The sequence below is a fragment of the Lepus europaeus genome, chromosome X (genome assembly GCF_033115175.1).
Source record: "Lepus europaeus isolate LE1 chromosome X, mLepTim1.pri, whole genome shotgun sequence".
In the NCBI taxonomy this organism is placed as follows: domain Eukaryota; kingdom Metazoa; phylum Chordata; class Mammalia; order Lagomorpha; family Leporidae; genus Lepus; species Lepus europaeus.
Genome location: NC_084850.1, coordinates 1168989 through 1237778, shown reverse-complemented (window position 1 = coordinate 1237778; position 68790 = coordinate 1168989). Strand labels below are relative to the sequence as shown.

Here is a 68790-nt window from a genome sequence, read left to right as displayed (position 1 = left end):
AGCTGGGCTCGCCCAGCTCCCGCACTCCGTAACCCCCCACCCAACCACCCGCCGCGATCCGTCTGCCACGCCCAGCCCACCCCCCACCGCGACACCTGCAGCCTGGCGTCCTCCGCGTACCGCGGCCTGTGGGGCACCTGGCCCAGTCTGACTGTGCCCACCCACAAGCACTCGCGTTTGCGCCTATGGCGGCCATGGCGTCCTCTCCTCAAAAGCGGACCGCCTCGGGGAGCCCTTCCTTTCGGGACTCCCCACGCGTCAGCCATATCCCTCCGTTTATCAACGGGCGCCCCAAAACTGGTGCCCTCCCCCGCCCCCAGTTCCCGGCCCGTATGTTCAGCCGCTAAGCGTGTTTTCCCGCCACAATCCAGCCCCCCAGGAGGCCGGTGGCCCGCACACTGTCCCGGACCCTCCACACTTGGCCAGGAGCCTCACTCTCCCACCCCTTCACAAAGCGCCCCCTTCCCCTAAGCCGATGGCCAGTAGCCAGAGCTCCCGTCTAGCGGCACCACGCTTCTGCGAGCTGTCCTCTTAGTCTTCCCTCCTCCTCCGGGCCCAAGTCCTGTCACCCAGGCCCCAGGGCTGGGAGCTCTCCGGTCTGTCCACCCCCACAGCCCCGCTACCAAAACCAAGCACGAAACACCCTGCACCTCCTCCCCCAACCCCCACTCGTGCCCTACCCATGTAGCCAAGATGCTCCACTGGAGTCCCAGAGCAACCCTGAGCTCTAGTGGAGTCGCTGGCTGTCCACTTACCTTCTAAACTCCGCACACAGCCCCGCAATCCACTTAGAAGGGCCTGAAGAACTCCTCTCAGTCACACAGGCCAGGAACGGTACCAGTCGCCCAAGACCTCTGCGCTAACAGTCGCCTGGGCTCCCAGAAACCCCTGGGTCTCCCAACAACCTCAGGCAAATCGCAGAGAAAGTTCTCGATGCCTCTCCACAAGCAAATGATTGGATCAGCAGAACACGTGATGAGCCGCCCGCAGCACTCAAGTATAAACGGCAAAGACTCAATGTAACAAGCCTGGGAGCTTCCAAAAAACACCAAGCACACGATTGGTCTTCCACCAGCGAAATGGCCTACCAACAGTCTCGTGGGGTTGGGGGCCTAAATTTGCAGAAGGAGGGGCGGGTGTTGTGCTTTAGCGGGTTAAGTCGCTGCCTGCCACGCCGGCATCGCGTATGAGTGATTCATGTTCCAGCCACAATATGTCCAATCCACCTCCCTATTACTACGCCTGCAAAGCAGTAGTGCGACCATTTGGGAACTGAACCAGTAGGTGCAAGATTTCTCTCTCTCTCTCTCTCTCTCTCTCTCTCTCTCTCTCTCTCTCTGCCTCCCTCTCTCCTTCTCTCTCTATAACTCTGCCTTTCAAATAATCATTTTTTTTGACAGGCAGAGTGCACAGTGAGAGAGAGACAGAGAGAAAGGTCTTCCTTTCCCGTTAGTTCACCCCTCAATGGCCATTGCCGCCGGCGTGTTGCAGCCGCGCACCGCGCTGATCCAAAGCCAGGAGCCAGGTGCTTCTCCTGGTCTCCCACGCGAGTCCAGGGCCCAAGGACTTGGGCCATCCTCCACTGCCTTCCCGGGCCATAGCAGAGAGCTGGCCTGGAAGAGGAGCAACCGGAGCAACCAGGACAGAACCGGCACCCTGACTGGGACTAGAACCCGGTGTGCTGGCGCCGCAGGTAGAGGATTAGCCTAGTGAGCCACGGCGCCGGCCTCAAATAATCTTTTGCAAATAAAATGTTTGCTCTCCATTATCATTGATAATCTCGCAAACATATTCTACATTTTTACTGGTTTTTAATTGTATCAATTGCTGAGGCATAAATATTAAAACTTCCAACTATAATTGTAGAAATACTTATTTCTCCCTTTATTCTGGTAACTTTTGTTTCATGTATTTGGAAGCTCTGTTATTGAATGGAAAACCAATATTTTCATGTGTTCCTGATTAATTGACCCTTATTTTATTTCTACATTTTAAGTCTTTATATTTAAATTCAATCTCTTGTAGATAGCAAAAGTCTTGCTTTTTTTTTTTCATCCATTCTGACAATCTCTGCTTCTCAATTGGAATGTTTAGCTATTTACATTGAATGTAATTTTTACATGATTAGATTTCAGTCTATTATTTTACTGACAGTCATATCCATTTTTATTCCTATGTTCATCCTTTCCTCCCTAGGTTAATCAAATTTTATTTATTGCCTTTTTACCAATGCCACTTTGAATTGTTTTTCAGTGGGTACTCTAGGTGTTACAATATATATTGCATATATTTTCACTGTTTTCCTATGATTTGTATTGCACTATTTCACATAAATATAAAAACCAGTCCATTGTACACGTTCATTCCCCCTGCACCCCATCCTCTATGCTGTAGTTGTTATATATTGTATATGTACGTATGTTGTAAACCCTAAAATACACTATTAAATTTTTACTTTAATTGTTATCATGTATTATGAAGAAATTAACATGAATATTATTTAATATTAATATGGTATTCTTCATTTCTACCCAAAAATCAATATTTCCCTTTTTCTTAGACTGAAATATTACCTTTATTATTTCTTTTAGTGAAGACCTCTTAAAAATTCTTTTAGCTACATCTGTCTCAAAATGTTCTTATTTTAGTTTCGTTCCTGAAAAATTTTCCCTGGATGCAGATATAGACTTCTGGGTAGAAAACGTTTTCTTTCAGCACTTTAATAAAGTTCCGCTGTCCCCTGTCTTTCATTGTTTCTGCTGAGAACTCAATGGATCATCTTATTAGTGTCCTGGTCTCTGTAGTGTTTGATTTTACTCTGATTTTAACAGCTCCTCTTTGTCCTCTGCTCTCAGAACTCTGCCCGCAGCGTCTGCCTGTCGCTTCTCCTTGCACTTGGCCTTCTCACGGGTTCACAGAGCTTCTTGAGTCTGTGAATCCCATCGACCTCCACACCCTGGACGATTCAGTCACTCTTTCTCCAATAGACTTTCTTCTTCCCCACTCTTCTCCACGCACGTGGTATTGCATATGCACGTTTGTGAAACCTTTTTATGTTGTTCCACAGAATACTGTGGTTCTGTTGCTTTCATGTTTTTAAAAAAATCGGTTATACTCTCAATTTTTCACAATAGATCATTTCTACTTATTTATATTCAGGTTTATGACTTTCACCTCTTTTGTCTACAAACTGTTATTAAGACCATACCATGAAATTTTCGCTTCATACACTATATTTTTCAGTTCTAGAATTTATAATTTATAATTGGATATTTTCTATAGTTTTCTCTTCTTACATCTCCTATTTGTAAAAATTCATTATGAGACAGGACAGGTAAAGCTGCTGTGTACGATGCTGGCATTGTATATGGGCAGCTGCGTTCATGTCCCAGCTGCTCCACTTTGATCCAGCCCCCTGCTAATGTACCTGGGAAAGCAACAGAGGATGGTTGAGGTGCTTCTGCCCGTACACCCATGTGGGAGACCCAGAGGAAGTTCCTGGCTTCTGGCTTCAGTTTGGCCCAGCCCTGGCAGTTGTAGCCATTTGGGTAGTGAACCAGTGGATGAAAGATATCTCCCACCTCTCTCTCTCTCTCTCTCCCTCTCTCTCTTCCTCTCACTCTCCTGTGACTCTGCCTTTCAAATAGAATAATTCTTTTTTTAAAAAATTCATTATTAAACTGATAAGAACAGATACTACACTTGATCTTAGCCAAAAGGGGCCATGAAAGAAGGAGCTACCTTTCTCTGAAGGGAAGAGAGAACTTTCACTTTCACTATGACCTTGTCTAAATAAGATTGAAGTTGGCGAACTCAAAAGGCTTCCAAAGCCTTGGCAACTCATGACAAGAGCCTAGGGAGATTACTGACACCATAAACAAGAGTGTCAAATTGTTAAGTCAACAACAGGAGTCACTGTGCACTTACTCCTCATGTAGGATCTCTGTCCTTAATGTGTTGTTCAATGTGAATTAATGCTATAACTATAACCAGTACTCAAACAGTATTTTACACTTTATGTTCTGTGTGGGCACAGACTGTTGAAATCTTTACTTAATATATACTAAATTGATCTTCTGTATATAAAGATAATTGAAAATGAATCTTGATGTGAATGGAATGGGAGAGGGAGTTGGGAGGGTTGTGGGTGGGAGGGAAGTTATGGAGGGGAAAAGCCATTGTAATCCATAAGCTGTACTTTGGAAATTTATATTTGCTAAATAAAAGTTTTAAAAATTCATTATTAGCATAATTTATGTCCATAACATATTTTATTTTTAATTATGTATTGACTTATTTATTTTTATTTGAAAATCAGGGAGATATAGACAAAGACAGAGAGCCCTTATATCTGTTGGTTGGCTTCCAAATACCTACAACAGTGAGGGCTGGGTCAGGCCAAAGCCAGGAGCCAGGAAATCAATCCAGGTCTCCTATGGGGGTTGCAGGGAACAACCACTTGGACTACCACTTGCTACCTACTAGAAGCAGGCACTCTGATATGGAATGTGGACATTCTCAGAAGTTTCCTTTTTTTAAAGACTTGTGTATTTGCTTGAAAGGCAGAGTTACAGAGAGAGAGCTCTTCCATCCACTGGTTCACTCCTCAAATGACCACAACAGCCAGAGCTAGGCCAATCTGAAGCCAGGAGCCAGGAGCCAGGAGCCTCCTCTGGGTCTCCCATATGGGTGCAGGGGCCCAAATACCTAGGCCACTTCCACTGCTTTCCCAGGTGCATTAGCAGAGGACTGGATCAGAAGTGGAGCTGCCAGGATTCAAACCAGAGCCCATATAGAATGCTGGTACTACAAGTGGCAGCTTTACCTGCTACACCACAGCACTGGCCCTTCAAGTGTCTTAATCACTGCACCAAGCTCCTGCCTCATTAAACATATTTTAAAACAGTGCAAAATACAATATCAGGATCATGCAAGGATTGACATCCATTCAACGCTTTTTTTCCCCTGGTGGTGGTTGGGGTGGGAGGGGAACACGACATTTTCTTATTTCTCCTAATAAGTTAGTACTATATTATCTCAGACATCATCAATAATTAGTTCTAGGCAGGCGCTGTGGCACACTTGGCTAATTCTCTGCCTGCGGCACCGGCACACTGGGTTCTAGTCCCAGTCGGGGTGCCAGATTCTGTCCCAGTTGCTCCTGTTCCAGTCCAACTCTTTGCTGTGGCCCGGGAAGGCAGTGGAGGATGGCCCAAGTGCTTGGGCCCTGCACCTGCATGGGAAACCAGGAGAAGCACCTGGCTCCTGGCTTTGGATAGGCGCAGCGCGCCGGCTGTAGTGGCCATTTGGGGGGTGAACTAACGGAAAAGGAAGACCTTTCTCTCTGTCTCTCTCTCTCACTGTCTAACTCTGCCTGTCAAATAAATAATAATAATTAGTTCTAGTGGCTCTGGCTAGTTTTGGGAGTTCTCACAGTACTCTAGGCCCAAGGGATATAGCCACCAACCATAGGTTAGCACCCTGAGTGTCTCTCTCTTCCTTTAGTCTCTCTGCCTCTCTCCCTCTCTCTTCTCCCCTTCCCCATTCTCTTTCTCACTCTCCCATGGGCAGTGTCCCTGTGGGGATCTTTGCTGTGGGCAGCTCTGTAGAGAGGCCCATGTGGGGGAGGAACTGAGTCCCTTAAAAGCCAACAACATCTGGGGCTGGCGCTGTGGAGTAGCGCATAGAGCGGCGCCTGCAGTGCTGGCACCCCATAAGGGCACCAGTTCGAGACCCAGCTGCTCCACTTCCAATCCAGCTCTCTGCTATGGCCTGGGAAAGCAGTAGAAGATGGCCCAAGTTCTTGGGCCCCTGCACCTGTGTGGGAGACCCAGAAGAAGTTCCTGGCTCCTGGCTCTGGATTGGCACAGCTCCAGCCATTGTGGCCAACTGGGGAGTGAGCCAGCAGATGGAAGACCTCTCCTCTCTCTCTCTCTCTCTCCCTCTCTCTCTCTCTCTCTCTGCCTCTCTGTAAATCTGTCTTTCAAATAAATAAATAAATCTTAAAAACAAAAAAACTGAGCCAGCATCCAGGTCAGTGAGCTTGGAGTGGATCCCTGAGCCCCAGCCATGTCTTCAGAGCCTGGAGCCCTGGGTGACAATTTGGCAGTCACCTTATGAACCACCCTAAGCCAGAACTTTCCAGCCAAACTACAGTGGGTAGTTGGTTAGACAGCAATAGACAACTCACACTGTAATAGTCCCTTCGGGCATACAAGCTTCCAGCAGCCCCAAGAATTTCCCTGCAAGGCCACTCTTCGGAGAAGCACCGTTTCAGTAAATGGTACCAGAGACCATCGGGTGGCACTTGAGGTTGTGTCATCCATCCGACAGGCAACAGGGAGCCTCCGAGCATTCCTAACCAATAACGAAGCAGCAACCTAAAGGCAGGCTGGGGTAAGAGGAGCCCATGGACCACTGCCAGGGTGTGTTGGGGGGGATGCTGACTGCGCACTAAGAAGCGAGCCAACAGTAAGTGGTGTCGCTGAGCTGGGCCACGGAGGGGCACTTCAGGCACCAGCAGCTCAGATGGCATCTGCAGAGACTGGCCCCTCCCAGCTCTTAGTGGCACCCAGCAAAAACACACTGGTTGATGGAGGCGCAAGGGGAACAGCCACGGGGCACCCCGCCCGCATCTCGGGAGGGTGGGGGAAGCTAGCTTGGGCGCTTTGGCAGAGAGGAGCAAGGGTCCTGTCCCCCGCGGCTCCCACCCACGACGAGGCACAGACCCTGCAGGACTCAACACGCTGCCTCCAGTGCCCCAGCTGCCACAGCTCCTCGGGAAACAGGTGGCACTGCCCCTGCCGCTGCCAGCCTACCCAGCTGGGGTCCGTGGGGCCCGTGCTTCTCCCATCGCAGGCCTCAGAGTAACTCAGCGGTGGGTGCAGCTGTCTGGCCATGTGCCTGTGGCCTGGCTGCAAGGGAAGCCAGGAGAGTGCAAACCTGACATTCTTCACTCCTCTCTTGGAAGGTGGGCTACACAGCAGGTGAGCGACCTGCATGAGCAAAGGTCCTGGGGCTGAAAGGGACTTAGTGAGAGCTGGACTAAAAGATGGCTGATGTGGCTCAAAGAGAGATGGAGAGGGAGAAGGAGAGGGAGAGGGAGAGGGAGAGGGAGAGGGAGAGGGAGAGGGAGAGAGAGAGATTATGAATCGTGTACTGAAGCTGGAGAGACCAGACGGTGTAATGACTGACAAGATAGCCCATTTTAACAAATGAATGTTGTACTTACTGTCATATATACGAATGCTTGTGCTTTCTTTCCTTGGCCTTTTCAGGGAGAAGTTGTGTGAGGGTCTGGGTGGATCCAGCGAAGACTGGCGAGGGGCAGTTAAGGGGCCGCCCCGTGAGCACAGCCCCCTCACTATGATGGCAGCATCACGGAGCAGATGGGGCAGACGGGCACCACGTGGGGACTGGGCAGGACCCCCACACACACACATGACGGAAAGTGCAGCGTGAGCAAGGGGGCTTCCTTTCACTGAAGAGGGGCCTCGGGCAGAGCGCTGCTCCGGGGCGCAGTCCTGAGTTCACCTGTGCCTGTGGCTCTGGAAGCAACTAGCGGAGATGGCAATAAGGCAGCCGAGCACAAGGGCCCGGAACTTGGAGGAGAGGTCTGCCCTCCGTGTGGTATCGGCGCACCATGCAAAGTTTCAGGGGAGCCAAGAACAACTCCATTCACAGACATGCCTCACTGGACCAGGGCACAGGCAAGCAGCAGCCTGGCTCCAAGTCGGCCCGAGGCTGGGCGCCTCAGGACAGCTTGGCAGTGCTGGATAGCTCTCCGGGTCCTCACCATTGATGCTCCTCCCAGCTGTGTCCCTGCAGGGGGACTGGACCTTGCTGACTGCCCTCCCAACAGCAATTCTCCCCTCCTTCCTTGTCAAGGGGACCTTCTTTTTGTCCAAGTGTCTATCCCTCCCCCAAGCGCCTCAGGCTTTCATAGCCTCCTCGCCCCTCCCTGAATCCCTGAGCAGTGCAAGCAACACTGCACGTAGCGTTCCTGGGGCCACTGTCAGTGGGTGGGTCTGAGCCACGGACTCCAACTCTGCCACACAGAAATTCTCTTTCCCCGGGCAGGAGCAGGGAGCACACGGTCGGCCTGACACCAATAGCCCCTCACCCACCTCCAGGGGGCAGCCGGAATCCAGTGGCCGGCCTGGCCCGTGGGAAGACATTGTCTCCTACAGCAGTGAGGCAGCTGGGGAGAGGGGCGCGGCAGGGACGGCTGGGGTCACGGGGGAAGGAGGGCTTGGGGAAGGCAGTTTCTGGACATCCTGGGAAGGACGGTGAAGGGTAACGATAGCCACACCAATGACGCACAGCAGAGGGAAAGGGACAGCTTCCCTCTGGAAACTGCAGGAAGCAGAGACCCCGCAGTGTGCACAAGAGGTACACAGCCACCTCCTGGTGCCGCTGCCTGCTGGCCTGCAGCTCCGAGGAGTGAGGATGGCTCCTTCCTGCCACCCAGGCAGGACGCTACCAACCCCCACTGGCCCCCCCAGGCCTCAGAGGGCTCGGGGTGGAGGTGGGGGGAAGCACCAGCAATGGGCCACTCACTTCTCAGAGCCAAGTGCCAGGTCAAGGAGCAGCCCATGTGACCTGGGGCAATGCCAAGTGCGCTCCCCCACAGCCACTGTCTCCAGGGACTGCGGCTTGGACAGTGCCTTCCTCCGCCTGATCCAGAAACTGCTCACCCCATCCAGCTGCACGGCCTGTCCCCACACGAGCACCCAGTGCGTGCCGATGCCCTCAGTCAGTGCTGGCGGCTGTCCATGGTCCCGCACCAGCTCTCGGGGGCTCCCTCACTTCCCTCAGTGGGCTGGGCCTCACCCTGGCTCCTCCTCCAGCTGCTCCCTGCTAAGGCCCCTGGCCGGGTGGCTTCAATGGGTGCCTTGCTGCCCACTGGCCCCGGAAGGCCCTGCCTGTGGCACATAGGGCAGCACCTGGCCCGGAAAGCGCCTGTTCCCCTGGACCCCAGCAACCCATCCGCAGCCAACCTCAGACAAGGGGGGAACAGACATGGAGGGCAGCCCTCACGAGCAGAGCAAGACAGGGCGGTCCCCTCACCCCTGTCCCTACTCTTCCTCCCCACTTTCTACTTGTGGGTTTGCCATTCAAGAGACTCCTCCCCAGGGGGGATTGGCAGGGGCTGGGTAGCTGGGGGCATCCCTGTGGGTCCTCAGGCTCCGCACGCCACTGCCCTGCCCTAACTGGTGCAGGCAAGGGGCCCAGCCTGGGCTTGCTGCCTGCGAGGATCTGTCCCCAACTCTCAGAGAAGGTTCCAGGGCCCAGCAGGCAGGTGGTGGAGAAAGGTGGCCAGAGATGGCCACGCCTGATGGCTGTGGTGCCCACGGTGGCTCGTGGACCCCCACTCTCTCAGGCCTGGCGTGTGTCTGAAATGCTTCCTAATAGAGTGGAGAATTCTGGAAGGGGGGTTTCTGCATCCTAGAGCCAGTGGTTTGGCCCCGTCTCCCGGGCCCCGAGCTAGGTTGGCCAGGGATCTTCAGAGCTCCACAGAGAAGCCCCCACGGGCAAGAGGCTGGGCCCTGGCAGCCAGAGACGGTGGGTGCGGGAAGCACTCCCGGCCCGGCCTGAGGCCCCTCCCCCAGCTCCCACGGAGGGTGGCTGCTCTGCTCTCGGGGTGCTGCCGTGCCAGGGCTGCCCCCGCCACCAGCCCACAAGAGCAAGGTGCAGGTGCAGCGTCCCAGCCCCCTCCCCTGAGGGTGCAGGTCCTGGGGCAGCCCCTGCAGATGAGCACAAACCCAGTGGCTCTCAACAACAGGAGTGCGGGTGTCCAGATCCCAAAGTCGGGGTGCCAGCTCCTCCTGGTAGCTCTGGGTGTCCCCGTGCCTGCGTCACCCCTGCCTCTGGCTCCATCTGCCCGGGGCCCTGTCTCCTGCCTGTCTCCTGGGAGGGCACCTGCCATGGATGCCCACCCGGGTAATATAGTATGGTCTGCTCACCACGTCCTTCATTGAAGAGCCCTTTCGCCTACAAAGCGCAGACCCAAATCAGCGCCCAGGTTTAGTGTATACCTTGGTGGGGGCACCGTCCACCCCACCACACCTCACTCAGCCCAGGCCTATCCAGCCCGCACTCCAAGGAGGGAACAAACGTGGACCTCGGGAGGGCCACTGCTGTGGCGTAGCGGGCAAAGCCACTGCCTGCCATGCCTGCATCCCACATGGGTGCCAGTTCGAGTCCCGGCTACTCCACTGCCAATCCAGCTCTCTGCTATGGCCTGGGAAAGCAGTGAAAGATGGTCCAAGTGGTTGGGGCCCTGCACCCACGTGGGAGACCAGGAGGAGCTCTGGTTTCCTGAGGCAGGGACAGCCCCGAGGCCAGGCCAGGAGGTGCCCAGCGGGCGCCCTATTCCTAACGGCCTGGCTGCGGCGGAGGGCTGGGTCGGGGGTTTGCTGCTTTCGCTTTGCTGCTTGTCTTTCACAGGTTTCCGATGCTCCTACGTTTTCCCCAAGGGCCTCACAAGTGTCCGTCAGCCCTGGTTCAACCCCAGTTTTACCCAAGGACCATGACCTGTGGCAAAACGGGACACTGATGTCCACCCTGCAGGGGGAGTGTCTGCCTCCCATCTCCATGCATGGGTCTCCCCAAGTTCCCCACCCCCATTTTCTGGGTGGCCATAACCTGGCCACTTTCTGGTAGCTTCCCCGCAGAGGCTCATGGGCCCCAGAGAAACGGACAGATGAAGGTGCGGGCTCAGCTCCCGGGACTCTGGCCCCTCCCCTGCCTCCTCCGAACCTCAAGGCGCTGATCCCTGAGACCCCGACGCCTCCCAGCAGCCCACATGGGAAGCGAAAGTGCCCTACGGTAAGCGAGGAGTCTGGCCAGGCGCCCCTTTGGGGCAGGCGCGAGCCAGCCGCCCTCCCACCGCGCCGCGCATGCTCCGTGCCCCCCCCCCCCCCCGCCCGCTCCAACGCCGCGCTCCCCGGGTCCCGTTTCCACTCCTCCGCCGCCTGGGCCCCGCCCGCTCCCAGTCCAGCTTGTCTCGGGACAAACAGACAGCGGGGCAACACGGGCCTCCTAAGCGCCAGGGTGGAGACCTGGCCAGAAGCCCCACCCCACCCCACCCCGCCTCCTGCGGACGTCGTTCCGGAGGGCTTCTTGGAGGCGGCGGCCTTGACTTCGGGCCTGCCAGGGGGCGGGAGGGGAGACCTACAGCCCCGGCCATCGGTGAAGTCCAGGTACGCCCCCACGAAGTAGGGTTGCCAGGGGAACGGATTGGGACCATCTCGGCGGGGGTTGTGGAAGGTGGGGACAGGTGACAAGGAGGGCAAGGGAGCAGCAACGGCAGGGGACAGTGGAGGTGGCCCCCGGAGGCGGCAGAGCACTGACAGAGTGCCAGGGCTGCGGGGTCAGCCTGGGTGGGGTGGGCGCCTGGGTTTTTCCCGTTTCTCTCTGGTTGATTTTCAGCGGCTGGGCTAGGGCTGGCAGAAGAGCATCCGGCCACTCCTCAGCCTGATAAGTTTGGATTTTATGCATCCGGGTGTGAAAACACCAGCCACACCTACACCGTGAGGTCGTGGCACTGTTATCCAAGAACACCAGGCCAGCTGATCACAGCCACCGTCCCAGGGGAGCCCCAGATTGTGCTCCTGCAGTGATGGTGGGGAGAGTGTTGACAGGTGACAGCACCAGGGAAGGTGGGCGAGGGGGAGAGAGGGAATGGAAGTTGGGCGGCAAGTTTGAGTAGTGTGAGCAGACTGTCTCGTTTGAAAAAGAGGGCGAGCTCAGAGAAAGCTATGTGGGTGGCAGAGGACCTGCCCCGCCAGCCCAGCCCGGAGGATCACTTTGAATGTCCAGGTCAGCCCTGCCTCCACAGGGGGTGACACCTGGAAAGCCATTGGCAGGGGAGCTGCTCTGTGAGCTCCGCTGGGCCAGGCTCCAGGGAGGCACAGGGTAGAGTGACAGCGCACCCAGGCCTGACTTCAGCTCTGGCTCCCTCAGATCTCCCTCTCTGGCTGCGCCACCAGATGGGTAGCAGGTGACAAGGACCTCAGGCCTGGGAAAGCTGATGGGACAGAGAGGGGGCAGTCAGGGTCTTGAGCTGCTGGACCCCAGAGAATTTCCAGCAGGCAGGAAGACACCTCACCAAAGTGGCCCCGCCAGGCTCTCCTCGTGGATGCAAAAGCCCAAATTCCTGATGCAACATCAGTGACGTTACTGGATGCTTTTTCTGCATGTTTATTTGCCTGGCTTTTTGCTTTTTCTGGGGAAGCCGTGCCATCTAGTGGACACCTGCTGCAATGGCACAGAAGGCTGCTGGCGGCCTCTCCCTTTCTGTTGGTGCAGTTTCGCCACAGTTCACCATCTGTCTCTCTCGGTCCTGTCTTATCTTTCCCTCCTCAGTGTGGCCGCCTGGCTCAGTCTCCCTGCGCGCGGCGGTGGAGGAGTCACTCACGCTGTGCCACGATGCCTCCTGTGGAGACCTCCAAAGTGGATATTGAGCCTGTGGTTGTGGTGGCTAAATAAATAAATAAATAAATAGGCTTATGCTGTTTTCCAAAATGATCATTTTATTCTAGACTGAAAACACGTAGAATTCCCTAGAACCTTTGCATCACCCCACCGTGAAGCCAATACCCATCAGCAGTCTCTCCCCAGTCTCCTGTGCCCTAGCCCCTGGCAAGCACCAATCTGCTTCCAGACACTGTGGACCAGCCTGTTCTGGACACGTCCTCTGTTTGATACAGTGTACCGACTTTTTTGGCTGGCACACCACGCACCTGCCAATGGAGCACCCTTACCACTGGACAAGATGAAAGGTGGAATTCTTTGCTGCCTGCGGCCCTGCAAGAGAGGAGGCTATGAGGCGGGGCACAAGGGGGCCACACCCAGGGGTGGGGCGGGGCCTGATGAGGGGCCTGTGGCTGAGGTGGCCGGAGTTCTCAGGTGGTTGCAGGTGGGCTCCAGAGTATAGCGACTGTGCCCAAGGGTCTGGCTCCTGGCCCCAGAGTGTGGAGGGCTAAGGAGAAGGGCAGTCTTGGGAAGGGATTCGGCAGACTGGCCAGCACAGCTTCAAATCTGGGTCGAGACGGCTGTTGTGAAATAGCGTGTCACCTCACAGCTGTGTGGTCATGCGCCATGTGGCCTTCAGCGTGTGTCTGCCTTTCTTCACTTCCCACAGTGTCCTTGGGGTCGCGTACGCTGTGGCACGTGTGCTGGACAAACAGTACTGCGTACAGGGCCCATATTTGCTTTCTCTTGTCATCCATCGGTTGATGGCCACTCGGGTTGCTTCCACGTGTGGTTCATCCTTTCTTTCTTCTGCTTCTGCTGTTTTTATGTGTGTGCTGAAATGTCTGCAAGTACGTTGCCGGCTGTCTCCTCCACAAATGCTTCCGTATGCTTGTCTAAAAGGCCATTTTCTTCCAGCATCTGCCTAAGTCCCCGAGCACGTGCGATCCCCTGCAGCCCTCAGGGCTGGGGGACATGTGACCCGCCAGCCGTGGAAGACCCACAAAACCATTTGGTCTGGCCCTGCCAAGGCAAGTACAGGCGGGACTTGCGATTCAGTAAACCGACGGCCGGCTAATATTGAAGTTGCTCATTTTGTATGGCCCGTGTATGAAGTGCTAGATAGCCAAATGGCCTCCGGCGGGAAACAGGTCCACAGCCTTCATCTGCCATGGCTTAAATATGGTTGCCGGGTGAGCCCCAGCAGTCCATGCGTGTTGCAGGCCTGCTTCTCAGTGCGGTGCTCTTGGGGGAGGTCCTTAAGGAACCCTGAGTGAGTTCTCTAAGGAGTGAGAGTTACCGATCTCTGGTTTCCTGTCCGGCTTCCGCAATGCACCCAAGCCTTCCCTGGGCTGCTTCCTGGTGGCGTCAAACTGGTGCCTCTGTCCCGACAACCCTTGGGGAATGTCACTTGGCAAGAGTGCTTCTCACCACTCCCACTGCCAACAGCAAACACTCAGAGGAGATGTCGCAGTTGCCCTCAGGCTGTCACCTAAAGCTCCCAGTAGTGTTGTTCCACCTTGAAAGGAGCCTTTTGTTCCTCACTACTGGAAACTTTGTCATCAGAAGCAGCATATGACGTCGCAGGTACTAAGGCGTTGCGGCAGCTGTTGAGACACCGCCTGGTAGGTCCCCAGGCCTCATCACGGTGCCTAGGTCTCCCCGCCTAGCAAATAAAATAAAGAACGTAAGCCCCAGGCGAATACTGTAGCTGTGCCTATGCTCTGAAACTCCCAGCCCCTCACTCGCTCTCTGTCCTCCCTCCCTCCTCTTTCCCACTGTCTTTCCCCTCACTCTCTGTTCCCACTTTTCTCTCTGCCGCACCCTACCCTCTGTGCCCCCTCTTCCACTCTGCCCCACCCCCTGGCTCTCTGTCACCCGTTCTCTCTCTGTCCCCATCTTTCTGTTCCTACTGGCTCTCTGCCCCCCATCTGTTCCCCCTTTCTCTGTCACCCCTCCTCTGTTTTTCTCCCTCCCTCTGTCTTCTCCATCTCTGTCCCAGCCCCTCTATCCTCCATCACCCCTTCTCCCGCTCCCCCTCTCTCTGTCTCTCTCTCCTCACCCCATTGCCTCTCTCTCTGTTCCCCTCCCTACCTCTCTGTAACCTGCTGTCTCTGCCCCCCCTCCCTGTCTCCCACTCTCTGTCTCTGTCCCTTTCTCTTTCTTCCCCCCTCTCTCCCCAACTCTCTCTGTCCCTCCTCTCTATGACCCCCCTTTCTCTTTGTTCCCCCTTCTCTCTCTCTGCACCACTTTCTCCGTTTGCCCCATCCCTTGTTTCTCTCTGTCCCCCCCTCTCTCTCTCGGTCCCCACCCTGTCTCTGTGCCCCCCCCATCGTGTCCCTCTTTCTGTCCCATCATTCTCTGTCACCCTTCTCACTGCGTCTCCCTCTCTGTACCCTCAGCAACATGGGCAGTACCCTTCTCTCTGTCCCCTCTTCATGTCCCCTCTCCTGCCTCCCTCTCTCTGTCCCTCCTCTCTCTTTCCTCTGTTTGTTCTCCCCCTCTGCTCCCCATTTCTACAATCTCTCTGTTCCCTTGTTCTCTCTCTGTTGCCCTTTCTCTCCCTCACTCTGCGTCCACCTCTCTCTCTCTCTCTCTCTCTCTCTCTGGCCTCCCCCTCTCTTTCTTCCCCCCTCTGTCTTTCCTCGCTCTGTACCCTCATCTCTCTTCTCCCCTCTCTGTCCCCACCCTCTCTCTCTTCAGCCCCTTTTCTCCCTGTCCCAACCGTCTCCCTCCCTGTAGCCCCCTCTTTATATCTGTCCCCATTCTGTCTAGGTCACCTTCTCTCTCTCCATATCCCCTCTCCCTGTCCTATCTTTCTGTCCCCCTCCCTGTTTGTCACCCTCCCCCTCTCTATCCCCAGTCTCCCCCCTTCCTCTGTGATTCCTTCGCTCTCTGCCCTTGCCCTCTCTCTCCGAACCCCCTTTCGCTCCCTGTCTCACCTTCTATCCCTCTGTGCTTCACTCTCCTCACTCTCACAACCCTTCTGTCTCTAATCTCTCCCTGTACACTCTCTGTCTCTCTCTCTCTCTCTCTCTCTCTCTCACACACACACACACACACCCTCTGTCTCCATGCCCCTCGTTTTTCCCTGTCCCCTTTTTCTCTTTCCCTCCTCTCTGTCCCTTTCTTTCCTTGCTCTTCTTGTCACCCCCATCTCTCTGTCTCCCTACCTTACTACCCTGCTTTCTTTCTGCCCACCCTCTCTCTGTCTTCATTCTCCCTCTCTGTCTTTCCCCCACCATCTCTGTCTCACAGCTCTCTGTCCCCATTTTTTTTAAAGACTTATTTATTTATTTAAAAGAGTTACACAGAGAGAGGCCTTCCATCCGCTGGTTCACTCCCCAGTTGGCTGTAATGGCAGGAGCTGAGCTGACTGAAGCCAGGAGCCAAGAGCTTTTTCCAGGTCTCCCATGCGGTGCAGGAAACCAAGGACTTGGGCCATCTTCTACTGCTTTCCCAGGCCATAGCAGAGAGCTGGATCGGAAGTGGAGCAGCCAGGACTCAGATGGGCTCTCATATGGGATGCCGACACTGCAGGTGGCGGCTTTACCCACTACACCACAGCGGCAGCCCCTGTCTCCACTTTTGTCTCTCTATGCCCCCTCTGTCAGTCCCCCTGCCTGTCCCCTATCTCTGTCCCGCCATTTTTCTTTGTCCTTCCACCTTCTATGTTCCCGTATCTCTCTCTTTCCTCTTCTCTGTCCTCCACTCTGCTTCCTTCTGTGTGTCCCCATGTCTGTGTGCCCCCTCCGCCTGTCCCCCTCTTTCTGTCTCCTCTTCTCTCCATCCACCCTCTGTCCCCAAGTCCCCTCTGTGTCCACTTTCCATCCCCCCCTCCTGTTCACACCCTCTCTCTCTGCGCTCCACCGCACAGCCCTCCTTCTCTCGCTTTCCCTTCTTTCTCCCTGCAGAAAACAGTTTGTCAAAGTGCCCTCCAGCTGCTGCCTGGCACACCTGCTCCTCTGCCCGGGACTTCCACGTTGCACTCTCCAGCCAGATAGGAATAACATCTGCCTGCCCAGCTGGCTCCTGGCCATGAGAACCGACATGGAGAAGCACGCAGCCCTGTGACTACTGGCCCCTGTGCCCATTGTGTGCTGTCTGTGCTCGTGCTGTGAGAGCGACTCTCCCTGTGCCCACGAGGCCCTGCCAGCGCCTACTTTCCCTGTGCCCACGAGGCCCTGCCAGCGCCTACATCTTTGATTTGTGGCCTCCAGACCTGGGAGAGAATCCATGGGCGCTGCTTTAAGGACCCCAGGGGACATTTCCAGAAAGGAAGCAGCAGGTGGCGCCTGTGCTCCATGGGGTGTCTGGGGTCCTGAGTCCATGGGCCTCCCCCGGAAAGGCCCCTCACTTTCTCCCTGCTCAGTGTCCCCTTGCAGGCGACAGGTGGACAGGAAAGACTAACCAAGCTTGTGCGACATGTCACCAGTGGCTCCCGAGCAGCCAGGAGCTGCCCCCGGCTGGACTCGTCTCACCTGGGGCTCTGTACACTTTCCCTAGCGTCTTGGTGGCTCCCTGGCGATGGCGGCCATCCTGCTGCCCACGAGGCCCAAGGTGAGTGGGTGGCCCTGGCGCGGCCTGCCCCCTGAGCTAACTCCTCCTGCAGCCCACCCACTGCCGTGCACCCTGCCCCGCCAGGTTTTCTTGCCGTCGCTTCCTCCTGGGACCTGGGGGGCAGAATCCTCCTGCCATCACTGGATGACTGGATGTGGCTTCTCTTAGGTACCGGTATCTTTTGAGGACGTGTCTGTGTACTTCACAAAGACAGAATGGAAGCTTCTAGACCTCAGCCAGAGGCTGCTGTACAAGCGGGTGATGCTGGAGAACTACAGTCATCTGGTGTCACTGGGTGCGTGTCCCCAACCTCCCACCTTTATGACCCTGTGACCAGAGGCGACCCTGCCAATTCAAAGGCAAAGCCAGGATTCGCCGGCTTGGGAGCCAGCCCACGCCAAGGTCTTTCCAAGCGTTTCCCTTGCTACTGCCCCAGGTTTGACACTGAACCTGGCTCCCTTTCCTCTCCTAGAGCCTCCACTGGAATCTCACCCCATGGGAGACCAGCTGCTTCTGCTGGCTTCTTCCTGACCCTCACTGGGTAGCTGTGGGGCTCCAAACACAGTTCTGGAATCGTGAGCTTTGAGAGCTCCTGACTATTGGCATGTCGGCAGGCATCCCCTGGGCCACGCCCTCCCCCACCCGCCCTTCTTCTGTGACCTCCCTGCAGGCCAAGCAGCAGCATGGTTTTCCTTGGCCTTCCTCTGGGACCCTTGCCAGTGGCACTTTGTGGCGGATTCTTTGTTATCCAGATTGAACAGTGACTCCCTGCCCTTAGCCACAATGCTCCTGACTCCCTGCTTCATTTCTCACGAACAGGATTTGCCTTCTGCAAGCCTCACGTAGTGTCCCAGCTGGAGCGAGGAAAGGGGCCCTGGGTGGCAGACTTCCCCCGGCTGGGGGACCCCGCAGGACTGCGTGCAGGTGAGTGAGGGGTGCTCGGCGGTTTCTGTTGGTGGAGCAGAAAGTGGAGGAGGGTGGGAAATTCTCTCCACTGGCCGATGTCGCGCCCTGGGAGCCCCCAGCCTAACACCATCCCCTGTGCTCGCTGTGCACCTGCTCTGTGGGCATCTAGGGGCATCTGGCTCTCTCCCCCAGGGTCCTGCGCTGCTGCTTCTAGCTCCCCGGGCTTGGCCTGAGGGTGAAGAAGCATAGCGCCCTCAGTAGAGACCCAGGGAGGGGTGGCATTGTCCTTACAGGCGACAGGGGAACCAACAAGATGCCGAAGGCAGGACAGGAACATTCTGGAAGAGAACTCCGCATAACAGACCTTCCGGCTGGCGAGGAGAGTGACGCCTTGGGGACAGCAGCCCAAAGAGGCCCTCAGGGCTTAGGGCAGAACCTGGCCCCGAGGCCACAGCTGCCCAAGGGCATCGAGAAGCGCTACCCGTGCCAGCAGTGCGGAAAGTCTTTCAGCCGCAGCTCCAACCTCATCAAGCACCGGGTCATCCACAGCGGCGAGAAGCCCTACGCGTGCCCGGACTGCGGCAGGCTGTTCCGGCGCAGCTTCGCGCTGCTGGAGCATGCGCGCATCCACAGCGGCGAGAAGCCGTTCGCGTGCCCGGACTGCGGCAAGACGTTCACGCGCAGCTCCAACCTCATCAAGCACCAGGTGATCCACAGCGGCGAGAAGCCGTTCGCCTGCAGCGAGTGCGGCAAGCTGTTCCGGCGCAGCTTCGCGCTGCTGGAGCACGCGCGGGTGCACAGCGGCGAGCGGCCCTACGCGTGCCCCGAGTGCGGCAAGGCCTTCAGCCGCAGCTCCAACCTCATCGAGCACCAGCGCACGCACAGCGGCCGCAAGCCCTACGCCTGCCGCCAGTGCGACAAGGCTTTCAAGGGCGTGTCGCAGCTCATCCACCACCAACGCAGCCACAGCGGCGACAGGCCCTTCGCGTGCGTCCAGTGTGGCAAGGCCTTCCGCGGCCGCTCGGGCCTCAGCCAGCACCGGCGGATGCACAGCGGCGAGAAGCCCTACGAGTGCAGCGAGTGCGGCAAGGCGTTTGGCCGCCGGGCCAACCTCTTCAAGCACCAGGTAGTGCACAGCGGCCCCGCTCGTGGCCAGGCCTCGGCGGCCGCCGGCACTGCAAACAGTCACGCGCGCGTGAGCCCCGCGGCGCGGCCTCCGCGGCCTCGGCGCAGCTGACCCACGGCGGCGCACCCCTGGAGGCGGCCGCAAGCCTGCGCGGGTGGCCCCCGGCACCCTGCTGCCGCGAGGGCAAGTCGCTGCTCAGCCGCCACCACCAAAGCTCAGGGTCCCGCCTTGAGGCCCAGAAACTGGGCAACGACCCAAAACGCGAGGAAGACCCCGTGAGCCCAGGGCAGGCACCGCTGTGCGGCACAGGTGAGCACGCAGTAGGGGCCACGCCAGCAGAGCTGGGTCCGGTCGCTGCCCAGTGCTCAGGGCCCTCTGGCCCGGGGCGGGGAGCTGCAGGAGCTCAGGCCGACCGGGTTCCTTGGAGTTGAGAAATGGCCTCACCCTACAAAGCGTTGGGGGTTCCCAGGATTTGCCACTAAAAGCACTTTAATCCTTTCAGAGCTTATAAATGCAGAGGGCTGGGAACTTTAGCTGCTGCAGAACTTCTATGTGACGGGGTCCTCCCGACCCCAGGCAGGCTCGGTACAGGGTTGTGCTCTGACTGGCGGTAGTTCTGGGCAACAGCTGGCTCAGGAGACTGGCTCCTGGGCTCTGGAAGCTTCTCTTGAGGAGAGGAGCCCTTTGCCAGCGGTCCCTCACGGTGCTGGTTTTGCTGTCCCCCCTGCTCGCCCACTGCAACCTTCCGAACCCCAGACCCCACCAGCAAAGGCCAACCTGGCCCTCCCCAACGCCCCCCTCCGACCCCACCAGTGCCTTCCTTGTGGCTGGTGACAGGAGGAGAGCAAGACAGGTTAGGAATTTGCACTAAGCGGGCCCCGAAAGCAAATCGTGCATGGGCATTTTTGGCATGTCGGAAGGGTTGGCCTACTTTGAGTGTTTTTGGATTCAGGGTTGCTAATGTATGTTGGAAGCAGATTTTTGCATATGAGACTGTCAGGGAATCACTCCTTAAATGAAAAGCTGACCCCAACCCTCTGAGAAGACCTCAGGCGGGAGGGAGGGAGCAGCCCCAGGGCGGGCCCTTCAAATGGCACTTTACTGAAAGCTGTGGGAAGGTTGCGACAGCCAAGCCCTCGGCTAGCCCGAGGCAACCTGCTGGCAGGTCCTGTCCTGTCCCCGAGCCCCATGCTCTCCCCAGAGTTCTGACCCTGAGCGTTGGGTGAGCTGCCTGGTTCCTTTCAGCCCTCTGCACTCCCAGGGGAAGGGTCTCTGTCATACAGAGGGCCCCAAAGGCAGGCGGGGCGAGGGGTGGCAGGGGCCACCCATGAGATCTCCCAAGAGGAGCTTACACCTCTGTCTCAGGACACTGCTCAGAGCTCCGATCACTAAGACAACTCCAGAAATTTTACACACACACACACACACACACACACTTTGTACCTAAAATTATCTTATGGAAAGTTCTAGAGCTTTTGTCTCTTTCAGTGCACCCCTGTCCCCTTGTTCTAGGATTGCCTTCTTGTCTGTTGTGTTCGGCCTTGCATCCTGAACCCTGGCTGCAGACCGTGGTCTCCAAGGCCTTACCATGAGACAATGCAGAGTATCTGCAACTTTGGATTTTCCGTGGGAAAAATCTTTGAAGTCCCGGGTGAGGTGACTGGGCAATTGGGGTTTGTCTGAGACACAAACCGTCAGGGCCAGGGCTAGGAGGGATGCAGGAAGTACTCTGGTAGGTGACGGCCTGGGTTCCTCCAAATCGGAAAGTCACCAAATCTTACTAGGCCGTGGCTCGCGGCAGTTGGTTGTCCTGTATAAGCTAGCTTTGTTTCCAGGAAGTGCCTTTTTTCACCTCAGAAAGCACCCCGCCCCCAGCGCTTCCCGAGGTGAATGACATTGGAAACACCAGTGCATCTTTTTGTCTGCCAGTTCTGGCTTGGTCTAATTTAGCTGCTCTTAATGAGGCTCGTGCCGCAGGGTAGCTACAGGTGGTATTTTGTTGGTCCTTTGAAACTCTGCACACTTCTCAAGAGCTGGAGCAGTCTCTCCGTGCAACTGGTAAACCGGCCTGCCGAAGTCATTATTTAAACTGAGCAGATAGGCAGCTGGGACCAGGAAGGGAGGCTAGGCTGCTCCTACATGTTCCTGAACCAAGTGCACATCAGTCTCCTGAGAAACACAGGCTAACTTCCAGTTGTTTCTTGAGAGACTGATTTCAGGCAAGACGGCAGTGTCCACACTGGCCACCACGGGTACAGGGTGGAAGGCAGCATTCTAGACTGGAAGTGGAGGTCGAGGGACTTCTTGCAGTGAGGGGGCCACGGACAAGTTTGAGTTGGGACAGGCTGGGGAAGAAGGGAGGGCGTGGCGTGTTCGTTTCAGGTCAAGAGGTCAATAAAACTGCATTGTGGAGAGCCTGGGGTGTAACATGCCAAAGATCTGGAACCCAACAACTCTGAAACATGAAAGATCCCAACAGTGAGGATGGAAAGTTAATGTGAATGATAATTGCTGTAGCATTTGAGTGTGCACATTCGGGTCCACCAGTTTTGTGCACTGTAAACATCTAGATGGTTCTGATGCCCCTGAGGTGGCGATGTGTGTGCCCACAGTACACAATGACACAGTGTGAGAGGGGATGGCTTTGACGCCAGGGGCCCCAACATTTCTCAGGAGTACCCTTGCCATGCTTTTGGTACCTGCCCTAATGTGTGTCTCTGACCTCACCAAACGGGCCCTCCAGGATTCCTGGACAGCTTCTGTGAAGGTTCAAGGCCTTGGTCCCTCAAGGGGGTACAGTGTCTCATTTTGTACTCAAGAAGCCCCACAGTTAGACCTTCTCCAGCACCTGGGAACATTCAGGTAGAAAACTAAGGCTGTCTGAAGATTTGAGGTGACTAATTTTTTTTTTATCTTCCCTTAACAGCTTTATGCAGGTACAAAAGGTACATGATAAATTCCACATCTTTCATGTGTACAATTGCATGAGCTTTGCCATGTGTGTATACCCGTGAAACCACCCACCCAATCAAGATAGAAAATATAGCCATTGCCCCTAAAAGTGGCCTCCACTCCCAGGAAGCCCTCCTTCCTGCCCCCTCCCTCCCCTAGCCCCACAATCACTGCCCCCAGTTGCTTTCCCTGTAGTTTAATTTGTGTCAGTAGACTCAGCCAGTGTGTGTGGCCTCTCACTCAGCATAGCTGTCTGGAGGTTCATCCTGGTGCCGGTGGGATGTCAGTACTGTATGCCTGTTGCTCAGTAGCATCCCATCAGATGCGTGAACCACAATGCCTGCTGGATGCTGTTGCTACACATTGAGGTTTCTAGCCATGACAAATAAAGCTGCTGTGAACATCGGTAGACAAGTTTCTATGTTCTCATTTCTTGGGGATTTATAGCTGACAGTGCACTTGCTGGGTCATGTTTAACTGCCCAACTGTTGTCTAAAGGCGTTGCGTCACTTTGTGGTCCCAGTTTCTCTCAGTCTGCTTATTGTCTATCTTTCTGGTTCTCACTATTCCAGGAGGTGTGAGGTGATCTCTCACTGTGGTTTTGCTTGGCAGTTCCCTGATGAAGTGTCTGTTCAAACTCCTTGCTCATTTTTAATTATGTTGTTTGTCTTATTACTAAATTTGAAGAGTTATAGACACAGCCACTTTGTATTTTGCAGATATCTTCTTCCAAATATCTCCTTGCCTTTCCATTTTCCTACCAGTGTCTTGTGAAGAGCAGAACTTGTAATATCTTGATGAAGTCCAAATGATGGATTTTAAAAGTTTATATTTTATGCAAACACATCACTAAGAGCTTACCCTGTGTTTTCTTAAGGAAGTTTTATACATTCCACTCTTAAATGTAAATTTATGATCTATTTTGTGTGTGGTGTGGGGCAAATTCACAATTTCTTTCTTTGTACATAGATACCCAGTTTTCCCAGCACTCTGTTGAAAAGATGATCTTTCCCCCCACTTGAATTGACTTGGCATCCACGTGGAAAATCAGTCAGCCGTCTGTGTGTGAATCTTCTGGAGTCTTCATGGCTTTCCATCAGTCATATATGGGAGCTCTGGCCCACAAGACGAATTTCTTTTTTTTTGGGGGGGGGGGGGTTGGAGGGGACTTTGGGAATTCAATCAGTTTACATGAGCTCATGAGAGAGAAGCTCTTGGCTAGGATTAGTGCCCAAGCTAGGATTAGTGCCCAAGCTCCACCATGTGAGGCCACAGCAAGCGTGTGGCCATGCACAAGAAGAGTCCAAGAATCAAACGTGCCAGCCCCTTGATCTGGGACTTCTCACCCTGCAAAACTGTGAGAAGCACATATGTGTTGTTTATGCAGCCCAGTCTGTGGGATTTTCTTACAGCAGCCCACACGGGCCAAAGCAGATAGTCTGTCTTGATGCCAGTGACACACTCTCTTGATTACTGCAGTCTTACAGAAAGTCTTGAGATCAGGTCCTGAGTGTGAGTTCTCCATTATTCTTCTTGTTCGATTTTTTTTTTTTTTGGTCTAGTCTAAGTCTCTTGCATTTGCACAGAGTTTTGGAATACCTTGCCAATTTCTATGAAGGAAAAAAACCTGCTGGAATTGGGATTGGGATTGCATTGAATCTATAAATCATTTTTTTACATATTTTAAAGATTTATTTGTTTATTTGAAAGGCAGAGTTACAGAGAGGCAGGGGCAGAGAGAGAGAGAGAGAGAGAGATCTTCCATCCTCTGGTTCACTCCCCAAATGACTGCAATGGCCAGAGCTGCGCCAATCCAAAGTCAAGAGCCAGGAGCTTCTTCTGGGTCTGCCACGTGGGTGCAGGGGTTCAAGGGCTTGGGCCATCTTCCACTACTTTCCCAGGCCTCAGCAGAGAGCTGGATTGGACATGGAGCAGCTGAGACTCGAACTGGTGTCCATATGGGATGCCAGCATTGCAGGTGGAAATTTAACCCACTATGCCACAGCGCCGGCCCCCATTACTGACATCTTAACAGTACTGAGCCTGTCAGTCCGTGTACATGATAAAATTCTTCATGCTGGCGGTCCTTCTGGAATTCCTCTGGGCAATGGTTTGTAGTTCCAGTGCCAAGATCTTCTTCATGCAGAACTGCTTAAATGGGTTGCTGATTTTGAGGTTATGATCTTATCCATCCTTAGGCGTATTCATTTGTTTCTTTGATACTTTCCATTAGCATGGACCCTATATGACAATAGACAATAGGCTTGACTATAAGAAAACTGTGTGTCCCTCAATGATGGTTCTGAGAACTTATAATTATTCACAGATTTAAAAAAAACACCTTTTCTGTGAAAATATTCCTCGATATATTACATCCTTCCCTTCCATATTCTTTTTTTTTTTCCTTCTTAAAGATTTATTTATTTATTTAAAAGTCAGAGTTACACACAGAGAGAGGAGGGGAAGTAGAGAGAGAGAGAGAGAGGTCTTCCACCCGCTGGTTCACTCCCAATTGGCCACAATGGCTGGAGCTCTGCTGATCCCAAGCCAGGAGCCAGGAGCTTCTTCCAGGTCTCTCATGTTGGTGCAGGGGTCCAAGGGCTTGGGCCGACTTCTACTGCTTTCCCAGGCCACAGCAGAGAGCTGCATCAGAAGAGGAGCAGCCAAGTCTCGAATCAGCGCCCATATGAGATGCTGGCCCTGCAGGCAGTGGCTTTACTACACCACAGTGCCAGCCCCTTTCCCTTCCATATTCTTGCCGGTTAAGTGGGAACAAAATGAGAGGACGCAAGCAGCTAAGGGGCAGGGAGAGCAGGACAAAGGAGGAAGCGAAGGAGAGCAGCTCTGGGGGGCTGAACACCTGGCGCTAAGGTGTTCTGGAGGGCTGGCGTCCTGGTACAGAGGGTTAAGCTGCTGCCTATGGCGTCAGCATCCCTTATGGGAACACTGGTTCAAGTCCCAGCTGCTCTGCTTCTGATCCAGCTCCCACGAATGGGCCCAGGGAAAGCAGCAAAAAATGCCCCCAAATGCTTGGGTCCCTGCACCCACATAGAAGACCCGGATGAAGCGCCCGACTCCTGACTTCAGCCTGGCCCAGCTCTGTTGGCATTTGAGGAGTGAATCACAGGGTAGAAGACTCTTTCTCTTTCTCACTCTGTCATTCAAAATAAATCTGTTTTTTTGTTTGTTTTGGTTTTGGTGTTTATGTCTCAGGGAAGAAGCGTTCAATTTTCTCACATAAGGATTCTGAGGGTGGTTTTCTGGCCCTGATTCAGGAGCCAGCATCTCTCCGATTAGCTCACGTTTGTCTCATGAAGACACTGATGTCCAGCCATCACGAAGGCTTTCCATTCTGGAAGGAGGACCAGGCGGGGACAGCCTCATCTGTCCCCTTTGATCGAGAAAGCAGCAATTTCCCCAGGAACTTGCCTCCAAGGTCCCCAGCGGGGGCCTCTGCAGCCAGAGCTGGTTCACATGACCGCCCTTATCTACAACAGAGGCTGGGAAAGCGGGGGATGGGCCGGTTCATCGGGACAGGTCACCTGAGGCTGAGCGCACTGATGCTCTGAGCTATGTTGGGTGGGAGCCGTGCAGCCACAAGCCCAGGAATGCCTGAGGCTACCTATGAGAGGTTGGAGAGGCAGGAAGGAGCCTCCCATAGAACCTTTGGAAGTGAGAGTATGAGGCAAGCCCTGCTCCACGCAAGAGCTGGGCTGAAAACCGAGATACGGGCAAAGGAATTGCTTCAAAGAGATCAGACCCTCATTACAATGCATCCCCGTGGTAAACATCGCTGCCCTTCCCCTCTCGCACCAACCCTCACATTCACTTCTGTGTCTTGTAACTGTTTCTATCTCTTGCCAGTGCCATGAACTCAGCCATGGCCCACACGGGGTCCCTGGCTGTCATTATGTGCAGGGGCATGGACCCTTGCTCTCTCTTTATACCAGTCCTGGAGCTGCTGACTGAACTCTGCTCCAATTTCGCAACTTTGTCCATTTGGGAGTGACTGCATGAGTTTAGCCAAATGCAAAGATAAAATCACCTCAAAGTAGATTCAACTGTTTTTAAAGATTTATTTCATTTATTTGAAAGGCTGAGTTACAGAGAGAGAGGGGGAGACACAGAGAAATCTGTCTACTGGTTCACTCCCCAAATGGCCACAACAGCCAGCACTGGATAGTTCTGAACCCAGGAGCCAGGAGCTTTTTCTGAGTCTCTCACATAGGTACAGGGGCCCAAGGACTTGGGCCATCTTCTGCTGCTTTCCCAGGCCATAGCAGAGAGCTGGATCAGAAGAGGAGCAGCTGGGACTTGAACTGGCACCCATATGGGATGCCGGCACTGCAGGCAGCAGCTTAACGGGTTACACCACAATGCCAGCCCCATAATTCGATTTTCTGAAAAGGATTGTGCAAAAGAAAAAGGCAACCTTAGTTAAGCCCTGCTTTGGGCCTAGGTTCTCAGCAGCTTCCACGCTGTGGGCTGGGGGAGGAAGGCTGGAGGATTCAGCACAAGGGCTCAAAACAGGGCTGGAGCTGTCGCAGCGTCCACTGCGTGACCCCTCCTCCCAACACCCTAGGACTCAGATGGTCTCCATTTGGCAGGGGAGCAAACTGAGGCCAGCTGGTGGAGTAACTTCTGGTTACAGAGCTGGGAGCCCTGCCCCTGCCCGCCCAACTTCCCATGCATCTCCTCTACCCGCTCCCCGTGTACCTGTCCTGCCGGCCCTCCCTTGCCTGCCACTCCGTCTGTCTGTGAGGCTGGACTCTTCCTCATCTCTTTCTGTGGCCTCCTCCTGTGGCTGGATTTGAGGATGGGTGCAGCAGAACAGCCACTGTGCCCACCAAGGACACTCTGGCTGTGCCCCTGCGGCCCCCAGCACAGCTGCAAGCTCCCCACACCCAGAGAAAGCTCTATCTGCTTCCGACAAGGGCCCTTCAGCAGCCCGAGGGCCACACTGAGCTCTAGGCTCGCTCGTGGAAAGATAGTGTGCCTTGCAGTGACATTGAGGTAGCATCTGTCTGGCTAGCTGAAAGCCTAGGGCAGGGACCAGCACCCCAGCTAGCTGGAGAGAGCTGGATCCGGGCTGGGGGCCACTGACAGAGACTCAGTGACCCCTCCTGTCCTCCCCAACCCTTGAGCAGGCAAACCCAGAAGGCTGGGATGTTTCTCTTCTCTCTCTCTCTCTCACACACACACAAATAAATTTGTAACAATTTAAAATCCATGTATATGAGGAGCCTCCAAAGAGTTCATGGAAAATATATATTATGGAAATAATGCATGGGTTTCGGTTTATTTATTTGTTTGAAAGAGAGAGGGACAGGGAGAGGGAGAGAGAGAGATCTTCTTTTTTTTTTTTCTTTTTTTTTTTCTTTTTGACAGGCAGAGTGGACAGTGAGAGAGAGAGAGACAGAGAGAAAGGTCTTCCTTTTGCCGTTGGTTCACTCTCCAATGGCCGCCGCGGTAGCGCGCTGCGGCCGGCGCACCGCGCTGTTCCGATGGCAGGAGCCAGGTGCTTCTCCTGGTCTCCCATGGGGTGCAGAGCCCAAACACTTGGGCCATCCTCCACTGCACTCCCTGGCCACAGCAGAGAGCTGGCCTGGAAGAGGGGCAACCGGGACAGAATCCGGTGCCCCGACCGGGACTAGAACCCTGTGTGCCGGCGCCGCAAGGCGGAGGATTAGCCTGTTGAGCCACGGCGCCGGCCGAGAGAGAGATCTTCTATCTGCTGATTCTCTCCCCAGTTGCCTGCTATAGCTGAGACTGGGCCAGGCCAAAGCTGGGAGCTCAGAACTGAACCCAGGTCTCCCATGTGGGTTGTAGGTACACAAGTACTTGAGCCATCACCTGCTGCCTCCCAGGGTGTGCATTAGCAGGAAGCTGAATGGGAATCAGACTGGGACTTGAACCCAGGCACTGTGATATTGGATGGAGGCATCCCAAGAAGTGCCTTAACTGCTATAGGATTTTAAGTTTTTGAAGCAAAATAAATTTATCACTTAATTTCATTTTTCCACAAACTTTTTGAACCCATGTAGTACCCAGTTTTTGGCCAAACACCAGTGTAGATGTGGCTGTGAAGGTAATTTTAGGTGAGATTAACTTTCTTTTTTTAAAGATTTATTTTATTTACTTGAAAGAGTTACACAGAGAGAGGAGAGAGAGAGAGAGAAAGGTCTTCCATCCACTGGTTCACTCCCCAAATGGCAGCAACGGCCAGAGCTGCGCTGATCCAAAGCCAGGAGCCAGGAGCTTCTTCTGGGTCTCCTATGCGGGTGCAGGGGCCCAAGGACTTGGGCCATCCTCTACTGCTTTCCCAGGCCATAGCAGAGAGCTGGGTCGGAAGAGGAGCAGCCGGGACTAGAACCGGCACCCATATGGGATAAATGAATTGTACATAAATGAATTGAACAGCACAAATATCAAACTAGATCTCAGAGGCCACCTCTCCTAAGGAGATGCAGTTTTCTGAGTGCGTGGAGCATTTTTAGAAATGATTCATGCATTTGAGCTCGGTTATGCTTTGAATTGTGTCCCACTTCCCCTTCAAAAACCATGTGGGAGTGCAACCCCCAGAACCGCATAATCTGACCTTGATCTTGGCCTTCTGGCAGCCCCACACATAGTGTTCACTGAAAAAGCTGGTATTTTAGGCAACACATCATCCAATGCAACCAAAACACAGACTACAAGGAGAAGCAAAATGACAAGCTTTCTCTAAAGCAAAGCCAAGAAAAATGATTAATAGCAAACACAGTCAAATCTGCACTCAGAGACTGCAGACTTTGAATGCCTTGGCTATTCAAAAAAAAAAAAATGATGGCAAAGGACATTAGTCTTCATCTTCAGAAATTAGAAAAAAATAGAACAAAAACAAAACCAAATAGTTGAGGCGGAATTACACAATATGAAAAATGGATTTAATGAAGCAGAAAATTTTGAAAGGATAAAGGAAAGGCAAAATTCTGTGCTGTTCTTTGAAAATGCCAATAAGGTATATAAATCTCTCACAATCCTTGTTAAGGACCAAAAACTGTATGCAGCTACAAAGGAGAAAGGAGAAAACACTACAGATACTAAAGAAATGAAAAGAATTATGCCAATATGCTTGAAAGCCTAGAAGATGTTAACTGTAAAACAACTCTTAAACAACAAAGGTGGTGCTGCGGGCTCAGCCACTGCTTGCAACACCGGTATCCCATAGTAGAGTGCCAGCTCAAGTCCTGGATACTCTGCTTCCAATCCAGCTCCCTGCTAATTCACCTGGGAAAGCAGCAGATGATGGTCCAAGTGCTTGCTCCTGGCTTCTGCCTGGTCCAGCCCTGTCTGTTTCAGCCCTTTGGAAAGTGAAGCAGTGGATAGACGATCTCTATCTCCCCTTCTCTTTCTGTCACTATGCTAGTAAGATCCCATTAAGTCAATGCGTGGGAGTGGGATGTGTGCATGTATGTGTGTGTCGTATAGGGGTTATGTGTGTAGTATACATATGTCAGGGTGTGTCTAAGTGTGTGTGAGCATGAATGTGTGGTGGGGAAGTGGGGACTTGCATGTGTGCCTGTGTGAGTGTTGGTGGCATGCTGTGGTCTGAATGTTTGTGTCCTCCGAATTCCTATATTGAAACCTAATCACCGAATGGGAAGTGATAGGGTTATGAGGGCAGGGCCCCATGAATAGGATCAGTGTCTTTTAAGACACCCCAGGAAGCTAACTGGTCCCTTCCACTCTGTGAAGACACCACACGAAAGCACCATCTACAAAGAACAGGCTGTCACCAGACACTGAATGACTAGAGCCTTGATCTTGCACTTGCAGTCTCTAGCACTGGGAGAAATAGATGTGTGCTGCTTGAAGGCCACCCAGGAATGGATGTTTAGCCTAGCAGTTAAAAGGTCACTTGAAACAACGTTGTCTCACAATGGGTACCTGAGTTCAATGGCCAGCTCTGGCTCCTGACTGCAGCTTCCTGTTAAAACAGACCCTGGGTGGCAGCTGGTGATGGCTCAAGGACTTGGGTCCCTGACAGCTATTGCAAGCATTTAGGAAATGAATTAGCAAATGAAGGCGCGCTCTCTCTCTGGCTCTTGCTCTTGCTCTTGCTCTCTCTCTCGCTCTCTCTCTCACTCACTCTCTCCATCTTGAAAACCCACACAGGCAATGGATGACCTTTTGTTGTGGCGGTCTGCACAGACTAAGATAATATGCAAATAACACTCCCCAGGTCTTCATGGCAAGTGATTCCCTTAGGAGAGGTTGATGTTCCAAAGACTTTGAAAGGCAAAAAAACAGGTGTGTGTGTGTGTGTTTTGTGTGTAAGGATGCACGTGTGTGTGTATTTGTGGGTAGGGATGCATGTGTGAGTGTGGGGATTCCTCTGTGTGTGAGTGTGGGAGCATAGAGATGCTTCTCTGTGTATGTGTATGTGTGAGTGCAGGGATGTGTATATGTGTATGTGCAAGCACATGGGTATGTGTGTGTGTGTTGAAATACCTGTGTGTGTGTCTATAGGGATGCTTGTGTGTGTGTAGGGATGCCTGTGTGTGTGTAGGGATGCCTGTGTGTGTAGGGATGCTTCTGTGTGTATGTGTATGTGTATGTGTGAGTGCAGGGATGTGTATGTGCAAGCACATGTGTATGTGTCTATGTGTCTGTTTGTCAAAATAACTGTGTGTGTGTCTATAGGGATGCCTGTGTGTGTGTAGGGATGCTTCTGTGTGTATGTGTGAATGCAGGGATGTGTATGTGCAAGCACGTGTGTATGTGTGTGTGTCAAAATACCTGTGTGTGTGTCTATAGGGATGTTTGTGTGTGTGTAGGGATGCCTGTGTGTGTGTGTAGGGATGCCTGTGTGTGTGTAGGGATGCTTCTGTGTGTATGTGTGTATGTGAGTGCAGGGATGTGTATGTGCAAGCAAGTGTGTATGTGTGTGTGTTGAAATACCTGTGTGTGTGTTTATAGGGATGCTTGTGTGTGTGTAGGAATGCCTGTGTGTGTGTAGGGATGCCTGTGTGTGTAGGGATGCTTCTGTGTGTATGTGTATGTGTGAATGCAGGGATGTGTATGTGCAAGCACGTGTGTATGTGTCTGCCAAAATACCTGTGTGTGTGTGTCTATAGGGATGCCTGTGTGTGTGTAGGGATGCTTCTGTGTGTATGTGTGAATGCAGGGATGTGTATGTTCAAGCACGTGTGTATGTGTGTGTGTGTCAAAATACCTGTGTGTGTCTATAGGGATGCTTGTTTGTGTGTAGGGATGCCTGTGTGTGTGTGTAGGGATGCCTGTCTGTGTGTAGGGATGCTTCTGTGTGTATGTGTATGTGTGAGTGCAGGGATGTGTATGTGCAAGCACATGGGTATGTGTGTGTGTGTATGAGAATACCTGTGTGTGTGTCTATAGGGATGCTTGTGTGTGTGTAGGAATGCCTGTGTGTGTGTAGGGATGCCTGTGTGTGTGTAGGGATGCCTGTGTGTATGTGTATGTGTGAGTGCAGGGATGTGTATGTGCAAGCACGTGTGTATGTGTCTGCCAAAATACCTGTGTGTGTGTCTATAGGGATGCCTGTGTGTGTGTAGGGATGCTTCTGTGTGTATGTGTGAATGCAGGGATGTGTATGTGCAAGCACGTGTGTATGTGTGTGTGTGTCAAAATACCTGTGTGTGTGTCTATAGGGATGCCTTGTGTGGGTGTAGGGATTCCTGTGTGTGTGTAGGGATTCCTGTGTGTGTGTAGGGATGCCTGTGTGTGTAGGGATGCTTCTGTGTGTATGTGTATGTGTATGTGTGAGTGCAGGGATGTGTATGTGCAAGCACGTGTGTATGTGTCTGCCAAAATACCTGTGTGTATGTCTATAGGGATGCCTGTGTGTGTGTAGGGATGCCTGTGTGTGGGTGTAGGGATGCTTGTTTGTGTGTAGGGATGCTTGTGTGTGTGTAGGGATGCTTCTGTGTGTATGTGTGAGTGAAGGGCTGTGTATGTGCAAGCACGTGTGTATGTGTGTGTGTCAAAATACCTGTGTGTGTGTCTATAGGGATGCCTTGTGTGGGTGTAGGGATGCCTGTGTGTGTAGGGATTCCTGTGTGTGTGTAGGGATGCCTGTGTGTGTGTAGGGATGCCTGTGTGTGTAGGGATGCTTCTGTGTGTATGTGTATGTGTGAGTGCAGGGATGTGTATGTGCAAGCACGTGTGTATGTGTCTGCCAAAATACCTGTGTGTGTGTGTCTATAGAGATGCCTGTGTGTGTGTAGGGATGCTTCTGTGTGTATGTGTGAATGCAGGGATGTGTATGTGCAAGCACATGTGTATGTGTGTGTGTGTCAAAATACCTGTGTGTGTGTCTATAGGGATGCCTTGTGTGGGTGTAGGGATGCCTGTGTGTGTAGGGATTCCTGTGTGTGTGTAGGGATGCCTGTGTGTGTAGGGATGCTTCTGTGTGTATGTGTGAGTGAAGGGATGTGTATGTGCAAGCACGTGTGTATGTGTGTGTGTGTCGAAATACCTGTGTGTGTGTCTATAGGGATGCTTGTGTGTGTAGGAATGCCCGTGTGTGCGTGTGTGTAGGGATGCCTGTGTGTGTGTGTAGGGATGCTTCTGTGTGTATGTGTATGTGTGAGTGCAGGGATGTGTATGTGCAAGCACGTGTGTATGTGTCTGCCAAAATACCTGTGTGTGTGTCTATAGGGATGCCTGTGTGTGTCTGTAGGGATGCTTGTGTGTGTGTAGGGATGCCTGTGTGTATGTGTATGTGTGAGTGCAGGGATGTGTATGTGCAAGCACGTGTGTATGTGTGTGTGTGTCGAAATACCTGTGTGTGTGTCTATAGGGATGCTTGTGTGTGTGTAGGAATGCCTGTGTGTGTGTGTAGGGATGTCTGTGTGTGTGTAGGGATGCTTCTGTGTGTATGTGTATGTGTGAGTGCAGGGATGTGTATGTACAAGCACGTGTGTATGTGTGTGTGTGTCAAAATACCTGTGTGTGTATAGGGATGCCTGTGTGTGTGTATGGATGCCTGTGTGTGTGTGTAGGGATGCGTGTGTGTGTATGTGTATGTCTGAGTGCAGGGATGTGTATGTGCAAGCACGTGTGTATGTGTCTATCAAAATACCTGTGTGTTTTTCTTTAGGGATGCCTGTGTGTGGGTGTAGGGATGCCTGTGTGTGGGTGTAGGGATGCCTGTGTGTGTGTAAGGATGCTTCTGTGTGTATGTGTATGAGTGAGTGCCGGGATGTGTATATGTGTATGTGCAAGCAAGTGTGTATGTGTGTGTGTTGAAATACCTGTGTGTGTCTATAGGGATGCCTGTGTGTGTAGGGATGCCTGTGTGTGTAGGGATGCTTCAGTGTTTATGTGTATGTGTGAGTGCAGGGATGTGTATGTACAAGCACGTGTGTATGTGTGTGTGTGTGTCAAAATACCTGTGTGTGTATAGGGATGCCTGTGTGTGTGTAGGGATGCCTGTGTGTGTGTGTAGGGATGCGTGTGTGTGTATGTGTATGTCTGAGTGCAGGGATGTGTATGTGCAAGCACGTGTGTATGTGTCTATCAAAATACCTGTGTGTTTTTCTTTAGGGATGCCTGTGTGTGGGTGTAGGGATGCCTGTGTGTGGGTGTAGGGATGCCTGTGTGTGTGTAAGGATGCTTCTGTGTGTATGTGTATGAGTGAGTGCCGGGATGTGTGTATGTGTATGTGCAAGCAAGTGTGTATGTGTGTGTGTTGAAATACCTGTGTGTGTCTATAGGGATGCCTGTGTGTGTAGGGATGCCTGTGTGTGTAGGGATGCTTCAGTGTGTATGTGTATGTGTGACTGCAGGGATGTGTACGTGCAAGCACGTGTGTATGTGTGTGTGTGTCAAAATACCTGTGTGTTGTAGGGATGCCTGTGTGTGTGTAGGGATGCTTGTTGGGGGGGGATTCCTGTGTGCTTAGGGATGCTTGTGGAGGGGATACCTGTGTGTGTAGGGATGCCTGTGTTTGGGTGTAGGGATGCCTGTGTGTGTGTAGGGATGCTTGTGTGTGTGTAGGGATGCTTTGTGTGTGGGGGGGGATTCCTGTGTGTTTAGGGATGCTTGTGGGGGGGATACCTGTGTGTGTAGGGATGCCTGTGTGGGTGAAGGGATGCCTGTGTGGGTGTAGGGATGCCTCTGTGTGTGTAGTGATGCCTGTGTGTGGGTGTAGGGATGCCTTGTGTGTGTATGGATGCCTGTGTGTGTGTGTAGGAATGCCTGTGTTGTGTAGGAATGCTATGTCTGTGTCTATAGGGATGCCTCTGTGTGTGTAGGGATGCCTGTGTGTGGGTGTAGGTATGTCTGTGTGTGTAGGGATTCCTGTGTGTCTATAGGGATGCCTGTGTGTGTAGGGATGCTTCTGTGTGTATGTGTATGTGTGAGTGCAGGGATGTGTATGTGCAAGCACGTATGTATGTGTGTGTGTGTCAAAATACCTGTGTGTGTGTATTGGGATGCCTGTGTGTGTGTAGAGATGCCTGTGTGTGTAGGGATGCTTCTGTATGTATGTGTATGTGTGAGTGCAGGGATGTGTATGTGCAAGCACATGTGTATGTGTCTATGTGTCTGTTTGTCAAAATAACTGTGTGTGTGTCTAATGGGATGCCTGTGTGTGTAGGGATGCCTGTGTGTGTGTAGGGATGCCTGTGTATGTGTAGGGATGCCTCTGTGTGTGTAGGGATGCCTGTGTGTGGGTGTAGGGATGCCTGTGTGTGGGTGTCTATAGGGATGCCTGTGTGTGTAGGGATGCCTGTGTGAGTGTAGGGATGCCTGTGTGTGTCGGGATTCCTGTGTGTGTGTGTAGGGATGCTTCTGTGTATGTGTATGTGTGACTGCAAGGATGTGTATGTGCAAGCACGTGTGAATGTGTGTGTGTGTCAAAATACCTGTGTGTGTGTCTAATGGGATGCCTGTGTGTGTGTGTAGGGATGCCTGTGTGTGTAGGGATGCTTCTTGTGTATGTGTATGTGTGAGTGCAGGGATGTGTATGTGCAAGCACGTGTGTATGTGTGTGTGTCTCAGAATACCTGTGTGTGTGTCTATAGGGATGCCTGTGTATGTGTAGGGATGCCTCTGTGTGTGTAGGGATGCCTGTGTATATGTAGGGATGCCTGTGTATGTGTAGGGATGCCTGTGTATGTGTAGGGATGCCTGTGTGTGTGCAGGGATGCCTCTGTGTGTGTAGGGATGCCTGTGTGTCTAATGGGATGCCTGTGTATGTGTAGGGATGCCTGTGTGTGTGCAGGGATGCCTCTGTGTCTATAGGGATGCCTGTGTATGTGTAGGGATGCCTCTGTGTGTGTAGGGATGCCTGTGTGTCTAATGGGATGCCTGTGTATGTGTAGGGATGCCTGTGTGTGTGTAGGGATACCTGTGTGTGTGTAGGGATGCCTGTGTGTATGTAGGGATGCCTGTGTGTGTGTAGGGATGCCTGTGTGTGTGCAGGGATGCCTCTGTGTGTGTAGGGATGCCTGTGTATGTGTAGAGATGCCTGTGTGTGTGTAGGGATACCTGTGTGTGTGTAGGGATGCCTGTGTGTGTGTAGGGATACCTGTGTGTGTGTAGGGATGCCTGTGTGTGTGTAGGGATGCCTGTGTGTGTAGGGATGCTTCTTGTGTATGTGTATGTGTGAGTGCAGGGATGTGTATGTGCAAGCACGTGTGTATGTGTGTGTGTCTCAGATTACCTGTGTGTGTCTATAGGGATGCCTGTGTGTGTGTAGGGATGCCTGTGTGTGTAGGGATGCTTCTTGTGTATGTGTATGTGTGAGTGCAGGGATGTGTATGTGCAAGCACGTGTGTATGTGTGTGTGTCTCAGAATACCTGTGTTTGTGTCTATAGGGATGCCTGTGTGTGTGCAGGGATGCCTCTGTGTCTATAGGGATGCCTGTGTATGTGTAGGGATGCCTCTGTGTGTGTAGGGATGCCTGTGTGTCTAATGGGATGCCTGTGTATGTGTAGGGATGCCTGTGTGTGTGTAGGGATACCTCTGTGTGTGTAGGGATGCCTGTGTATGTGTAGGGATGCCTGTGTGTTTGTAGGGATACCTGTCTGTGTGTAGGGATGCCTGTGTGTGTGCAGGGATGCCTGTGTATGTGTAGGGATGCCTGTGTTTCTAATGGGATGCCTGTGTATGTGTAGGGATGCCTGTGTGTGTGCAGGGATGCCTCTGTGTGTGTACGAATGCCTGCATTGTGTAGGGATGCTGTGTGTGTGTCTATAGGGATACCTCTGTGTGTGTAGGGATGCCTGTGTATGTGTAGGTATGTCTGTGTGTGTAGGGATGTCTGTGTGTGGGTGTAGGGATTCTTTTGTGTGTAGGGATGCCTGTGTGTGGGTAGGAATGCCTGTGTTGTGTAGGGATGCTGTGTGTGTGTCTATAGGGATGCCCGTGTGTGTGTAGGGATGCTTCTGTGTGTATGTGTATGTGTGAGTGCAGGGATGCCTGTGTATGTGTAGGGATGCCTCTGTGTGTGTAGGGATGTCTGTGTGTGTGTGTGTGTGGGCATGCCTGTGTGTGTGTAGGGATGCCTGTGTGTGTGTGTAGGGATGCCTCTGTGTGTGTGGGTGTGTGGTGGACACTGTGGTGATTTCCAGGTTGGGGTTGCTATAAACAAAGCTGCCATGAACACTCTGGTACCAGGCTTTGGATGGGCTCACAAATCCCCTCTGCCAGCTAGAAACCTAGCAGCGGAAGTGTTGGGTGGCACCTTGCGAACAACTTGGTATGCTTAGCCTTTTTGCTTTTAGTCATTCTAAAAGATGTTACATGTTTACGAATTTGGAGAGCTGATTTTTAAACATGACCATCACTAGAAATTAGAGCATGGGCAGGAATTCAATCCAGCACTGAAAACACCGGTTCAGACCCCACCATCCTGTTCTGAAGGACCTGAGTTCCTGGCTCTGGGCTCTGACTCCAGAGTGCTGCCACCCGTGTGGGAGACCCGGATTGAGTTCCAGGCTCCTGGCTTCAGCCTGGCACAGCTGCAACTGTTGTGAGCATTTGGGGAGTGAATCAGTGGATAGGAGTGGACGCTCTCTCCCTGTCTGTCTCAAATAAAGCAACTTCTAAAATTGCATTATAGGTGCCAGTGCTGTGCCACAGTGGGTAAAGCCACCACCTTCAGTGCCAGCATCCCATATGGGCACCAGTTCGAGTCCCGGCTGCTCCTCTTCCGATCCAGCTCTCTGCTATGGCCTGGGAAAGCAGTAGAAGATAGCCCAGGTCCTTGGGCCCCTGCACCTGTGTGGGAGACCTGGAAGAAGCTCCTGGCTCCTGGCTTCGGATTAGCACAGCTCCGGCCTTTGTGGCCATCTGGGGAGTGAACCAGTGGATGGAAGACCTCTCTCTTTCTGCCTCTCCTCTGTCTGTATAACTCTGACTTTCAGAAAAATAAATAAGTCTTCTAAAAATTACATTATATAAACTGACAAACAGTTACAAAAATAAAGGAGATATTCAAAATGCATTATTGCATCTTCCCGTTCGGGCCACGTTTTATCAACCTGTGAACTTAAGAAAGCAATGGAGAACACGTTCACAACACCCTATGGGTAGCCTTTGCAGTATTGGAAAACTGCTACCCGATTCAGCAAGGAAGTAGCTGCCGGGACTCAGGGACGCTCGCAGCTCTGACCCGCATCCTGGCGTGGGCGGGGACTGGCACTTGCGGGCGCTTCCCTGGAGGGCTGCCTGGTGGGTGTTTATCAGCAGGACACTGCCGGGAGGGCCAGGGGCAGGTCGCAGCACGCAGCGCATCTGAGCAGCACAGAAGCAGTGTGCTTGGCTTGGCCCGTCCCAGTGTGGGCTCACGGAGGGCATGTGAAGCCAGTCCCCTGGGGAGGCAGGGGAGCCTCGGGTGGTGGCGAAGAGGTGAGACTGGGCAGCGGACTTCGTGGAGCTGAGCCCCTGCGGCCTGCTGAATGAGGAGTGGCTGAATGCGACCCGGCCCAGCAAGACAGTGGCAGGCCTGCACTGTTAGGGCCCCACCTCTCAATTCAGGCTGCGTGGAACCTGGTTAGCTCGGTTAATGGGAGCAGGCCCTGCCTGGACACCACATCTTCAGCACCTGCCTAGCGCTGTGTCCTGCAGGGAGGCCCAGCCTGGCTGACCCCGGCCTCGTGACACTCCACATACTAAGCAGGTTGCCACACCAGCCCTTGTAGGTGCTGCCCGTAGCTGCCCCTCCCCCAACCCTCCCCCCAGCAGAGCCCAGCTTCTCTTCCTCCTTGGCTGCTGCCCCCTGCTCCTCCTCTAAGGCCATTCACCCAGCAGGCAGAGAGGCAGCGTAAAACTCAGATCAGATTTTGTCCCTGTCCTGCTTACAGCCTCCCCTGGCTCCCTGGGGCTGTGAGGCTCTGCGTCAGCACGGGCTGTGACGTGTCTGCTGCCTGCTTTCTGGCCTCCTCACCCGGCCAGCTCGCACGTTGCTCCATTCATTGTGACCTACTTAGCATTCCCCAAACGGGCCTGGCGGGCTCAAGGCTGCAGGCTTGGCTCATGGGAGCCACTCCCGGGTGTGGCCACCGCACCCCTTCTTACCTGCCTGTGTGTTTGGTGACACAGGTCTCTCCTCGCCCGCCTCCCCACGCCCGCGACTGGGAGTGCCTCCGGGTGGGGCCCCACAGGCAGGTTAGCCAGCACCCTGAAGCTCAGCCAACACAGCTGATGACAAGGGACACAGGACCCCCGACAGGTTCCTGGCCAGGTGTCACCTTCTGCTCCATGCCCCAAGTGAACCTCGCAGCCAGGCCTGCCTAGGCTACACACTTCACACGGACACAGTGTGTCGGTGTCGGCAGCTTCTTTGTGGGTGGGGGTGATTCCTCCCAGCCCCATGTCCCGGCACAGAGGTTGGGGGCACTGGTGACACGGGGTTCTCGCCACAGGCCAGGGCTGGAGCTGGGCGTGCCCCAGGCAGGCATAGCCACACAGGCTCAGCTCCCCCTTTCATTGCCCTCAGTGGCACAGGGTCAGGCTCGGGCAAGTGTTCTTAGGGCTTCCATGGGTCTCTAGGGAAAACGAGGCAGGAGGTGCCACAGCCCTACGCCATCAGCCCCTTGGACCAGCAGCGACTCTCCACCCACCCACGGGGCTTGCTGCAGGGATGGGCTGAGCAGACAGGGCTCGGGGGCTCCAGCCCCTGACCAGATCGGCCAGGGGGCGTCTGGCCCCAAGAGTCGGGCCAGGTGCATAGTTAGCAATGATGTTTATTGAGAAAGAGGGTGAAAGGTGGAAGCCAGGAAGCAGCAAACTCCCCCCGGGGAATGCATGGGCCAGGGTGAGACAAGGCTCCAGGGTCATGGGAGGCCACGGCAAAGCAGGGGAAGGGGGAGGGGAGGGATGGGGAGAGCTGGCCGGCAGGTGCACAGGCCTGGGGCTGCTCAGCTAACAGTAGGGGGCAGGGGCAGCACAGCTCCAGGCAGTGACAGCTCCAGACCTCAGGACTGGAGGTGCGGGGAGTCAGGCGGCATGTACATGGGCTCGATGTGGAGCCAGCTGCGGGCCTGCTCATCGGCCCAGGAGAGGAGCTCGGCAGCGCGGTGCAGAAAGACCATGAGCAGGGTGTGCACATCCCCCTCGGCCGAGTGCGCTGCGCTAGGCTCAGCGTGGAAGTAGCGGTGGAAGAGGCTGCCCAGGCTGTAGCCCTTACGGCCCTGGGCGCGGGTACCATGGCTGTGGGCACGGTCCAGGCCCCTCAGCGCTGGCAGTGTGTCCAAGCAGATGGTATCCCGCGGCAGGTGGGCACCGAGGCGCTGCAGCTCCGTGCACAGCAGGGGGAAGTCATAGTCAAAGCCGTTGTGAGCCACGAGGCAAATGGGGCCCTCTTGGCGGCTCAGGAATGCCTGCAATGTCCGCACCACGGCGCCGTCGAAGCCAGCCTTCCGGGAGCGCGCCAGGCCTTCGCTGCTCAGGCCGGTGATCTCGCTGGCCTTGGCTGTGAACGGGCGTGTGGGGGACATGCACAGTGTGAGCTTGTCCAGGACCCGGGGCAGCACAGGGGCGCCTGAATCGTCGCGCTCCGGGTTCTCCAGGGAGGAGCGGTGCACGGCGAAGAGGGAGAGCTCGGCGATCTCGGGCTCGGCACTGGGGAGCCCGGTAGCTTCCAGGTCCAGGAAGACGAAGGTCTCAGCCCGGGGTGCCTTAGACATGGTGACGTCCGCACGGGGCAGCGAGGCCTGTAGCTGCCAGAGCAAGAGGCACCAGACCTGAGAACTACAGACATCGCCCCCCCCCCCCGGCCCTGCTACACACAGCCACCGCTCTGGCCAAAGCGCGGGCCCCCGGGACCTCCAGAGCTGGGACACAGCAAGCAGGGCTGCTACTGCTGTCCATGAGGAAGCCCCACGGACTCATCGCTCCCTCCATGCAATCCCTCAGGGCCCTCCCTGGCCGGCTCAACCCCACCTGATTTTCCCTAAGCCCTCTGTCTCTCGTCTCCACGCCCAACCCCTGCACCCGGGACACCTAGGGTCGGATGCCAGGCAACAGCCCCCGCCTCCCCGGACCGCCTCCCTGGCACACAGGTGCTGGCCCCTAAGTGGCCTGTGCCTGCCTCCGGGCTCCTGGCAGCGGTCGTGGCCAAGCCCGGTGCTGGCTTACCTGGGGCGGGTGCTGGCCGGCTTCCTGGGCTGCTGGGTACCTGTCTCCGCACGGGCTGCTCCAGGCTGCCTTTAATCAGTGGCCACGGCCCGCCCCCAGCCGCCTGTTGGGCAACCAGGAGACCTGAGGCCGCAGGACCTGTGCAGCCGGCTTGCTTGCCACCCCCTCGCTAGCTCACAGCCACTGCGACACACGCCCGTGTTGACACATTAGAAGGCAGGCTCTGGCCACACGCAGGCTCCTGAGGAGCGTGTGCTCACAGGCAGGAGGAGGGAGCCACAGGGGCTGGGAGTGTGATGGGGGCCAGGCCCCAGCAGCCAGGCCCAGCAGACTCCACCTTGGTGTCGAGCCACGTGCTGGGATGTGGCACCCAGGAGCACAGGGTTCCCTTCTCGAAGCCTCCGTCTCCCACTCCAGCCCTGGGTGTCGGGCTTGCCCCTCAGCAGGCCGAGGTGTGCTCATGTCACGCTCAGCCTATAAAAGGCCAGGGCACCCTAAGGACAAGGGCCTCAGTGCCGCCCCAGGTGAGCAACACAATAGAGTGGGCGGGAGGCTCCAGGACCCCCGGCCATGTGGACCCTTGACTCCAGGCGAAGAGCACCATCACCCTAGGAGGGTGGCTAGAAGGCCCTCCGTGGTCCTGGACATGGTGACATCCCAGGGCCCCCACTGCAATGGCAGTGCAGGCTAGTCATTTGACACTTTCCAAATCCACCCCAATCCCTTGGCCTGTGGAACAGCGGCTCTGCCTGGAGAGTGGTGACCACAGGCCCACCTGTCCTCTCACCCCTCCTCCCCCAGCAGCTGTCTGGGGAGTGCTCCCAGGACCTCCATGGCTCAAGCACACATAGCAGGGCTTGGGGGAACAGGACGGGGCAGGCAGTAGGGCGAGAGAGCCCCCTCCTGCCACCGGCAGCCCGAAGAGGGGCCAAGGCCCCAGCACTCATGCCTGTGCCCACTCAAAGGAAGGGAGGCGGCTGTGACAGGCACATTGCTCAGGAGATACTGGGTCAGCCCGGGAAGCCGGGAGCAGCTTCCTGGACGACCAGTCGGGCCACCGGCAAGAATTCCCCAGTCCAGCCCTATGCTGTGGGCCCTGGGAGGCAGGGGGAGGAAGCAGATGCCCCGCCTGCAGGCCCCCGGGGTACCACGTGGAGGGCAGCTGCGGGGCTACAAGGAGCCCTCCTCTGGACTCTGAGGTTGGCAGGGGGAGGAGGGGCAGGGGGATAGGAGGGTGTGGGGCCCAGGCTCTGCGTACACGCAGCTGGGGTCAGGGTACAGCAGAGGCCTCTGGGGCTTGGCAGGTGCCGGGGAGAGAGGAGTGGAAGCTTCAGGAGGCCGGCAGCCGGGGGTGAAGGGGCACAACTGGAGCAGTCACAGGGAGAGTAGGTACGCAACGCAGAGTGACACAAGCAAATAACAGGCTGGAAGCAGCTTTTCAGATCCTGAGGTTTCCTTTCTCTTCAAGAGCCCTCCCACAAGGCCAGAGGCTACAGGCAAAGCAGGGCGACCCGGACAACATCGGGGCTGCAGCTGCTTCTGCCGCGAAGGCTCCGCGGCGCCTGCCCATGGACGCCGCCTTCTGCACTAGCCCGTGCCCTGGCGCAGGCTGTCACTGGAGACCATGTATGTCTGTGTAAGTTCCTCCATTTTAGCAGCTGCAAAGAGAAACACAAACAGCCAAGTCAGTACGCTGTTTTCTGGCCTGCAGGAGGCCATGCCAGGCCATGCGGGGGGGGGGGGGGGGCTCCCCCCCACCCCTCCCTTCACAGTCCTCTGCAGGCTCGGGAGCAACCGGGGTGGCACAGGGGCTGGGGACTATACTCGCACTGTGGCCCGGAAACTTGGAGCTGGGGGCTGCTAAGGAGACCCACTGGGAGTGCTGGGCCAGGGGCCCTAGACTGGGGCCCAGCAATCACAGTACAGAGGCTGAGGCTTGGGCAAGGCCATGTCTGACGCGTGCCCCAGCCCTGGCCGCATTCATTTTCATCAGATGAACAGCAGGTGCACAGAGCCAGCTGCCCGAAGGCTGTGCACAGGGCAGGGCACCATGACTGTCCTAACAGTCAGACGGCGCCTCCGGGCTGAGGACTCAGTGCCTTGCGCCCCGCCCGAGTTCCGTTCTTCCTTCGGGTTTTCCTGCTTACACACACACGCACCCCTAGTGTTCCCCCAGCCCTGCCCATCCTCTTCCCTTCTACTGCCCCACTCCATCAGTTACGTTGGTCTTTTACGAGTCAACATCACTAACACTGACATAAGGGCCTGTGCTGAGGAGTGACTCGGCCGAGGGGCTATGGGCTGATGCCCAGGTGGCTGGGTCCTCGTGTCACAGATGCATCCAGCTGAAGACTCTGGCCCTGGCTGCTCGCACTAACATGTACTAAAAGCAAAAATCCACATATCATGCCATTTCCTGACCTGTCACAACACAGAAACCTGGCTGAGTACAGCGGGTCAACTGGAATCCCGATGGGGACCGTGCTCAGCCACCCCCCGGTTTAGTGGGCTTCCTGTCGCAAACTGCGTTTCTCTCCAGACTGTGCTGTACTGAGCTCCGGCCTGCCTCTCTCATATCCTTGATTTTCCCAGTCTCCAGTCTCCAGCCCCTGGCCCCACCCAGTCCTGAGCCCCACCCCCACCCCGCCCCCCGCAATTCTCCGCCTGGCCCAGTGGTCCTGCCTTGCCCTAACTCTCGGCAGAGTAGAAGCCAAGAAGCATAAAGCTTGCCCATAATTTTGCATGTACTCTGACTCAGAACCGTAGCCTGCCCAATGGGATTGCTATGGTAGAGTGGGGCTTGGACGAGGAATCTCGTGGGAGGAGCAGACAGGGGCAGCCCTCACAACACCATACATCCGAGACCAGGAAGTCGTGGGCCTCACCTGGGCTGCCGCCAGTCACAGCGGGAAGCTAGGATCGCACAGCTTCCCGGGCGCCCCTCACATCACAGCCGTTCACTTCCCCCTCCCGGGCAGGTGCAGCACCTCAGCTCCTCCTCAGTCCTCAGAGCACCGCCAGGCTTTCTAAATGTGCTCAAACCCTGGGCATCGCGGGGCAGGCCTGGCATGTGGTGAAGGAGAATGGGCAAGGCCCTCACTTCAGGGCCCCACTGTCACAGCAAGCCCCTCACAGCACACATGGGGCACACTGCCGCCATAAGCCCAGTGCTGGCAGCCAGGCCGCTGGGAGAAAACAGCAGAGAAACACACCTGTCTGGTGGGAGGGCTGGAAGCGGCCACGAAGACCGAGGCCGTCCATGTGTCAGGCAGAGGTGGGACAAGCGAAGGGCCACTGCGAGCAGCCAGGGGTACACACTTGACACTGACTCCTGCAGATTGGCCTTGAACCAAATCAGAAAGCTGCACTGACCAGCGCTGAGTCAGCAGCCAAGAGCAAGGCTCTCCTCCCCTCCCAAGTCCAATGCGACTGCACCACGGTCCCAGGTGAGAGGCACTGTGTCAGGAATATTAGTGATCATTATTATAATAATGGCAGCATGGATTATATGCAGCTTATTAACGGCAATTACACAGAGAGAGGTGAGAATGAGCAACGGGTTGATTAGGGCCAGTGCTCTAATAACCTTTAACGTGGAGGACTCTGCTGCCAGTTTCCAAAGAGAGGCCTGAGCCTGGCCTGAGCGGCCTGGCCGAAAGGGACGACTTGGGGATGCGGCAGTGGAAGACGTTTCTCGCCAGAAGCTGATGTTGCTGCTGCCTGAGGGCTTGGGCAGCCTCTGAGGCAGCCCAGAGACTAACCCAAAAGCCGGGACTCTCGAAGGTCATGTACACACCCAGAGCTACGAAAGCATCCAGGAGAAACCTGAGAAGACCCTGACCTCTCACCTCTGGCTGACGTTGAGGCTCTGAGCAAGCAAGATATGCAGAAGGAAGAACGTCAACTGCCTACCTGATTGCTGATTAAGAAAAAAAAAAAAAATGGGGCCGACACTTGCCGGCATCCCATATGGGCGCCTGTTCTAGTCCCAGCAGCTCCTCTTCTGATCCAGCTCTCTGCTGTGGCCCAGGAAAGCAGTGGAGGATGGCCCAGGTCCTTGGGCCCCTGCACCCACATAGGAGACCTGGAAAAAGCTCCTGGCTCCTGACTTCAGATCAGCCAACCTCCAGCCATTGCAGCCATTTGGGAAGTGAACCAGTAGATGGAAGACCTCTCTCTTTCTCTCTCTCTCTCTCTCTCTCTGCCTCTCTGTAACTCTGCCTTTCAAATAAATAAATTCTTTAAAAAATTTAAAGAATAAAATAAAATTCATCTATACCAACAGAAAAGTTCAAAAACCTTCAAATAGGATCCATGCTGAGACACATTACGGGCCAAGCCAGAGCCGAGCAAAGCTTCTTCTGTTTCTTGAACGGAAAGAAGGAAGTAAAGAGACTCCTGATGCACAAGGATCCGCAGTAACATTAACAGCCGGCTTCGCAAGTAGGAAAGCAAAACACTGTCAACCAAGAATTCTATATCCAGAAAAACTAGCCTTCAAAACTAAAGGAGAGGGGCTGGCACCATGGCTCACTTGGTTAATCCTCCGCCTACAGTGCCAGCATCTCATATGGGCACCTGGTTCTGTCCTGGTTGCCCCTCTTCCAGGCCAGCTCTCTGCTGTGGCCCGGGAGTGCAGTGGAGGATGGCCCAAGTGCTTGGGCCCTGCACCCACATGGGAGACCAGGAGGAGGCACCTGGCTCCTGGGTTCGGATTGGAGCAGCACACCGGCCCTAGTGGCCATTTGGGGAGTGAACCAACAGAAGGAAGACCTCTCTCTCTGTCTCTCTCTCTCACTGTCTAACTCTATCTGTCAAATAAATTTAAAAAAAAAAGAAGAAAATTAAGACGTTCTCACTTAAAAAAAAAAAAAACGGGCTGGGAGCTCGTCACCAGTGGATCTTCTCCCCACAAAATAGCAGAGGTGGGCTGAAGCGAAACGGTACAAACAGCAACTCCAATCCACATGGACAGAGCTCTCCGAGAGGCGGGCGCTCAAAAACGCGTTTCCCAGAGCGGAATGTCTGGGTTCAATTCGTGGCTCCAGCCGCTGAGCCCAGCCTCCTGCCAGCGTATACCTGGGAGGCAGTGGTGATGGCTCGAGTAGGCGGGTTCCTGCCGCCCACGTGGGACCCAGCTTCAGATGGCACTATCCACTCGACAAGTTAAAAGCTACTGTACATCAAAAGCCCACATGAAAGGTACAGCTGAACTAGAAAAATGAGTACGATTTAAGCAGGCCCCTCACGCAGGAGGAAACATGTACGGTTGATAAATCAAGAAGAAAGGCTAAACACAAAATACAGACAACGACACAGCATTTGCCTCCTACAGAGAGGCACCAGTGAGAGAGTAGAACCAAAGGAGGAACCGAGGAGCGTGGAGCAGTGAGATGTCTCAGACGGTGCTGCAGGGACAGGCAATGAGGCAGCAGGCAGCCGGGCGCCTGGGAGACACACACCCGCACCCACACCCGCATGGCCCGGGGATTCCACTCACACGAACACAAGCTGCAGCTAAGGACCCCGAGCCAACACCACCCACTTGTCCGTGAACAGAAGGGACAGGCACAGGACAAAAAACGGGCAGCAGGAGCTGGCCAGCAACAGCCCATTGGCCCTTTTGAAAAGTTCAGCTTTACTGAAACCCAGCCAGACACATTCGTTCTATGGCTGCTTTCAAACCCACTAGAACTGCAAAGCTGGGGAGTTGCCACAGCGACGCAGCGCACACGGCAATCAACATGAACAAAATACACACGACAGAGGGGAACCTTCCAGGGAAATAAGTGTCACCACATCAAAACAGCCATTACTTGGAGGCAAGAGAGCATATGATAGCAAGGGGCCCCTGGAGGTGCTAGCTGGCCACGCCCTATTTCTCCAGCTGAGCTCACTGTGAAGTCACCTGAGCCGGAACAGCACAGGGAAAATGCGAACCAGCCCCACAAGCTGACATTCCCTTCCCAATTCTAAGTTCTCTCATTAAACCAAACCTTTCCGCATGTGTATTTCCACTGAAATACTGAAAAAATAACTTCCTCAGATTACAAAACAGTTAATTCAAGTCAAAGATACAATTTTGCCCCCATCCAATATCAAAAAATGTTAAAAAAAAAAAAAGAAAAAAGAAAGAAAGAAAGAAAGAAAGAAAGGGCTCAAATGCAGTTGTGGAGCCTGGCTTATTGAGTGGATTTGGGCCCTCCATCATGGGGACGTAACGGCGTGTCTGAACACGGCCACGGCATCCTGTTTACAGACCGGAAGTGCACAGGTTAATCAGCTGAGCAGCACCTGAAGCCTACAGCGAAGGCTAAGGAGACAGGCAGCAAGCTGTAAGCACCTGGCTCCTGGGAGCTGCACCTCCGTGTAGCCCGGCACCCCCTAGCGTTAGATGTTGGAACTGCTTCCACCTTGCACTAGCACAGCGGCGCCGGGAGAAAATGCAATGGCGAGGCCAATGTTGGTGCAGAACGTTCGGAAATCCAGCATCTGTGTGACGACCCCCTCAAAAGTAGCCAAGAACTGAGAATGACCTCGAGACTCAGTGACAGCACATGTCTGAATGCAAGAACATTTGGCAATGAAAGCTGTTACCTAGGCCACCTGGGAAAGCGCTTCCGATAAGGTGAAAGGGAAAGAACACGATATCAAACAAACTATGCACATGTTACGCCTACACCTCACTTATAAAAAGTGTAAAAATGGTAATGCTAAGAAGCGAAAGAACTGGAAGAGACTAAAATCCTAACACCAACGAGCCCTGGGAGTTTTGCCTCTGCATGTCTTTGGATTATCCTAATTTTCTACGGTGAATGCTTTTATTCTATAACCCTCTGAAATTGTCTTCCAAGAGAAGGAAAATATGTATGAGAGAAAGAGGAAAGGAGCCAGCTTGTGGCCCAATGGGTGACACTGCTGCTTGCGACACCAGCATCCCATATCAGAGCGCCAGTTCAAATCCCAGCTGTATTGCTTCCCATGCAATACATAGGAGACCCAGATGGAGTTCCAGGCTCCTGGTCTCGGCCTGGCCCAGCCCCAGCTGTTGCAACTATTTAGAGGGGGAACCAGCAGATGGAAGACCTCTTTTTCTTCTCTCTCCCTCTTTCTCTGCCACTTTGCCTTTCAAATCAATTAAATAAAAGAAGTTGTGGGCTGGCACTGTGGTGTAGTGGGTAAAGCTGCCGCCTGCAGTGCTGGCATCCTATATGGGTGCCGGTTCTAGACACAGCTGCTCCACTTCCAATTCAGCTCTCTGCTGTGGCCTGGGAAAGCAGTAGAGGATGACCCAAGTCCTTGGGCCCCTGCACTGCATGGGAGACCAGGAAGAAGCTCCTGGCTCCTGGTTTCAGATCGGCTCAGCTCCGGCTGTTGCAGCCAACTGGGGAGTGAACCAGTGGATGGAAGACCTCTCTCTCTCTCTCTCTCTCTCTCTCTCTCTCTCTCTCTCTCTCTCCCCCTCTCTCTCTGTGTGTAACTCTGACTTTCAAATAAATAAATAGTTTTTTGAAAAAAAGGAGAAGGAAAACAAAGACAGACAGACGGAAGGAAGGAAGGGGGGAGGGAGGGGGAGGGGAAGGGGGAAAGACAGAAGGCGCTGGTCTCCAAGTGGTGGCTGAGCAGAGAAAAGAGAGCGCCCGCATGCAGCAGGCCCAAAGGGTGCCCGGGAGCCCCAGCAGCCCGGCCCACCGGCCACATACCTAGACTCTTCACGGAGCTGCTGCTGCCCCAACAGATCGGCTCGCCCTGCTGCTTCTTGGCCATCTCCGTGGCTTTCGCAGCTGTGTCCGTGACCTCTACAACCGCTTTCAACAGCTGGCGGGGAGGGAGGGTGGGGGTGCACATTCAATCTGCTTCCCACTCACGGTCACAACCGAGCACGTGGCTCTTGTCTGCAAAGACAGAACTCCCAGAGGGAGAGTGGCCAGAGTTCTCCACCTGGCAAGCCCTCCCTGCGTGTGCTCCCAACCCAGCCCAAGCACAGGGCAGGGCATGAAAAAAAAAGTGTCCCAAGAACCAAGGGCCTTTGTGACAGAACACAGTACCCAAACCACCCATCCAGGAGTCTTGCAGGGCAGGCTGGCCAGAGGGTGGGAAGATTTGGAACCTTCCTGTTAAAATAATGTGCGCCCGCATTTTGCCTCGGCTGCTGGGGATCTGCAGGGCAGAGCCCGGTGGTCAGTGGACAGTGACTCGGCGGGCTTAGCAGCCTGAGTGCGCTCTCTCCCGTCCTGCCACAGCTGGCTCACAGGCCCGGGCCTCGCTCCACGGGCGCACAGTGTAAGAACGGAGCACCCCCAGCACAGGGACAGAAGCTGCAAGCTGAGACAAGCGTGGCACACTGAGCCAGGCAGTACACAGGCTCTTCGGGGCCCACCCTCTCAGCTGAAGTGCAGTGGGCTCTTGGGGACCACGCTCTCAGCCCTTGCAGCGCACAGGAAAAACGTCTGCCCCATGCCGCTGCCAAGCCCCAGTCCCTGATCCTAGCCCTCGGGTCCCTCACTGGGAGCAGCAGAGACCCCTGAGTGCAGGCAGGGCACAAGCCGCGGGTGTGGGGGCAGGGCTGGACCTTACTTGGCTACAGGAAGTCAGAGTCTGCGACACAGACTGGACCGTGGGGCCGCACAGGTGCAGGTCAGGGCGTCGGCGCTGGCAGCAGTCACTCAGCTCGTTATCGTAGACTTGGAGGAAGGCCAGCACGAGCTGGTGGAAGTCAGAGGTGACGAGGCGCAGCTTCTGCTCCAGGGTGCTCGTGTCGGTCCCACTGGCGGCGGCCCCTGGCTTCTGCTGAGAAACACACCATAAAGCCAACGGGGCCAGCGGGGAGTGCAGCGAGCCCTGCTTGGCAACACCCGACAAGTCAGCCCCAGGAACAGACCCGCGACGTAAGCGAAGGAGGCCGAGCCCGGGGCTGCTGGCAGGGTCACAGAGTGTGGGAAGCTGGGAGCTCAGGCCGGGCGAGGGGCCTGGCATCCAGGCCAATCCCTTCCCTGGCTCTCTCACCTTCATGTGCACCAAGTACCCAGCACGTTCTAGAAGCCCCTGGGTCCTGTGTATGAGCCATCTCACATAAGCTGGGGTAGGTGACGTCACTCGACCTATGACCCAGGAGCCAGCATCCCTCACCTCTGCCCTGAGTGTCTGCAGCTTGGCAGTACTCTCCCGCAGCTGCCTGGCCAGCTCCGCCACCTTCTCCTCCTCTGACCGGGGCGAGGGGCTGGCACTGCAGGGAGAAAAGAGGGGACACGTTCAGCTCCCTTTGCCACGGGCACTGGGCACCGCGAGGGGCGCACACCTAAGGGTCTAGCTGAGGTGACAGAAGCACGCAGGGCTGCCCACGCCTCCCAGAACACCTACCTCTGCCGCTCCTCGCTCTGCTCCTCAAGGACGGGCTGCACGTCCAGGGGCCACGGGTCCCTCCGGGGACTCAGCAGCGCCTGCAGGTGGGAGCTGGAGAAGACCTCCCCCAGCAGCTCCTCATTCTTCTCCCTGGTGTCCGCAAAGTGCTCCTGCAGGCTGCAAAGGCAGCGCCACGGCCACACCGTCACGGGGCGCGGCGCTGGCCCGGCAAGCCTGCGTCCCCCACGGAAGATCCAGCAGGCAAAGGAGATGAGGCAGCAAGGCCAGCAGAGCCCGCCCCGCCTCTGCCCGCTGGGGCTGCTCCGAGCAGCCCGCGGACTCCCTTTCCTCCAACGGGCCCAGCCTGACTTTGGAGGCCTGTATCACCCCTTTTGACAGACTGCCCAGCTCTGTGGGCAGCAAGTCAGCACCCATAGGACATGGCTGCCCCTCGCTCACATGGTGGCTGGCCCCACAGACTGGCCAGCCAGCTCCCCGGGGCGGTGGCGGGGGGGCGCAGGGATCCTACCTCAGCTTGCACCCCCAGATGCTGGACCAGTTACGTGGCTGCTGCCGCCACAGGGGAAAAGCAAGCCCGCACTGCTGCAGATCTAGGACTAAGATGAGCCCATCCACGGGCCACCTGGGCCACTGTCGCAACCTTTACCTGGAGCAGGTGGAGCCTCCGACGCTCAGACTACGGATCACGTCGAGCAGCCGGTCCATGAAGTGCAGCTGCTTCCAGGGGCAGGCGCAGCCCTGGGCAGGGAAGACCGCACACTGGCTGACTACACCTCAACAGGCCTCGCCGCACATGCTGCCCCAGCTGGGGCTGCTGGGAACAATGGCTGGGCCCAGCAGCCTCCAGGGCCGCAGCCACAGTGTCCAGGAGCAGCTCGGGGAGCTAGGCCACGGAGGCTACCGGCCCCGAGGGACTGCCACAATGCCTGGGACAACTCTGGTAAGTGCCCGGCACCAAGGGAGCACTCAGGGATGTGTGCTGGCCACACAGCAGGGCCCGCAAAGACAGAACACAGCCCACGAGGACCTGATGGCGGCCTGCTCCCAAGAGCCACCTCCAAGACAAGGCCTGTTCTTGGCTGGCGACACAGAAGCTGGTGGGCACAGCCAGACAGAACCCAGCAGGCACCCAGAGGGCAGTCCGCAAGGCTCCAGGCCACCCGAGCAGCCCGGACAGGGAGTGGCAGTCACAGTCACACTGAAGGGTGAGGAACAGACCCAGGGGCAGGAGCACACTCCGCCCTGAGGTTGGCAGCTCGCCCCCTGGCGGTGGACACTGAGTCTCATGGCTGCAGCTGCCTGGTGCTCCTGGCGCGCCTAGCTCCCAGCTGCGACCATGTCAATGCAACCGGTGCCTCTGGAAACTTCCGACTGCACAAACTCAGCCTGCCACTGGCTTCCCAGACCTCCTTGCTACCTTTGGTTGACTCACTCTCCTCATCTGCCCAAGGTTAGCCCCGGGGTGGGGACAGGACACTGTCTAGACAGGACATGGCTCAGACAGAAACGTAACATTGACTGTCACTCCGGACCTCACAAGGCCTTCGCCAGACACCCTCCAGCTGCCATCCCCTGCTCAGCCAACTCCAATGGCCCCCTGCCACAGCGCCAATGCCCGGGGAGGGGCAGACGGCCTGGTCAGCGAGCCCATCTCCAGACCGCATCCCAGTGGCCAAGGGAGCACTTTGTAAAGGTCGGCAGAACGAATGTGCGAAGCCTCCACCCCCAGCCCCCTTCCCCACTCCAACCTCCCCATCAGCAAATCCCATGCACTGGGTTGAGTCCAGTCACTCCACCTGCCTTCTACACCACCACCACCCAGGCTAGCAGCCATGGATGCTGGGGCACTGCTACAGCCTGCCAGCAGGTCTCCCGGCAGCAATGCCTGCCCCGTGAAGCCACCACCCTTGTCCCTGCAAATAGCCACTGCCCCCCTGGGGCCTCCCCCAGTCTCCAAAGCCCTGCCTGATCTACACCCACGCTCCCTGCCCCCAGGGCCTTTGCACACTCTCTCCTCTGGCACTGTCTTTCCAGAGCTGTTCAGGGGACGTTAGGACGCACCTAAAAGAAGCACTGTCCCCATTAGCAGCCATTTGCTATTCCCGACACCCCAGCTCGGCCATAATCTGTCTGTGCATTTACCTCTCCCAGGCGGTCGCTATAAATGGGCTCAGACGCTGTGCGGCCTCTGGTGTCTGGCTTCCTTCACTGGGCACAGTGTCTACAAGGATGACCTGCACCACATTGCACCACACCGCACCACACCACACCACACCACACCGCACCACACCACACCACACCACACGCCTGAAGTTCATTTTCCATTACTGCCGATCCGATCACCAGATGATGGGCATTTGGGTTCTTTCCATTTGCAGGCTGTGGTCAGAGCTTATGACCTGCCGTGTGCCTGCACGTTTTCAATTCTGTTGCCTGTGTCCCCAGGAGGGGAACGGCGTGGCCGCGTGGTTATTCCGCGAGACAGCAGCTGCGCTATTCTACATTCCCAGTAGCACGTTTCCCTAAGCTGATTGGTCATTTGTATGTCTTTAGAAAAATGTCTCTTCAGATTCTTTGCCCATTAAAAAATTTTTTTAAATTTATTTGTGAGCCAAATTTATCTGAAAGCTCCAATTTGCTGGTTTAGTCTCCAAGTACCTGCAACGGCTGGGGTTGCAACGGTTGGGTTGGATTGGCTGAAGCTGGGAGTCTGGAGTAGAATCCAGGTGCCCTATGTGGGAGGCCTGCAGGCATTGAATGCAGGCACTGCAAGGTGGAACACAGGGGTGTTAACTGCTAGGCTAGAAGCCTGCCACTCCCCCTCGCCACCCCCTCCCCCCCATTCTTGAATTGGGTTTTGTCTGTTTCTTACTGAGTTGTAATTCTTACTAGATCCTGGAAACACAAGTCTCTTACAAGCTAAACAACTTCCAGACATTTTCTTAATTTTAAAGCAGTCCCTGTGTTTGCTACACTCGTGCTGGTGGCTTTGGGCCAGTGAGGGTCTCTAGCACTAGTGGGTTCCTGAGCCCCTCGGATGTGACCATGAGTCTTGCGTGGCTGCCTTGCTCAATGTGGTCGCCATTGTAACTGTTTTAGGCCTCTTCAGGGCACACAGCAAAGAAACCGATACATATGCGGTTTTTTAACTTAAAATATCTCCAGAACCGACACTGATGTTTGCAATTACAATTGAGGGCTCCAAAGGGCCAGCATCCATTTGCTCATTGTAGTCCACAGCAAGGAAGGAGAGTGTGAGAGGTGCTACGGCCACCCGGAGGGAACTTGTGAACGCTGCACAGGGCCCGGGTCCATTTCCATGACATAGACAGAGGCCGTAATCAGTGGCGGTCAGGGCCCGTGGGGAACGGGCAGTGACTGCTTGGTGGGCAGGGCAGTCTCCTTTCGGGGTGAAGAACAGATTTCCAAACAACATCACGCGGGGAGCTCTGCAGTATTGTGAAGGCGCCAAATGCCACTGACTCGCACGCTTTGAAAGGGCTTAAGAGCTGAGCACAGCAGCAGTTTGGGAAGACGAGAAAGTTCTCAAAGTAGATGGCGGTAATGGCCACGCAACCAAGTAAATGTGTTTAACACCACTGGACTATGCATGTGAACACGATTTCCATGGTACATGTCATGTGATGTGCATTTTACCACAACTGTCTTTATGTTTGAAAAAGAGAAGAGCACCCTCAGGGCCTGCTGGGAAATCTCTTAAATATGATTGCAATGGTAGATTTTGCACCATGTAGATTTTAGTACAGCCAAAAAATGTGACAAGCCTGAAGAGTAGGGAAAGGTTCCTGTGGCAGGAAGGATGGAAGGCACCCCGACCTGAACTCAATCAACCTCAAGGCCAAAGCTCAGAGAGACTGGGGACAAATCCCTGGCTTGCTCCGGAGACTTCAGCCAGTGACAGTGAAGTGCAGGCATCCAGACTGTTCCTCCTTTGTCATGCCACCCCTGCGACATGTCATGGACGTGGGTAGTTGCTGGCTGAGGAACAGCAAAGGGGAACCCCAAGGAACTAGAAAGTATCAAAGATGCAGCGGAGGGGAAAGAGCTTGAGAAAGTGACCCCCCAAATCCGTGAGAGAACGCTGGCATGGGTCCTCCCCACACCCCCCAACCCGTGATCTTGGGCTCAGCAAAGACGAGGCGGACCAAACCGAGAGAGCGCACTGGCAGTGAAGGCACGGGCCAGAGAGGCAGATGAGGCTTGCTGCTTAAACTTGTGCACTCCCCTGGCTGCTGAACACAAACCTCACCATTCTCCAGGCAACCTAGCAAGACCTGGAGTTAAAGCCATGCTCAGAATGGCCCGGGTGCAATCCAAAATGACTTGGCCCCTGCAGAAACCTCCAAAGTAACTTGCATGAGCAAAGCGAAGCAAAAGACTCCAAGGCCCAGAACACACAAACGCTGGAATGATCGCATGAGGATTTTAAAGCAGCCAGTATCCAAACACTTGAATAAGCAATCAGGAATGCTCTCGAAGCAAAAGGCAAAAGAGGAAATAGAGCAGAGCATGTCACTGTCACGTCATCACTTCCCCGATGGCGCAGGGACAGGACGGAAAATTAAGACTACAGGTTAAGCGGCCCTAATCTGAAACTCCGAAATCCTGTTTGTGAACATCAACACGAAGCAAGTAGAAAATTCCACCCTGACCTCATGCAGCCCCGCTCAGGAACAGTCTATAAAATGTCCTTCAGGCCATGCGTGTAAGCTGTTTACAGGCAACAGAGAAAAAAAGATGGAAACGTGGAGAGCCCCTGTGGTATTTGTGTCACAGGAGGCCCGGAGGGAGAAGAGAAAAGCACATGGTGCTGAAAAACGTGCTTGGAGAAATGATGGCGGGACCGCTCCCGATGTCAGCGAATGGCACAAATGCACCGATCTGAGAAACTGAGGGAATGCACACAGAGGACCTGGGCCTGGCACAACCTCCTCCGACGGCAGTGAAAGACACCAGGAGGAAACGCACACACCCTTGCACGAAGCACAAACCCATGCAAACATCTCAAAAGATGCAGAGAAAGCAGCGGGCAGAAGCCAGCCTACTTTCTGGTTAAACACACGGAATGGGGGCTGGCGCTGTGGCGCAGCGGGTTACACTGCCACCTGCAACGTCAGCGTCCCGTATGGGCGCCAGTTCGAGTCCTGGCTGCTGCACTACTGATCCAGCTCCCTGCTAATGCACCCGGGAAAGCAGTGGAAGATGGCCCAGGTCCTTGGGCCCCGCCACCCATGTGGGAGACCTGGAAGAAGCTCCTGGCTCCTGTCTTCAGCCTGGAACAGCCCTGGTTGTTGCAGCCATCTGAGAAGTGAACCAGTGGAGAAAGATTCTCTCTCTCTCTCTCTCTCTCCCTCCAACACTGACTTTCAAAAAAACAAATATATCTAAAATAAACACAAACAAAAACAAAAAAACCAAGAATGGAGGAAGAGCATGAAATTTACTCAGCCTGAGAAAGGCATCCACAAAATCCTGCAGTTAAGACCACACTCGAAGGTAAAAACCGGTAGGAAGCACTTGCTCAGACCAAGAGCAAGACAGGATGCATCTCCCACCACTCCTACTCAGAGCAAGTGGGCAGGAAGCGATGTCAGCAGCTCCCAGGTCCTTGGGCCCTGTACCCGCGTGGGAGACCAGGAAGAAGCTCCTGGCTCCTGGCTTCAGATCAGCGCAGCTCTGGCTGTTGTGGCCATTTGGAGAGTGAACCAACAGAAGGAAGACCTCTCTCTCTCTCTCTCTCTCTCTCTCTCTCTGAGTGTGTGTGTGTGTGTGTCTGTAACTCTACCTTCCAAATAAATAAGTAAAATCTTAAAAACAAACAAAAAATGCTCCCAGGTTGCCAAGGAAGACAGAAAACTCTCTCTCATGCACGCATCCCAGTGCTCCACACAGAAAACCCTAAGGAAGCCACGAAACACCTGGAGAACTACAGAATAAACAAGATAAAAATGAAATTAAGGGGCTGACATTGTGGCGCAGCACATTAAGCTGCTGCTTGGGCATCCATAACCTATATCAGAGTGGCTGGGATCAATTCTCGCCTCCACTTCTGATCCAGCTCCCTGCTAATGCAACTGTGAGGTAGCAGGTGATGGCTCAAGTACTCAGGTGGGTGACCTGGACTGAGTTCTACGCTCCTGGTTTTGATGTGGCCCAGTCCTGGCTGTTGCAGCTATTTGAGGAATAAACCTCAGCAGATAGCAGACCTCTATCTCCATCTCCCCCCCACCCCGCCGTCACTCTACCTTTCAAATAAATAAAATAAGCATTTTAAAAATAAAAAATAAAGCTAGGAGTTGGCATTGTGCTGAGTAAATCTACTGCCTGGAACATAGGCATCCCATATGGGCACTGGTTCAAGTCCCAGCTGTTCCACTTCAGATCCAGCTCCCTGCTAATGTGCCTGGGAAAGCAGCAGCAGACGGTCCAAGTCCTTGGGCCCCTGCACCCACATGGGAGATGTAGAGGAAGTTCTTGGCTCCTGGCTTCAGCCTGGCACAGTCCCAGCCATTGCAGCCATTTGAGGAGTGAACCGGCAGGTGGAAGATCTCCTTTTCTCTCTCTCTCTCTCTTTCTCTAACTCACGTTTCAAATTTTTAAAAAAATCTTAAAAAGAAAAACTAACACAAAGTTGATCAAAGGCCTAAATAGAAGAAAACACAAGTATAAATCTTCAGTACCTTGGATTTGGCAATGGATTCTAGATACAGCCAAAGCACAACCAACCAAAGAAAAAAGTAGATAAGACAGACTTCGTCAAAAGCACAACGCTTTTGCCCCAATGGACACATTGAAAGAAGGAAGACAATACACAGCATGGGGATAACAATACTATAAATCAAATATCAGAGGTGACCTGAATCCAGAATACATACATAATTCTTACACCTCAACAGTAAAAAGTCAAATGGTCCCATTTAAAAGGTGGCAAAGGCCTCACGTGCAGACATGTCTCCAAAGAGGACAGATATGTGGCCAAGAAGCTCATAAAATACAAGCAACACTGCTAATCCCTAGGGGCAGGCAAACTGAAGCCACAGCGAGACACCGCCTCACACCCACTGGGACGGACGCGGCCACGCTAATGAAACCGGGACATCAGGAGTGCTGGCAGGGCCCAGGGGAAGCTGCAGGCCTCCTTCGGCCTGGGTGAGGAGGTCGTGCGGTGCGGCCGCCAGGGGAGACCCTCGCGTGGCTGCTCAGCGAGGTAAGCGGAGAGTGCCCGTGCCATGCAGCGGTTCCGCTCAGGCCATGCAGCCCTGACAAGTGAGCACATGTGCGCATGCGGCAGCAGCAGTAGTCACCACGTGCAAATAACTATCAGCATTCAAGAGATTTGAGGGCTGGGGCTGGGGTTTGTTTGCTCAGCTATGGCGTAGGTTAGCAGCCGCTCTGCAGAAGCTCTCAGGCAGGCAGGCAGTCTGCGGGGGCAAGTGTATGGCCTCGGGGGCCAGCAGCCTGCATTGGAAGCCAGGCTCTGCCACCGTGTGACCGTGGGTGAGTTGTCACCTCATCTGAAAGGAGGTTAAGCCAGACACCTCCTGCCAAGGGTGGCTGTGACAATTACTGGCATGTAGTATGAAGTCGTCAACCTCCACAGCCGCCCTCCTCTCCTCCTCAGTGGGCCTTGGCAGCTCCGCTCCGCTCCCATCCCCATGCGGGCAGCACCCAGAGCCCCGGCCAGGGCAGGAAGCGCGCACAGCTGCGGCGGGGACAGACAAGGGCCTTCTTACCTTCAGGAGCTCCTGGTCGTCTGGCGCACACAGCATGAGCTCATGGCCTAGCTTCACCATTTCTGCAGAAGCACAAAGCCCCTGTTACCGCAGACACCCACTCTAACACAGGAGAACGCTCGTACATGCTGGCGGCCAAGGTGACGGCAGCGGCAGGCCCTGAAGCCCAAAGACGGTGCTTGTATGCACAGTGGACAAGGCGGGTTCGTGACAACACACAGGGTGCCAGCGCTGCCTCTGGCTCTGTGACCTGCTCCCAGGCACTACCCTCTCTTGGGGCCTCCTTGCCTGGAACGGGGCTGAATGCCTGGGTCTCTAAGCCTGGCTGCTAAGGCCACCAGAGGTCAGAGAACCTCCACGACCTGCCCCGTGCCACCCCTGAGAGACCTCGGGAGGCTGCAGTAACAGGAAGAACACACGCATCTGTCACCATCCTGACGCTTTTCATACCACCATCTCCTATGAGCTTGCCAGCAATTCTACAAGGTGGGCCTTGGCTCCATTTCACAGATGGGAAACCTGAGTCCTTGCCCAGGGCAGACAATGCCTAGCCACATCTTGGCCATTTGCATAGAGTACAATGCCAGGACTCAGAGCCAGAAAACCTGGGCAGGCCTGACTCCACCCTCCCCAACACACACACACACCTCAGCAGAAAGCAAAACCCTGCAGGCACCTGCTCTAGCAAGCTCTGGCAAGAAGGGAGCAGAGTAGCAATGCCAAACGTTCCACAGATTCTAGTGTGCTCCCCAGGCCGTAACCCAAATCCTCAGGTCCCCCGACCCGTCTTCCCCTCAGCAAGTGCAGCTGACCCTCCCGTCACTACAAACGCAGGATCTACCCACAGCACCCCTCCCCTCCCCATCTCTTACCTGGATCAGTCACTGCAGGAGCCCTGCGCTGCTCTCCCTGCCTCTGCCCGATGGCCCTGTTCTTGGCACAGGGTGCCCAGGGAGCCCGTTCAGCCCAACACCAGACCACAGCCTTCCTTGGAGTAGAAGTCCACGCCCTTCTGTGTCCCACAGGACCTGGCCTGACCTCCCCTTCCCTTCCCCTTGCTCTCCACTCTGCTCCAGCCACTCTAGCCTCCTCAGCCTCCCTCAAAGCTGCCAGGCACAGCTATACCTCAGGCTCTTTGCGCTGTTCCCTTATCCTGAACGGTATTCCTCCTGCTCTCTGCCGGCTCACTTCCTCCCTTTATGCCTTCAATGTCAACAGGACCACACTTCCCGTAACCCTCCAATCCCCACTGAACTCAGCCCTCACCCTGGCCACACGATGCTGACACGATACTGCCTTCTTGGTTTACTGTCTGTGTCTCCCAGCTACCATGCAAGCTCCATGAAGGTTGCAAAATCTACCACTGTGCCCCCAGCACCTCAAACAGTGCCATGCACTGTAGTAGGGGCTCCTTCGGCATTTGTCAGAGGGGGGTGGGCACTTGGTGCAGGAGTTAAGGCGCACTTGGGATGCCCACATCCTGTAGCAGAGTGCCTGCGTTCAAGTCCCAACTCCACTTCCAGCCCCGCTTCCGGCTAGTGTTACCCTGGGAGGCAGCACTTGATCCCTGCCACCCACCTGGGAGACCAGGCTGAAGTTTGAGGCTCCCCCCTTCAGCCTGACCCAGTCCCTATTGCAGGCATTTGAGAAGTGAAGTAGCAGATGGAAGATCTTTCTGTCTCTCTCAATCAGATGGAACACCCATCTCTCTTCCCCTACCCCACTTTTCAAATAAGTAAAAATTCAATTGAATTTAAAAGTTGAAACAATACTTGTCAAATGAATTCAAGAAGAATCCTAACCCCCTACTTGTCCTGGTTTTCCTGCTTCCACTCTTTGACAGGCCTGACACCCAGCACACTCTGATGAGGGAGACAAGGCTGGGAGTGGGAAAGTCTGTGGCTGTGGTCATCCTGAGGGCTAGGGTCAGTATGTGTGCCTGGGCGTCAGCCTCCGGGCGTCCATCAGTAGGAATGTGCCAGACACAACAGCTCCAAGACACAACAGCACATTCTCCTGGCTCTTCCCAGGTGCATGGACAGCTGTCTCCAGATCATCAATCCGGCAATGCTGCCTGGTGCAGACAGCAGTTCCAGGGTCCGCTTTACCTACCTTGGAGTGGTTGGAACAAACACATGTTCATCTTGAGTCTAGAAAGTTCTACCAACATTGACAAGGCTCATTTTTAAGTTGATAATTTTGTATGGCCCACAAATGATGTTATAAATATCCAAGTGGGGCCGGCACTGTGGCACAGTAGGTTAAGCCCACAGTCTGCAGCGCCAGCATCCCATATGGGCACCAATTCAAGTCCTGGCAGCTCCACTTCCCATCCAACTCCCAGCTAATGTGCCTGGAAAAGCAGGGGAAGATGGCCCAGGTACTTGGGCCCCTGAAACCATGTGGATGAAGCTCCTGGCTCTTGCTTTCAGACTGGCCCAGCCCTGGCTGTTGTGGCCATTTGGGGAGTAAACCAAAGGGTGGAAGATTCCGTCTCTCCCTTTCTCGCTCTGTAACTCTGCCTTTCAAATATATAAAATAAATCTTTAAGAACAAACAAAAATGTCCAACTGGCTCTGGGCACAAAAAAGGCTCCCCACCCCTGCTAGAACAACACATCAGTCCAACAGACAATGCACTACAAGTCCAGAACCAGAGCTTACCAGCAAATCCCACAGCGAGACCTACCTCGGATCTTCAGCTCCGGCGGGGACGCCTTCAGTGAGCTGAACTTTTCCTGCAAGGAGGGGCAGGCTCTGCGGGCAAACAGCACAGGCAGTCAGGCCCGGGAGAGCCAGGGAGCCCCCCACAGACCCCAAACAAGGCAACTCCCTGTGCCCGTGCCAAACGCCACTGAACTGTTTTAACTTGGTTAACTCTATGCCATGGGAAGTGCATCTCTATCAATTACCAGAGAAAAGATACTTCAGAAAGCTCACCTGGGAAATGGGAATTTGAACACTGAAAATAATTCTCACAATACAAAAGACAGGGCAGCAAGTGCACAGGAGAAAGAGCCCATTCCTCCGTGCTCTGAGCTCATCCTTGGACTGGTGGCGCGGGCCACTCTGCAGGGTGCCCCCCCCCCCCCAGCCCCCAGCGCCAGAAGAAAGACCGCAGCCACCTTGAGGTCCCTCTGTCCCAGACTTTGGGCTGGTGATGCCAGGAGCTGGCTTCCTCCCATGCACTTCCAGGGCCTCATAGATCTCTGTGCCACGGCCAGCGAGAGTGGAATGGATGAGCGACCATTGCCTCTACATCAGTAAATGCCCATGCTTTGTTCTTTCCAGAGAGGGCAGGAGCCTAATCCACAGTTTAAAGCAGACATCGGCTCACAAGCAGGACCATTTCCGTAAATAAAGTTCTACTGGCACCCAGCCCCACCACCATCGATTGGCCCTGGGTGGAAAAATCTTGCTAAGCAGACATCCAGAGCCGGCGCTGTGGCGCAGTGGGTTAACGCCCTGGCCTGAAGCACCGGCATCCCATATGGGCACCAGCTCCTGCCCCGGCTGCTCCTCTTCCAATCCAGCTCTCTGCCATGGCCTGGGAAAGCAGTGGAAGATGGCCCAAGTCCTTGGGCCCCTGCACCCACGTGGGAGACCCAGAAGAAGCTCCTGGCTTCGGATCAGCATGTCTCCAGCCATTGCAGCCATCTGGGGAGTGAACCAGAGGATTGAAGACCTTTCGCTCTGTCTCTCCTTCTCTCTTTCTGTAACTCTGTCTCTCAAATAAATAAATAAATGTTAAAAAAAATAGCAAATGACACAACTCCATCCTTCTGCCAGGTCTCAGTCCCAAGCTCACGCCCAGCACAGTGGCAAGGCCCCAGGATCGGCTGCTGAGGCTGCCCTCACTAGGCAGCCACCATGACAGGCCCCCAGTGTCCAGAGAGAGGCTCTGTCCACAGGGCTACGGAGGCTGGACTCCACCTACTAGGGGCTTGCCGATCTAGCACGGTGGGGAGGTGCACATTGGCTGCCCACAGAGTGGACTCACTGCCCCACCCCAGAGCCACACTTGCCCAGGACTGCAGGAGGGAAGCAGCCTGGACCCAGCTGCCTTGCCTGCATCACCTGCCTTCGTGCCTCCTTAAGACACCCCCCACACGCAGGGACAGGAAGAAGATGGGCTGTCACTGAAGTTCATCTCACAGCAGGGAGCAGAGCCGAAACCAACAGTGCTCAAGACCTTGAAAGCACCAAAGAAACCCCACGCAGCCTGGACCATGGCAACCCAGGGGTCCACAGGGCTCGGGCCCACCCCACAATGAGGGCCAATGCGCAGCACACACGGAGCCCTCAGCCACTGCCAGGTACACGTTCCAGGTTCCACCGGGATAAGGTATAAAAGGCAGCCCTGAGTAGGGGAAGACAGCACGCAGCCAAGTGCAAAGACAGGAAATGTGAAATGTGGAGGAGACCTGAAATCTGCCCCCTTAGGACCCTTGAAAGGCCTAAGACACTGTTGCCACATGCCACGGCGTGCTATGTTGCCAGGCTACTTCTTCAAAGGTGTTGGTTTCTGGTACACAGAGAAGTACTAGAAGCATCTGCGGGACACAGCCTTTGCCTGCTACCTCTCCACCCCTCTCCAGCCAACAGAGCACCCTGGCTCCCAGCCGGCCCCCAGCTTCTGCCTGAACCCAACAAATCTGGGCCTCATCCTGGGACCTTGCTCAGGACCCTCCCAGTTGGCCAGGCACTGCCCACCACTGCCTCTCCTCCCAGGTTCCTGGAGCAGGCACTGGTCCCTCCAGGACCGGCAGTGGCTGTCACAGAAGCCATCTGCCACACTGAACCAGGTTCCTGCCATCTTTGCCTGGGCTACTGGTCTCCTGCCTCCAGCCTCTGCCCTCCAAATCCATCTGTCACAGAGCCCCTGAGTCACCTCGCCAAATTGCTGATTTCAGGAAATCACTCCTGTGCTCCTATGCTTGCCCTGCACAGGGCATAAAGTTCAAAGGCCTTCACGTGTCTTGTAAGGCCCCAGGTGGGCTGCCCCAAGCTGCCATTTGGGCCGCCGCTGCCAGCCCCCAACACACACACACCTGGAGTTCCTGCTGCTGTCCAAACAAGCACCTGTCATTTCCTCCGAGATCAAATGCCACCCCCTTCCAGCCCAATACCAGGACCTGCACCTGCTAAAGCCCCAGCCCCTTGAGGGCTGCTGCAGCCAGGAGCACCTCCCAGTGGCGCACGCTCTGTCGAGCCAGACCGGGCAGCGGGCCAAATGAGCACCGACCGGCTGAGGGCTGTGGCAGGGGCTATAGCTTACACAGCTCTGGGTGCCTATGGAGAGAGGAGGAAGGCGTTTCACTCTGTGAACAGGAGACAGTTTAAAATGAAATGTGACAGGGCTGGCGCTGTGGCATAGTGGGTAAAGCAGCTGCCTGCAACAGCGGCATCCCATAAGAGTGCCGGTTCAAGTCCTGGCTGCTCCACTTCTGATCCAGCTCTCTGTTATGGCCTGGGAAAGCAGTGGAAGATGGCCCAAGTCCTTGGGCCCCTGCACCCACGTGGGAGACCCAGAAGAAGCTCCTGGCTCCTGGTTCCTGGCTTCAGATCAGCTCAGCTCCAGCTGTTGCGGCCATGTGGGGAGTAAACCATTGGATGGAAGACCTCTCTCTCTCTGCCATTCAAACAAATAAATAAATAAATAAAAATCTTTAAAAAAATGAATTGGTATGTGAGCTCTGGGTATTCAAAGGCTGTGTAGGAGTGATGTAGAACATGTAGACACCTAAACAGTGTTTTCCAGGAGGCAGAACAAGCTCAATGAGAGAAAAGGGTTATGAAGCAGTGGTACACTGAGGCCTAAGGAAAGGCCTAGAAGGTGAGAGGGCGGCAGAGATTCAAATATCAGGCTGTCTCCTGATCTTGCTGCTCTGGTATCAGGCTTCTGCTCAGGCCCCTTTCTCAACACCAAGGGTTAGCAGGACACAAAAAACTGCAATATTGCGGCTGGCGCTGTGGTGTAGCGGGTAAAGCCACTGCCTGCAGTGCCAGTATCCCATACTAGCGCCGGTTCGAGTCCTGGCTGCTCCTCTTCTGATGTAGCTCTCTGCTATGGCTTGGGAAAGCAGTAGAAGATGGTCCAAGTCCTTGGGCCCTCGTACCCGCATGGGAGACCCGGAAGAAGCTCCTGGCTCCTGGCTTTGGATCGGCACAGCTCCAGCTATTATGCCTAATTGGGGAATGAACCAGTGAATGGAAGACCTCCCTCTCTTCTCTCTCTCTCTCTCTCTCTCTCTCTCTCTATATGTATATATATATATATATGTATGTATATATATCTGACTCTGCCTCTCCTTCTCTCTGTGTGTAACTCTGACTTTCAAAAAATTAATAAATCATTTTTTAAAAAATGACTGCAATATCAATAGACCACGGCCATTCCAGTGAGGTCTCTGAGGACCACGCCAAACACCGCGAGAGCCAGTGACTCCCAGTGGGGTTGGCACAGACCTTCTCCACCCACAGTTTTAAGATAGCCAAGCCTCTCAGAAGTCCAGTTGAGCACCCCAGCGAGGGGACACTTCACCCCTAGTCCGAGCACATCCGCAGAGCCAGCACTTCTTATGCACCCGGCTGCTGTGGCAGTGTGTGCAGCCCTGTGGGAGGAGAAGCGACATGCTGCCAGGGGGGCTGGGAGCTGCCCCTGGGCACCTACAGGAAAAGGAAGAAACCTGGGCATTACCGTATGCACATCCATTCCAGAATCTCCAAGCGGTACTTGGAGGGGTTACACAGCAGTTCATGAATCGTCTTCGGTTCTGTGATGTACAGGCCCTCCAGAAAGGGGCATTTGAGGTCCTGGGCAAAGAAACGCAAAGTCACAAGCTTTTGGAAGCCACCATCACTGCGGAGCGGCGCTCAGGACCCCTTCCTGCATACCCATCTCCCGCCCCGTGCTCTCTTTGCACTTTGCCAGGAGTTCCAGTTTCCTAGAACCCACCGCCTTAGAGTCGCCCCTCCGATCCCTGGTGACAGCAGGACTAGGAGCAAAGCCTCCGGGTGGGCTTTCAAGTTTCAGCTCCTGGCCACAGCTGGCAGCAACGGGAGGGATGAGGCGGGGCCGGGGAGCCGCTAGCAGCCGAGTGGACCCGGCACAGCTCCCTGACCTCTAGGTCCCGGGTTCCTCACTGTGGCTCCTGACACCCAGCCTAGCGCCCAGGTCCCACCTGGCGCCCATCTATCCCACCACTCAGGTCCCCCAAGCTCCTTGAGGCCAGGGTCTGCGTCCTCCCTCTCTGTACCGCCCCGAGCGCCCAGCCTGGGTCTCGCAGAGTTCGGTGCATGACGCTGGCCCCAACTACCAGGCACAAGCCGTAAAGGCAGGAACGTGCAGGGCACGACCCTGACTGGTACTGCAGCTGCATGGCGCCGCCGACCTCCACCGCGATCGCGTCCGGGCTTCGGACAGGGCACTGCCCAGAACGCCCGGGAGTGGCTCCCTAGGCCTGAGGCACCTTAAGCTTCTGGAACACCTCCACGGCCGCTTTGAACACGCTGTCTTCGTTCTCTTGGGAGCAGTCGCCGACGCCGCCGACGCAAGATCCCTGCCCCGCCATGTTTCGCGCTCTGCCCCGCGCCCCGCCCACAGCTCCGCCTCACTGGCCGGCCTGGTTGCCAATCATGCGCCAGGCCGCACTCGCTTGGGGCGGGAGCAGAATCTCCGTGCTATGGCCCACCTCTCCCCCGCCACGCCTTCCCATTGGGCCGCGTCTTCCCCGGAGGCCCCGCGCGCCGGGCTCCGCACCACCCGGGAGACTGAGCACAGCGGAGAGGGCGGGACAGGAGGCGGGCGGGGTGGATCTAGCTGGAGCTCACTCGGTCGCGGGCCCAGCTGGCGGTGGTCCCTACAGGCAGCCAGGAACTAAGACATGTAGAGGCGAGGCTCCTCCGGCAGGGGGCGCTCCCGCCTTGCTCGGGTTCTCCCTGGCCGCTGTCGGCGGCGGGGCGGGGCACGGTCCCTATAAGGGCGAAGGGAATCCTTGTGTGCAGAATGGAACTGGGACTTGAGCAATCCATCTGCCACCGAGGGGCTCATCTTGTGTTTCTCACGCTCCCGCTATATAGTTAGAAGTTTATTGACTTCAAGCCCAACCTCACTACTCATAGCTGTGTGACTTCGGATGGGTAAGCAAACCTGTCTGTGCCTCCGTGCCTTCTGCTAACGGAGACAGTGAGAGCACCTAACTCCCTGGATTGCTGTTGAGCATGACATGAGGTAACAAATCCTACAAAATGCTTACGAAAAGCGCCGTGAAAATGGCTGTTGCATGGTTCTCCCCGGCCCTGCTTCCTCGGCTCACCACAGCTCCTTCCCGCTATGACAGCGTTTTGTGGTATCTCTTGGACCCCTGAAACAAAGTGAGTCTGGAATGGATTTGTCAATCGCCTGTTCCTGAGATCTGCGAAGCCCCCAGCTCAAGGAATGCCCCCAACCCTGAGACCTGCTGACTGGACAAGACAGGAAGGAGCTAGAAGGTGGCTGGTGCCAGCCGCCTGGAGCCGGCCCTCCTCTGTGGCCCGCCCTGCCATCTCCTGCAGGGCGGCGTCAGGGGGCAAGTCTTGGGAGGGCAGACTGGGCAGGAGCCGGGGACTACCTGGAGGGGACCTCAGCCTGGCCGTGAGAGGCCCTGCCACAGGCCCCGCTGGCCTTGGGCAGGGTCTGATCCTGACGAAAAGTTCTGGAATTTCAGGCTGTTTGGAGGACACGGAGCCTCTAAACTGGAGCTAAAGGGACCTGGGGAGCCGAAGGCGCAGCAGCCCACGGCCCGGAAACCTGCAAAGCGCCTTCAGGGCTCTTTCCACCCCACAACAGGCTGCTGCCTTGGGCCCTTGTGGAAACTAAGAAAGGACTTTGGGTTGCTTTTTTTTAAATTTTGTTCCTTTTTTTCTGTTTTGATTTTTCTTTCTTTTTAGAAAATTTCATTTCGATCATAGCCCCAGCCCAGACGTTCAAATTCTTGTGGGTTTGTCTGTGGCTCTTTCCTAGGACTGGGGAATTTGGCGGGACCAACCATGGCAGTATGGCAGCCCCCACCCCCGCCACCCTCCCCATATCCTTTGCTCCTGAGGATCAGGAAGAGACCAGCCCCTGTGTATTCTGGAAGAAAATTCCCCTTCTCCACCCATTTCCATGGAGCCAGTCCACTAAGCAGGCCTTTCCCCAACTCAGCAACTCTGTCAAGGGGACAGGGTGGGACGTGGCAGAATCAGCAGGGCCTTGGCCGGAGGACACCATCTCGCAAGCTCTTAGAGGCCATGCTCATGGATGAGGGGCCTGCAAGCCAGCCCCCAGCTCATGAGGATGGCTGCCGCACCCTGACCACATTACCCCAAATCCTCCTGCCTCCTCCACTGGAAAGACTGGAGACTGCTGGATCTCTCAGGGAAAGAAAGGACAAGAGGCCCAGTGTAGAAACTTCTGGAAAGATGGAAGCAAGCTCACACTGTCTAAACATCAGCTGACAGCCTGGAGAGGGAGGGAGCTGCCTGTCTGGGGAGGCATGCGAGCCCAGGGATACAGAGCAGTGGAGGAAGGAGCGGGCAGATCTCTAAGGGGCATTCCTTCCAAGAGACCCAGGGTTCTGTGAGGGAGGTCTAAGTGCAGCCGGGACTAAAAATGAGGCTCAAGGACCCCTGACCCGGAGTGAGGCAGGGCAAGCTGCGGGGTCCTGGACAGACCTGGATGTAACACACAGCAAGAGTCAACCTCCCGAGCACGGCATGGGGACGGGGGAGGCTCCGACTCGAGCTGCCCGGCAGGGCCTTAGCCATGTGTCAGTGCTTGGCAAACGCATTGGAAAATGAGAGCCTGTGCGATGCCTCCGTTTCTGCCATGGGTACAGAAATATATGGCCCAGGACTTGGGGGTCACCGAATCGGCCCCCAGCTCTGGAGCACTGGGCTATCCAGGGGAGCTGTGGAGGGCACCAGGCCAAGTGACGGTGAACCTGGAAACCTTCACAGGATCGAGTCTCCCTCCTCCCTCAGCCCCATGCCACAGTTCCCAATAAGGGTGGTAAGTGCCAAATGAAGACTCAGAGGGGGAGGGGGAGAGAGAGAGGGGGAGAGAGAGAGGGGAAGAGAGAGAGGGAGAGAGAGAGAGGGAGAGAGAGAGAGAGAGATTGAAATTTCAGGGGAGGACCTGCCATTGGCTTTGGGGGAGAAATGAGACAGGGTAATGAGAATGGTCTCAGTAGGGCCTCTCTCCAGGTGAGACACAGCCCGGATGGGAGCTGCCACCACCTCCTGCCCTCTCCCTCCTTCCCTTCCCCCTCCCCTGTTCCTCCCCATGTTCCTCCTCCCCCTGCTGCACGGAGTGCTCTGCTCCTGCCATGCAGAGCTGCTGGTGCCCAGGTCTTGCAGCCGGGCCATGCCATCTGTGCCAGCCAGGATCCCAGTCTTCATGCAGGTGGGCAGAGAGTTGCGTGCAGACGAAACGAGAAAGAGCCACAAGGCTTCAGCAGCCCCCAACTTTGGAAAAGAGTTCCTCAAATGGGAAGGACAGCGATTTCCCTCCAGTGCCCGTCATTCATTCCTGTGCCCTGGCCCAGCACATGTCTCTGATGCCTCTAAGCCAATAGGACGTGAGAGCCGCCGTCAGGGGGCTTCCAGACAGGGGTCTGCTGTGTCTGCAGCCTTGGGGGAGTCCAGGGCTCTCTGATCTTGGCTCTGCATGGCCACCGCTGTCATTCTAGGAATTGAGGGAAGACTGTCAACTGCAGAATGTTCTCATTCTGGACCTCTGGGTCCCCCTTGGGAAGCTCCTGGCACAGAGGGTGGACAGGCTGCCAGGGGACTTTGATCGCCTCTCCCTGTCACTTCCATGCTGGGGCAAGGGCCCTGGTGACGCCCAGCAGGGGCTGTTCCCCACTGGGAGCCCTACCTACACTCACCTCCTGCCATTGAAAGGCCCTTAAAACCCAGGGGATGCCGCCATCACCTGCCTCTCAGGCCACAAGCTCCTGGGATCCCAGCCCACACCTATGGCTCAAAAGGGTCTGCAGGGTGTGTCCTGTGTTGGGGGGC

General features: G+C 55.0%; 4 protein-coding genes and 1 pseudogene across 4 annotated transcripts in view; 1 reads left to right on the top strand and 4 right to left on the bottom strand.

Moving 5' to 3' along the window:
• LOC133753675 (paraneoplastic antigen Ma6F-like) overlaps positions 1–7294 on the bottom strand; it is a 16384-nt gene extending 9090 nt beyond the window's left edge. The window contains exon 1 of the mRNA XM_062184363.1: positions 7232–7294. Coding sequence (XP_062040347.1) covers positions 7232–7237 — 6 coding nt within the window. The 5' untranslated portion in view covers positions 7238–7294. The remainder of the gene's footprint in view (positions 1–7231) is intronic.
• On the bottom strand, positions 3626–3734 carry LOC133753946 (U2 spliceosomal RNA; annotated as a pseudogene).
• Positions 7295–11008: 3714 nt separating the features above from the next.
• ZFP92 (ZFP92 zinc finger protein) lies at positions 11009–19180 on the top strand. The gene is made up of 5 exons (XM_062184362.1): positions 11009–11204; positions 16984–17037; positions 17206–17332; positions 17857–17961; positions 18237–19180. Exons 2-5 carry the CDS (start codon positions 17005–17007, stop codon positions 19178–19180), a joined length of 1209 nt encoding a protein of 402 aa, XP_062040346.1. The 5' UTR covers positions 11009–11204; positions 16984–17004.
• Positions 19181–39235: 20055 nt separating this feature from the next.
• TREX2 (three prime repair exonuclease 2) lies at positions 39236–41686 on the bottom strand. The gene is made up of 2 exons (XM_062183698.1): positions 40632–41686; positions 39236–40213 (listed from the first exon to the last, which is right to left on the bottom strand). The coding sequence occupies exon 2, from the start codon at positions 40178–40180 to the stop codon at positions 39470–39472; it is 711 nt and encodes a 236-aa protein (XP_062039682.1). The 5' UTR covers positions 40181–40213; positions 40632–41686; the 3' UTR covers positions 39236–39469.
• A 357-nt stretch (positions 41687–42043) lies between these two features.
• On the bottom strand, positions 42044–65333 carry HAUS7 (HAUS augmin like complex subunit 7). Its single transcript, XM_062183697.1, has 10 exons — positions 65220–65333; positions 64448–64563; positions 60437–60504; positions 57749–57810; positions 50641–50732; positions 49992–50150; positions 49761–49857; positions 49209–49418; positions 48335–48449; positions 42044–42289 (listed from the first exon to the last, which is right to left on the bottom strand). The coding sequence occupies exons 1-10, from the start codon at positions 65319–65321 to the stop codon at positions 42219–42221; spliced, it is 1092 nt and encodes a 363-aa protein (XP_062039681.1). The 5' UTR covers positions 65322–65333; the 3' UTR covers positions 42044–42218.
• Positions 65334–68790: the final 3457 nt, after the last annotated feature.

Excerpts from the sequence above, each read along its gene's own strand:
- ZFP92 (XM_062184362.1), top strand. The coding sequence starts at position 17,005 with ATGGCGGCCATCCTGCTGCCCACGAGGCCCAAG. Across the intron at positions 17,333-17,856 it reads CAGTCATCTGGTGTCACTGG|GATTTGCCTTCTGCAAGCCT; the intron begins GTGCGTGTCCCC and ends TCTCACGAACAG. Across the intron at positions 17,962-18,236 it reads CCCCGCAGGACTGCGTGCAG|GCGACAGGGGAACCAACAAG; the intron begins GTGAGTGAGGGG and ends TTGTCCTTACAG.
- TREX2 (XM_062183698.1), bottom strand. The coding sequence starts at position 40,180 with ATGTCTAAGGCACCCCGGGCTGAGACCTTCGTCTTCCTGGACCTGGAA.
- HAUS7 (XM_062183697.1), bottom strand. The coding sequence starts at position 65,321 with ATGGCGGGGCAGGGATCTTGCGTCGGCGGCGTCGGCGACTGCTCCCAA. Across the intron at positions 57,811-60,436 it reads GCCGGAGCTGAAGATCCGAG|AAATGGTGAAGCTAGGCCAT; the intron begins GTAGGTCTCGCT and ends GTGCTTCTGCAG. Across the intron at positions 48,450-49,208 it reads CTCTGACTTCCTGTAGCCAA|CTGTTGAAAGCGGTTGTAGA; the intron begins GTAAGGTCCAGC and ends CCTCCCCGCCAG.